At 51.9% G+C, this 69,947-nt stretch overlaps 2 protein-coding genes across 4 annotated transcripts in view; both read left to right on the top strand.

Annotated features, from left to right (window-relative positions):
• Positions 1-417, top strand: part of UNC5B (unc-5 netrin receptor B) — an 86,722-nt gene extending 86,305 nt beyond the window's left edge. The window contains exon 17 of the mRNA XM_060034840.1: positions 1-417. This exon is cut by the window's left edge and continues 3,361 nt beyond it. The gene's annotated coding sequence lies outside the window, so the exon portion shown is untranslated.
• A 15,453-nt stretch (positions 418-15,870) lies between these two features.
• On the top strand, positions 15,871-58,924 carry SLC29A3 (solute carrier family 29 member 3). Of its 3 annotated transcripts, XR_009522359.1 has the most exons (7): positions 15,871-15,923; positions 19,107-19,405; positions 40,926-41,008; positions 47,962-48,188; positions 52,389-52,551; positions 56,541-57,551; positions 58,525-58,924. XR_009522359.1 is itself a non-coding variant. In XM_060033738.1 (6 exons), coding segments are annotated over exons 1-6 (1,425 nt in total). In that variant the 5' UTR covers positions 15,871-15,922; the 3' UTR covers positions 57,193-58,924. The 3 variants fall into 3 exon arrangements, 2 of the variants coding, with proteins under 2 accessions (XP_059889721.1, XP_059889723.1); XM_060033738.1 differs by having other exon boundaries at positions 56,541-58,924; XM_060033740.1 differs by lacking the exon at positions 40,926-41,008 and having other exon boundaries at positions 15,877-15,923; positions 56,541-58,924.
• Positions 58,925-69,947: the final 11,023 nt, after the last annotated feature.

The raw sequence follows: 69,947 nt of genomic DNA, 5'->3' as shown, positions 1-69,947 counted from the left end.
ATCCAGGACCCTCTGGTCCCTTTTCGCCAGCAACCAGGCAGCTGAGCCAGGTCCCTTAGCAGGCCCTCTGAGGAGAGGTGACCAAGAGCCTGGGTGCAGGGAGCAGCTGTCCTGTGGGCCAGGGGCTGGACCACTCGCCTGGGCCATGGACATGGTTCTATGCTCAGGGCTGCAGGGCTGCAGGGATGGCCCCAATCCCACCTCTGTTTATTCTGTAAACTACAACCTGTAAATAACATTTAGCATTCCTATTGTAACAAAATTAATTTTTATGAAATAAATTATATTTCCTAGTCTAATAAAAAATTCAGGTTGTATTCTGTCTTTTTTCTTTTTTTTTAGATTTTTTTGGTATGGATGGACTTTTTTTTTTAATGTCTTTATTGAAGTATAATTGCTTTACAATGTTGTGTTAGTTGATGCTGTATAACAAAGAGAATCAGCTATATGTATATATACATCCCCATTTCTCCTCCCTCTTGTGTCTTCCTCCCTCCCACCCTCCCTATCCCACCCCCCAGGTGGACACAAAGCACCAAGCTGATCTCCCTGTGCTATGTGGCTGCTTCCCACTAGCTATCTATTTTACATTTGGTAGTGTATATATGTCCATGCCACTCTCTCACTTTGTCCCAGCTTACCTTTCCCCCTCCCTGTGTCCTCAAGTCCATTCTCTACATCTACGTCTTTATTCCTGTCCTGCCCCTAGGTTCTTCATAACCTTTTTTTTTTTTAAGATTCCATATATATGTGTTAGCATATGGTATTTGTCTTTCTCTTTCTGACTTACTTCACTCTGTATGACAGTCTCTAGGTCCATCCACCTCACTACAAATAACTCAATTTCGTTTCTTTTTATGGCTGAGTAATATTCCATTGTATATATGTGCCACATCTTCTTTATCCATTCATCTGTTGATGGACACTTAGGTTGCTTCCATGTCCTGGCTATTTTATTTTATTTATTTATTTATTTTTCTGGCTATTTTAAATAGAGCTGCAATGAACATTGTGGTACATTACTCTTTTTTTAAAATAAATTTATTTATTTATTTATTTATTTATTTATTTATTTATTTTTGGCTGCGTTGGGTCTTCATTGCTGTGCACGGGCCCTCTCTGGTTGCGGCGAGCGGGGGCCACTCTTTGCTGCGGTGAGCAGGCTTTTCACTGCGGTGGCCTCTCCTGTTGCAGAGCGCAGGCTCTAGGCACACGGGCCTCAGCAGTTGCAGCACGTGGGCTCAGTAGTTGCAGCTCATGGGCTCCAGAGCACAGGATCAGGAGCTGTGGCGCACGGGCCTAGTTGCTCTGCAGCATGTAGGATCCTCCCGGACCAGGACTCAGACCCGTGTCCTCTGCATTGGGAGGCGGATTCTTAACCACTGCACCACCAGGGAAGTCCCACATGAATCTTTTTGAATTATGGTTTTCTAAGGGTATAAGCCCAGTAGTGGGATTGCTGGGTCTATGGTAGTTCTATTTTTAGTTTTTTAAGGAAACTCCATACTGTTCTCCCTAGTGGCTGTATCAATTTAACTTCCCACCAACAGGGCAAGAGGGTTCCCTTTACTCTACACACTCTCCAGCATTTATTGTTTGTAGATTTTTTGATGATGGCCATTCTGTCCCACGTGAGGTGATACCTCATTGTAGTTTTGATTTGCATTTCTCTAATGATTAGTGATGTTGAACATCCTTTCATGTGTTTGTTGGCAATCTGTATATCTTCTTTGGAGAAATGTCTATTTAGGTCTTCTGCCCATTTCTGGATTGGGTTGTTTGTTTTCTTGATATTAAGCTGCATGAGCTGCTTGTACATTTTGGAGATTAATCCTTTGTCAGTTGCTTCATTTGCAAATATTTTCTCCCATTCTGAGGGTTGTCTTTTCATCTTATTTATGGTTTCCTTTGCTGTGCAAAAGCTTTTAAGTTTCATTAGGTCCCATTTGTTTATTTTTGTTTTTATTTCCATTTCTGTAGGAGGTGGGTCAAAAAGGATCTTGCTGTGATGTATGTCATAAAGTGTTCTGCCTGTGTTTTCCTGTAGGAGTCTTATAGTGTCTGGCCTTACATTTAGGTCTTTAATCCATTTTGAGTTTATTTTTGTGGTGTTAGGGAGTGTTCTAATTTCATTCTTTTACATGTAGCTGTCCAGTTTTCCCAGCACCACTTATTGAAGAGGCTGTCTTTTCTCTATTGTATATTCTTGCCTCCTTTATCAAAGATAAGGTGACCATACGTGCATGGGTTTATCTCTGGGCTTTCTGTCCTGTTCCATTAATCTATATTTCTGTTTTTGTGCCAGTACCATACTGTCTTGATTACTGTAGCTTTGTAGTATAGTCTGAATTCAGGGAGCCTGATTCCTCCAGCTACATTTTTCTTTCTCAAGATTGCTTTAGCTATTCAGGGTCTTTTGTGTTTCCATACAAATTGTGAAATTTTTTGTTCTAGTTCTGTGAAAAATGCCATTGGTAGTTTGATAGGGATTGCATTGAATCTGTAGATTGCTTTGGGTAGTATAGTCATTTTTACAGTGTTGATTCTTCCAATCCAAGAACATGGTATATCTCTCCATCTGTTTGTATCATCTTTAATTTCTTTCAGCAGTGTCTCATAGTTTTCTGCATACAGGTCTTTTTCTCCTTAGGTAGGTTTATTCCTAGGTATTTTATTCTTTTTGTTGCTGTGGTAAACGGGAGTGTTTCCTTAATTTCTCTTTCAGATTTTTCATCATTAGTGTACAGGAATGCAAGAGATTTCTGTGCTTTAATTTTGTATCCTGCAACCTTACCAACTTCATTGATTAGTTCTAGTAGTTTCCTGGTAGCATCTTTAGGATTCTCTACATATAGTATCATGTCATCTGCAAACAGTGACAGTTTTACTTCTTTTGTGTTTTGGATTCCTTTTATTTCTTTTTCTCTCTGATTGCTGTGGCTAAAACTTCCAAAACTATGTTGAATAATAGTGGTGAGAGTGGGCAACCTTGTCTTGTTCCTGATCTTAGAGAAAATGGTTACAGTTTTTCACCAGTGAGAATGATGTTGGCTGTGGGTTTGTCATATACGGCCTTTATTATGTTGAGGCAAGTTCCCTCTATGCCTACTTTCTGGAGGGTTTTTGTCATAAATCAGTGTTGAATTTTGTTGAAAGCTTTTTCTGCATCATATGGTTTTTATCCTTCAATTTGTTAATATGGTGTATCACATTGATTGATTTGCGTAATTGAAGAATCTTGCATTCTGGGGATAAACCCCACTTGACCATGGTGTATGATCCTTTTAATGTGCTGTTGGATTCTGTTTGCTAGTATTTTGTTGAGGATTTTTGCATCTATGTTCATCAGTGACATTGGCCTGTAGTTTTATTTTTTTGTGACATCTTTGTCTGGCTTTGGTATCAGGGTGATGGTGGCCTCATAGAATGAATTTGGGAGTGTTCCTCCCTCTGCTATATTTGGAAGAGTTTGAGGAGGATAGGTGTTAGCTCTTCTCTAAATGTTTGATAGAATTCACCTGTGAAGCCATCTGGTCCTGGCCTTTTGTTTGTTGGAAGATTTTTAATCACATTTTCAATTTCAGTGCTTGTGATTTGTCTGTTTATATTTTCTGTTTCTTCCTGGTTCAGTCTTGGAAGGGTGTGCTTTTTTAAGAATTTGTCCATTTCTTCCAGGTTATCCATTTTATTGGCATATAGTTGTTTGTAGTAATCTCTCATGATCCTTTGTATTTCTGCAGTGTCAGTTGTTACTTCTTCTTTTTCATTTCTAATTCTGTTGATTTTGAGTCTTCTCCCTCTTTTTCTTGATGAGTCTGGCTAATGGTTTATCAATTTTGTTTATCTTCTCAAAGAACCAGCTGTTAGTTTCATTGATCTTTGCTGTTGTTTCCATCATTTCTTTTTCATTTATTTCTGATCTGATCTTTATGATTTCTTTCCTTCTGCTAACTTTGGGTTTTTCTTGTTCTTCTTTCTCTAATTGCTTTAGGTGTAAGGTTAGGTTGTTTATTTGAGATACTTCTTGTTTCTTGAAGTAGGATTGTATTGCTATAAACTTCCCTCTTAGAACTGCTTTTGCTGCATCCCATAGGTTTTGGGTTGTCGTGTTTTCATTGTCATTTGTTTCTAGGTGTTTTTTGATTTCCTCTTTGATTTCTTCAGTGATCTCTTGGGTTATTTAGTAGTGTATTGTTTAGCCTCCCTGTGTTTGTATTTTTTACAGATTTTTTCCTGTAATTGATATCTAGTCTCATAGCATGTGATCAGAAAAGATATTTGATACGATTTCAATTTTCTTAAATTTACCAAGACTTGGCTTGTGACCCAAGATGTGGTCTATCATAGAGAATGTTCCATGAGCACTTGAGAAGAAAGTGTATTCTGTTGTTTTTGGATGGAATGTCCTATAAATATCAATTAAGTCCATCTTATTTAATGTATCATTTAAAGCTTGTGTTTCCTTATTTATTTTCATTTTGGATGGTCTGTCCATTGGTGTAAGTGGGGTGTTAAAGTCCCCTACTATGATTGTGTTACTGTCGAGTTCCCCTTTTATGGCTGTTAGCCTTTGCCTTATGTATTGAGGTGCTCCTATGTTGGGTGCATAAATATTTACAATTGTTATATCTTCTTCTTGGATTGATCCCTTGATCATTATGTAGTGTCCTTCTTTGTCTCCTGCAATAGTCTTTACTTTAAAGTCTATTTTGTCTGATATGAGAATTGCAACTCCAGCTTTCTTTTGATTTCCAGTTGCATGGAATATCTTTTTCCATCCCCTTACTTTCAGTCTATATGTGTCCCTAGGTCTGAAGTGGGTCTCTTGTAGACAACATATATATGAGTCTTGTTTTTGTATCCATTCAGCCAGTCTATGTCTTTTGGTGGGAGCATTTAATCCATTTACATTTAAGGTAATTATTGATGTGTATGTTCCTATTACCATTTTCTTAATTGTTTTGGGTTTGTTTTTGTAGGTCTTTTCCTTCTCTTGTGTTTCCTGCCTAGAGAAGTTCCTTTAGCATTTGTTGTAAAGTTTGTTTGGTGTTGCTGAATTCTCTTAACGTTTGCTTGTCTGTAAATGTTTTAATTTCTCTGTCGAATCTGAATGAGATCCTTGCTGGGTAGAGTAATCTTCGTTGTAGGTTTTTCCCTTTCATCACTTTAAATATGTCCTGCCACTCCCTTCTGGCTTGCAGAGTTTCTGCTGAAAAATCAGCTGTTAACCTTATGGGAATTTCTTTGTATGTTATTTGTTACTATTCCCTTGCTGCTTTTAATATTTTTTCTTTGTATTTAATTTTTTTTTTTTTTTTTTTGCAGTACGCAGGCCTCTCACTGTTGTGGCCTCTCCCATTGCGGAGCACAGGCTCCGGACGCGCAGGCTCAGCGGCCATGGCTCATGGGCCCAGCCGCTCCGCGGCATGTGGGATCTTCCCAGACCAGGGCATGAACCTGTGTCCCCTGCATCGGCAGGCGGACTCTCAACCACTGCACCACCAGGGAAGCCCTGTATTTAATTTTTGATAGTTTGATTAATATGTGTTTTGGAGTGTTTCTCTTTGGGTTTATCCTGTATGGGACTCTCTGCGCTTCCTGGACTTGATTGACTATTTCCTTTCCCATTGTGGTTTTGATTTGCATTTCTCTAATGATTAGTGATGTTGAGCATCCTCTCATGTGTTTGTTGGCAGTCTGTATATCTTTGGAGAAATGTCCATTTAGTGGTTTGGAAAATTTTTAAAGTCTTTATTGAATTTGTTGCAATATTGCTTCTGTTTTATGTTTTGGCTTTTTGGCCTTGAGGCATGTGGGCTCTTAGCTCCCTGACCAGGAATTGAACCCGCACCCACTGCATTGGTAGGCGAAGTCTTACCCACTGGACTGCCAGGGAACTCCCATCAGCTGTCTTCTTGAATGTTTTTCTGTCAGCAATTGGGAATGACCTTCCTGCTTTTCTCAAAATTCCACAAGTTAGGGGCCAGGAGGTCATTGCCAGAGCTCTCTGAGCTCCTGGAAATGATCAAGTTCAACTGCCTAATTTTACAGAAGGCAAAACTGGCCCAGAGAGGGATAAGAACTTCCCCATGGTCACACAGCAAGTCAGAGCCCATGCTACCTCTGGATCCCAGTCCCTGCTCCTCAGCCAGTGCTCTCAGTGTGTAAGCATTCATGGGACGTGTTCAGGAGTCAGTCATTTGAGCCTGTCATGGGCTAGGTGATGGGTGGGAGGAACAACAGATGTGAAGCCCTCAGCGTCCCTGTCTGCCTCTGAGAAGTTCAGAAGGGTGTTTCCCAGCTGGGGCTGAGGCTGAGGTCAGTTGAGAGCACTCACCTGAGACATAAGAAAATCATGCCAGCAGAAAGGGAATGATGGGAGGGCTGGGATTGTGTGACTTTAGACCCAAGGCTGTCTTGCATGGTTGGGCTTAATCACTGGACAAGAATGCCATATCTAAGGGGGAGGGTGGTGCTATTCCTACACAGATTGTACGTTTATGTATTTACTATGAGATATTTCCAGCAGATGGCAGTAAAAGGTCTTGTTCTAATAACATCAACACATTGGTTTTAATTTTCCTATAGATGGAAATGTCTTTATTTATTTATTTATTATTTATTTTTGGCTGCATTGGGTCTTCATTGCTGCCCGTGGGCTTTCTCTAGTTGCAGTGAGCGGGGGCTACTGTTTGTTGCGGTGTGCGGGCTTCTCCTTGTGGTGGATTCTCTTGTTGCAGAACATGGGCTCTAGGCATGCAGGCTTCAGTAGTTGTAGCACACAGGTTCAGTAGTTGTGGCTCATGAGCTCTAGAGCACAGGCTCAGTAGTTGTGGCACTCGGGCTTAGTTGTTCTACAGCATGTGGGATCTTCCTGGACCAGGGCTCAAACCCATGTCCCTTGCATTGGCAGGTGGATTCTTAACCACTGAGCCACCAGGCAAGTCCTGGAAATGTTTTGAGGGGATTTTTTTTTTCTAATTTGCACAAAGGTGTCATACGGCTGGCAGTGGCCCTGGTCCCCTCTACCCTGTAGACCTCAGGTCTCCCTGTGTGAGTTGAGTCTGGTCCCAGCCTTGTCCAGCATTCATTGCCTGCTCTGTGGGTAAATTTTGTGATCTCTAAAGTTTGGGGTAAGAGCACCCTCTGGCTTCTTAGTAGAGAGTCACAGCACATTAAAGGCTCTGAGAAGGCCTGCGTGAAGAAGCTGGTCTCATAATCCAGGGCGTCCCACATGTATTTGGCCATGGGACCCTTTTTTATTTTTAAAATTTTTATTGGAGTATAGTTGATTTACAATGTTGTGTTAGTTTCAGGTGTCCAGCAAAGTGAATCAGTTTTACATATGCATATATCCACTCTTTTTTAGATTCTTTACCATATAGGCCATTACAGGTTATTGAGTAGAATTCCCTGAGCTATACAGTAGGTCCTTATTAGTTACCTATTATGGGATCCTTTTCTAAACTTTTCATGCCCTGAAGGGCCCTGCCAGCTCTGACTTCCAGGGACCTGTGGCTCTAGGGTGTATGCCAAGGATGGCCTGGCTGTCCCACTGTGGGTAGGGAGCACGTGTGGGCTGGGTCCTCTGCAAGTTTATGGCCTAGTGGGGGAGGCGGGGGAGGCAAGGCACATACACATACATGCACACAGACCCACCACTAAGATTGTCATCATTTTCTGGGGACCCAGAGTACCTGAAGCCATCACATTTCATGAGTGTGTGTGTGTGTGTGTGTGTGTGTGTGTGTGTGTGTGTGTGTGTCTGTATGTAGGAAAGGAAAGGGGTAATAGCCTGAGGTGGGGCAGCAGCCCAGGGAGGGGGTGGGCAAGGTCAGGTAGAGGGAAGTTATTCCGTACAGGTAGCCCCCATAGGCAGGTAGATTATCTAGGGTACCCCCAGGAGTCAAGGGTACCCATTTAAAACTCCTCACCCTCTGCCCACCACCTAAGCAGGAGGGCCTTGTTTGCCACCTGCTCCTTGGTGGGGTGCAAAGAGTTCCAGCCTGGGAAGCAGGAGACCTGGGCTCTAGTCCTGATGCTGTGGGGGCCACTATCCCTCGCCAAGCCTCAGTTTCCCCATCCATAAAATGGAGGCCTTTGACCTGCTGCTCTGTAAGTTTTCTCTGGCTGCTGTAGTGCTGTAATTTGAGGCTGGGGGTCCTCGTTCTAGGCAGGGGTGTGACAGCCCCACGCGTTGGACCCTCCTCTGTCACTGTCCCAGGGTGGATGATGGAAAACCAGGAGCAGGCAGAAGATGGGCTAGTTCCACCCCTGTGACCGGGTAGCTGCCCAGTGAGATGCCCTAGAGCAGAGCAGTGAGGTGACAAGGCTGCCACACATGCCAGCCAGCCTGGCACAGCCTGCAATCTTCAGGCCACCCGCTGTTGCCCCTGAAGGGTTGCTGGGTGTGGATGGGCCACGGGCTGCCCCTTCCTCCACTAGGGGCCAGAAGGAGAAAAACTCCATTCCAACCCCAGCCAGCGCCTTGAGATCAGACTCAGGAAGACCTCATCCACTGCCGTTTAGCAAATTTTCGAAATTTTGCCCATTTTAATTCAAAATGTGATAATGCTTATGGTTTAAAAATTAAAGTACAAAAGAATAGGGGAAAAGTAGATCCTCTTCCTCCTGTCTCACCCCCTTCCCTCCCGCCCTCCCCAGTCCCCAGTCCTCCCCCATGGACGCAATTGCTACTTTGCTTATATATCGCCTCAGGAAGATCTATGCATATACAAACATACATTTGTTCATGTAAATATTTAAATAGAATGGGTTTGATTCAGGAGTCTCAAGCCCTTAAGGTATAAACATGAAATAGTTTTATTTTTCCAATAACTGCTCAGATACTCATTTTGTTGACACCATCTTTCCCCGCTGGATAGCAGCCTCCCTTAATGATGTCTCCATGGAGGTCCCTAACTTTTCTCTCCCTTGCTGTTGTTAAGACAGATTCATTTTTGTTGCTAAGGCTCCACCCATCCATCTTGGAACTCCAACCTCATCTTTAACGAAGGCCCTGCTAGCGCCCTCTACAGGCCACTGGGGGCTGCGCTGCCTGTTCTCCACGCCTTCCCCTTGACCTCCCCTTGCACCCCCATTCACTGCCTCAGCCAACAATTCCCTGCTCCCAACAGTGGGATGTCTTTCGCCCTCCCGACCTCCTCCCTCGTCACTTCGTCAGAAAAGCTGCCCTCAAGCAAGCTGTCGCCTGCACCAGGTACAAGCATCTCGCACCAAGGCCCTGGCCTTCTCTGAACTGGGCTCTTGGAGGGTTTAAGGACTGTTCTCAACAGGTTGCCGTTTCTAACCATAATCCCTGCCCTGGATCAACATTGCAGGGCCAGGAGGCGCTTGAGATTAGGAACCGCCAGGCCCTGATATTTCAAAACACAAACTGGTGGGGCAGGGAGCGGCCCCCATGCCGCTGCCCATCTCACTCGGCACAGTGCCCGTCACTGCTGGGTGCCAGGTCCAGGCAGCACACACTGCTCTTGGAGCCATGGCCTAGGGGGAGACAGGGAAACCAATGGGCAAGGGGACCACAGAAGCTCAGAGAGGCTCCAACTAAGCCTGGGGTCCACAAAGACTTTCTGGAACTAAGATGTTTTAGAATGCTGGGGCTGGTTTCCCTCAGACAGTTTTGCAATTATGCGTTTTGTGGAAGATGCTTTTAGGCAAAAGTCAGCAGCAATTTTCTTTCATGAAACTTCTTACAAAGAGAAGATGCTGTTGTCCTTTCAGCAGCTGGTGGGCCAGATATGAAGGCTGCTGTCTGCCGGAGGTGCCGAAGTGGCCTCAGGGCCCTATTTGGGTGCGTGTATGAGTGTGAGGGGTGTGTGCTGGTGTCCTCTTAATGACCCTAACCTGGGAGATGGGGGGGTGGGTGCAGGGACAGGGGTGGCACCAGCAAGTCTGCGCTATGCCAGCAGCCCCCGAGGGGCTGGCCCAGCCCAGGCCTCCCTGTGGGGGATTTGAATCTGCCCATTCCAGATAAGCCCATTAAGCTTCGGCCTAAGAAGCTTCCTCAAGGAGAGGGTCTGGATAACTGGAAATTCAGTCAATATTTATTGATCTAATCCATAGACCTGCACAGCACGGGGAGTGCAGCAGGAAGTGAATCAGACCTGGACTCAGCCCTCAAGCCGCTCGGCAGAATAAAAAGTGAATTCTCGCAGTGGGTACACCAGGACCGAGCAGCAGCCAGCCTGAGAGGGACACCAGCGGAGCGCGAGGGAGCTCGAGGAAGGGAGGGGTCCCCCCGCCGGCCCGCCTTGAAAGGTGTGGAATCTAGGCAGGTGGAGATGGGGTGGAGTGCTGGATGCAAGGGACCGCCAGGTGGCAGGGATGGCGTGATGACAAGTACGGAGGTGAGAAAGCCCATAGTGGAGCAAAGGGCTCCTGGAGTCAGAGAAGGGGCAGGGTCAGTCTGGGAAGGACAGAGGGGCCGTGCTGACCCACCTGCCACAGGGGCATGGCTCCCCATAAGGCCACCCACTCGAGGTTCACCCACGGATCTGCTCCCTGAGGCCAGGGGTCAAAAAGAAACGTCTGCAGGATCCATGCTGCTCGGTCACGTGAACAAGAGAAGCAGCCTTAATTAACACGTCACGAAGAGGTGTGCCCTCTCGGCTGTTTCTTGAAACACAGGCTGTCTCAGCATATACTGCCCACTTTCCACTGTTGTTAGCAGACGGGTCTCAAGGAAACAGGAGGGTAAGTGTTCTGTTAAATGGCCTCTCTCATTTGGCCTCAGCGCAACAGGGAGGTGATAGGGGAAAGTGGCGACTGTGGCTCACCCGAGACCCCACAGCCCACCCAAAAGGGAGGCCCTCACTACTGGCTCAAACGGTGGCTGCCAGGCAGGAGCGAGTACCCAGGGCTGCTCCAAGCTCCTGCTCTTAGAAACCAGAAACCAGGATTAGGATTTGTATGGGAAATCACTCCATTTGTAATTTTGGGCTCAAATTTCTTTAAATACTGGGTAGGCCAAACAAGGCCCACCCAGTCTGTGACCTGCTAGGTAGTGGGAGCTGCGGAGGGGTTTTGAAGCAGAGGAGGGTCAGGTTCAGAACTGCTCTGGTTCAGGGCTCTGCTGCCTGGGACAGGGTCCCGAGCCCCTGGCCCTCTCTGCAGACTGCCAAGAGGCCCCTGTCTGGGCGTTGCTTTCCCCGAGCTGCATCAGAAGGACAGTGGCACCTGCCCCAGCCCCCCTCCTGCATCCCTCCATGGGATGGCAGCCTCGGCTCGTCCTTTTCCCAGAAGCCTCTCCTCTGCCTGATGAAACCCAGGGCAGGGCTAAGCTGCCAGCCCTCAGGTCCCAGCGATTCCCCTATGACCAGGAGCTCAGGGACAGATGCCCTGCACTCACACTGGTAAATGCTGTGATAACCCAAGGGGGTTACACTGGGCAGGGCAGCCCCTGAGAACTGCAGGGGCTCGTTGGGATCCATTTCACAGACTTCTAGGATGGCAGAGGTGGGGGTCCTTGGCCATTATCTAATCCACCCTCACCTGATGCCAGAATTCCCTTCACAATGGCCCACACATGGGCTTGACCAATCTCTGCTTGAATACTTGCAGAGTTAGGGAACTCATCACGTATTAACAGTAATAATAACAGCTGACATTTGAGTGCTTACTTGTTTTCACTATAGGGGCTGATTTTAGGAACCAACAGGAATAAGTCTAAGGCTTCTAGTCCCTGAAAGCTTATCAAATATTTGAAAACAGCTCTCATGGTCCACCCTGGAGCCATTTCTCCCCCATCCACTACTGCAAAGGTCACAGGTTCCAGCTCGTGTCACTAGTAATGTCCCATTTCTTAATCCGGGTGCTGGTGGCATGGATGCATCCATTGTGTAATCATTCATAAACTCTACACTTATGATTTGTACACTAGGCTATATGTAGGTTATACTTGCATCAGAAAACGTCAAACAAGAAAACAAAAGAAACAGTGGAAAGAATGCATTAGGGAGTGTGAGGTTGAAGGTGTAAGAAAGAGAAGGATCGATGGATCCTGAAAGGCTCCCGAGCTGGTGGGAGGGCGGGGGTTGGGATCTGGAGCCGGAGGGGGAGCAGACCCAGGACAGAGAGGGCAACTTTCCTGTTGTAAGTGGAAAGATAGACAGAAAAGCAGGAGGAGATGGGAGCATATTCGGTGCTGAGAAATGAGGAAGGTCCTCCCTGGTGGCTTCTGTTTTCTCTGCCAAGTAGGAGGCAGGAGGCAAGGCCATCTCAGGATGGGGTGTGTCCAGGTGTTTGAGGTGAGTGGAGAAGGAAGGTGGCAGCCCTTCCTGCGGAGAGCAGGAACGAAGACGTGTCATGGGACTGCCGGTATCCTGGAAGCCCATCCCAGGTTGGTGACATGAATTTGGAGTGGAGCCACTGGCCTGCTGGGGACTTTGTCCAGCAAGGCTCTTCCGCTCAGGTGTAGGTGGGTTCACCTGCGGTTTGACCAGCAGTGCCACTGGGAGACGAGGGGCATGGGAGTTGAGGGTATTGCCAAGATGTTACTGAAATGATGGACCATGGGATCTAAGCTGGCTCTGGCTGGAAGGAAAATGCCCAATGCAGGGAGGGGAGACAGATGGGGTTGGGGGCTGGAGCCTCCAGGAGGTCCAGAACATTCCCCAGAGGGAGCAGTTGAGCAAAACAGAGGAGAGGTGGTTTGAGCCAGAGAGGTGGTAAGGACTTGAACCAGTGATGTGGGAGCAGAGAGTTATGGGTCAGCAGTTATGGACGATTCCTTATCTCTCAGGAGCCACGTGCCCTGCTTGGGGGCCCAGGAAATCCTAGAAAGCAGGAAATGCACGGAGCCAGCCCAGCCTGGGAGCATGGCAGTGACGGGGAAAAGCCACGAGATGGCAGCACCAGCCTGATGAAGCCTCAGCCTCCCCCGGTGGCCTTCCTGCTGCGCAGGCTCTTCTTATTGCTTAATCGCCTACAGGTTTTAAGGCTTTGGGTGAAATGAGGAATTTATGTGAGCCTTCCCCCGTGCCCACTCCCAACCTCCTTTCATGGAACCCCTGACTGAGTTCTGGAGGCAGAAAGGCGTTGATTTGAATCTTGGCTCTGTCGCTTATCAGCTGCGTGACTCCAAACAAGGTACTAACCTCTCAGTAGCCCGGGTTCTTCATACGTAAAAAGAGGCTACCCAGAGTACCGACCTCATGGGGTTGTGTGTTAGGCTCAAGGAGATGGTCGCTGGGGGGGAGGGGGAGGGCAGCCAGAGCTTTTTGAGAGCAGTTGTTACTAATTGCAGGGCCCCCCTCTGGGCCTCATAGAAGGCTGTTAGGTTGGGATGATCAGAGGAGGGAACCCAGACTTGTCTTCCTAGGGATGCCTAAACGGCATCCAAGCCCAGGGCCATCTGGCTCCAGTTCTGTCCACCGCACCAGGTGGCCTCCCCAGCCAGTCCATAGCATCGCATCCCAGCTCCCTGGGGCCAGGAGCAAGTCCCTTTGTAATAGTGAGATGGCTTCTGTACAGCACTCAGAACTTGCAGGGTATTTCCAAGCCTGGGAGTGACAGGATGCTTTCTCATAGCGCCGAGTTGTAAAGTATCAACCCAGTGGAGAGCACCTTGGATGTTTTGAGTTTTCCTTCCTTCCTTCTCCTTTCTTCCTCCCTCCCTTCTCTTCCCCGGCCCTCCTTCTTCTCCTTCTCCTTCTTCTCCCTCACCTCCTCCTTTCTCTCCCCCCTTCTTTTTCTTCTTCACGTGCATTTCAGAACAATGAGGATGCCCAGTGGCTGTGCAGCAGTGTACTGTTTACAAATATTTCCCTGACATGCTCTGGCAATGCCTGCAAGCAGGCATCAACTCCGCCCCCTTGCAATGCCTCTATGCCTCATCCCCACCCCAGACACAGAGGAGAGGGCCCTCCAGGCAGAAAAGTGTTGCTACTCCATTCCTAGGCCTTATCAGAAGAGGCCTCCACAGCCAGCCCACAACAACATCGGGCCAAGGGAGCGGATCCCCCCAATCACTGGGGCCTGCCCACTTGCCCAGCCGTTCCCATCCCCTCCCTGGTCCTGGAATCGGTCTGCTCTCAGAGTTGGCTGCAGCCGCAGGGTTTCCTGTATCCTCTGCCCTTGGCAGCCTGTCCCCCCAGGGAGAGCACAAGTTCCTCCAAAGCAAGACCCCAGCCCTTGGCACCTTTGGGTCTTTGCACTGTTTTTACTCTCAACACTTCTGACAACAAATGTGGTGGGTTTCTTTTTTCTGATATGCATACCAACAACAAATTGTCCAACTCTCTGGAAACCAGCTAGGTGTCCTACAGTTCAATTCAATTCTGACACCAACTCCATGGAGCCTCAGACCCCACAGGTTGAGGGCTCAGTCCCACAAGGTTGCCCCCACTTCAGACTCCAGTCACAAGTATGGGGTACCCAGGGTGCCCAATCTGCTGTCCAACTTGGTGACAAAATCGAGGGTTCCCACACATCCCCTTCACTTTCAATAATTTGCTAGAACGGCCTATAGCCCTCAGGAAAACAGTTAACTTACCATCACTGGTTTATTATAAAGGATACAAATGAACAGGGTACCAGGTCCAGAGCTTCTGTCCCCATGCAGTTGGGGTGTGCCACCCTCCCTGCAGGCGGATGTGTTTGCCAACACAGCAGCTGTCTGAACCCCCATCATTTAGGGGTTTTTCTGGAGGTTCATCATGTAGGAATGATTAATTAACTCATTGGTCATGGGTGATTATGTCATCTCCAGCCCCACTCCCCTCCCTGGAGGGGGGGCGTGGAGCTGAAAGTTCCAAGCCTCTAATCCCTGGGTGGGCTCCTCTGGTGCCACCAGCCCTCATCCAGAAGCTATCTGGAGCCCACCAAGCCCACCTCATTAGCATAAATTCAGGTAAGGTTGAAAGGGGCTCGTTATGAACAACAAAAGACTCTCCCATCACCCCCATCACTCAGCAAATTCTATGGGTTTTAGACAGTCGAGTCCAGAACAAGGGAACAGACCAAATATATATTCCTGATTCTAACACAATATCATGGGACCCCATTGCAGGGCAGGGCACAGAGTAGGTCTGCTTAATGAAGGAAGTACAGTGTTCTGTGAGCCTCACCATGAAACAAGGCTGCCACCTCCCCCGGCCCCGAGAGCAGCCAGCACTGCGCTCACCCCTGTGGGGTCAGGAGCATCTCCGCAGGGGTTTTAGACCCCGACAGAGCTGGTGTTACATCCCAGCTCCATCTGGGGTTCCCACAAGCCCAGATTTCTCAGGTCCCTCCGTAATAGGGGCACAAGGCGACGCCGGCCCCTCAGGGCATGTGGATGTCAGGGGCACAGCAGAGAGAGGGTAGGATAAAGGTGGCTGCCTTGGCCTGTAATTTAGACAGGAAGGTCTGGCGGCTGGTGGGAGGGCCTCGTGGGGCCGGGGTGGTCCTGAGGACTGCGTGCTGCCGGCCCAACTACGCCCCTGCCTCAGCCAGACAACGAGCCTCTGGAAGGTGTTGGCACACAGGAGGGTCCCTCAGGCGGCGCGGGGGTGGGGTGCGGGGAACAGCAGGGGATCAGGGAGGAGCGGGTGAGACTGCAGGAGTCTGGGGCAGGTGGAGAGCTTTTCCGGGTTCTGGGGAGCAGGGCTCTGGGAAATGATGGGGTCGGGCTCCACGGTGGAGAAGCAGCTGCGGCAGCACCGAGAGCCGGCTCACGGAGCGCTCGCACGCCCGCCTGCGCAGGGCACCTGGCGGCCCAGCGCCTCACTCTCTCCACCTGTGAAGTAGGGCAGCAGCGCAGGGAGCGCCGGAAGGAGAAAGGTTTGCAAACCGGGAAGCGCCGGCGGTGGTGGGCGGGGCGGCGCCTGGAGGCGGAGCCCGGCCTGCGGCCCAGCAGAGCCACGAGTCGTCGTAGTGGCCGAGGTAAGCGGAGAGGCGGCGGCGGCGACGAGGCGGCGACAGTAAGTGCGGGCCGGCTGTCGGGCGCGGGTCTGGCCACCGCCCAGCTCTTCAGGCCCTCGGTCGCCCACTGGGCTCGCGCAGTCGGCGGCCTCCCGCCGCGGCCCTCCTGGGGGGCTCCGCGGGAGCCTCAGGACCCCGGCCTCTGTCTTGGCGCCTCTCGCTGTGGCCCCCTCCCCAGCGTCCCTCCGCTTCCTCTCCGCTCTCTCCTCCTCCCCCTACTTTCCTCTCACTTGCCCTCTTTCTGGGTCTCTATCTTCTTTCTCCCCCAGATTCTCTGCCCTCCTCCCCATGGATTTCCTGAGACTGGACCTCACCGCCTGGATATGGGGGGCCTGGGTATGGACAGGTCAGCCCAGAGTATCCAGAAGGTGGCTGACTGTCCAAACTGGGAAGCCTGAGGCTGGGGGTGTCCACAGCCCCAAGGCAGATTCTGCCATGGCCTCTGGGTGGCACCGTGAGTTTCCCAGCAGTGCTTTCCCGTAGGTTAGCTTCACCAGCCCCCCGCCCCCATTTCATAGGTGAGGAAGTAGAGACACAGAGGCGAGATTGCCAGAGTCAGTAAGAAACTTCCTGGAAACCGGCACCCAGACCTGGAGGATGGCCTGCAATGACTCCAGGCCCCGCGAGTTTCTGCTGCTTCGTGCAGCGGCTGCCCCTTGCCCCGGGTCACCCAGGACGGGAGCAGGGCTGAGCCCAACGAGCTCCTGCAGGTGCCTGAGGAACACACTCCAGGCCACAGCCAGCCCACCAGCCGAGGCTCTTCCTTACCTTTCTCTTTAATCCAAAAGCCAGCAGCTCGTTTTCATCAAGAGTAATAAGACTTTGCTCACTCCAGTGCCTTGGCCTGTGACCTGGGTGAGAGGAAATTCCAGGCTCCTTCGAAGCTTTGTCAAGGCTGAATGGTCCTGGACAAATAGCTACCTGGAGCTGAGAATGGACTCCGGCAGAGTGGCCTGGGTGACCGAGCTGGTGGCCCCTGCACCCATACTTGGAGCTGGAGCATCTGGAAGGAACCACTTGGCCTTTGTCTGTTGTCCTACGTGGGTCATAATTTTTACATTTTAAACACTAATTTAGAAATGGTGTGTGTGTGTGTGTGTGTGTGTGCGTGCGCGCGCGCGCACGCATGTGCACGTGTGGCCACACTGTCTGGTTAGTGCTGAGCTCCCTGTGAGCAAAGCTGGGAAAGGGCTCTGCTCAACCAGGGGAGTTTAAAATAGACTTGCTGACTCGGATGCTCTGGGTATCCGGCATCCTCCTGCCTGCCTGCTGCAGGGTATATGCTGCCCCAGCAGGGGAAAACATCCTGGCTGCCCCCATTCATTCCATTCATTCCAGAGTCCATTCATTCAGCAAACATTGATGAGGGTGCCCTGCAGTGCTGCCTTCACCGCTGCTCACACCTCACTGGCCAGGAGCCAGCAGACAAGGGTACACATTGCCAGCCACCTGCCTCCCAGGGACGCCATGGAGTCCACATGGGCTCAGACTGCTTGGCTATGTAACCTTACTCTTACTGTGTGACTTTGGGCAAATTGCTCAACCTCTTTGAGGCTCACTCTTCACCTGTGAAATGGGTCTTAGAGTACTACCTACTATACTGGGCTGTGGTCAGCCTCAAGTGCTAGGTACAGACCTTGACATGCATGAGTACTGGATTTAATTTTAACTATCGGGAATTCTTACTGTTTGAATGTGGGACAAATCAAGTGACGTAAGTCCTCATCCTTTGCTTCTGATAAAAAGGAGACAATAATTTCTGTCCTGCCTAATTCCGGGAAATGTTGTGAGGCTCTCCCGAAATAGTAGCAGAGCCTGATAAGGCTCTGTACCTCTGTGACACAGTGTTCCCATCTCACCTGGCCTGGCTTGATGCTCTGAGTTAAGGCTCAGACTCCTACGTGAGCCGAGATGCATTGATTTGTTTATTGCAGAAGGGACGACAGAGTATCCCATCCTCAGCTTTATGGAAATATTTCCCATTTATCAAGCTGCTGTCATGGCCTGTGTGCTGTATAGGGCATGGAAGCAGGCGTGCTACCTTGCAGCCAAACTCCGCAGCCAGCCGGCCAGGTGACAAGCCGAGGATGGCAGGGAAGATGCTGACGTTTGTCAGCATTGCCAGCCAGTCGCAGTTTACAAAAGCCATTGGAAAAAGGCTTCCCTGGGTTTGCGGATGGGGATGGGGAAGGTGAGGCTCAGAGCATGGTGACTGGCCCAGGGCCATCTACACAATTGTTACTGGCAACCTGGAATCTTCGATTTGTCTTAGCTGCTACCACAAATGGGGAGTTGCTGTCTCGTGGTGGGATGTGATGAACAGAGGTGGGGATCCAGGCCGGAGCTGCAGCCTCAGACTTGGCCATTGGCCTGGTTTGTGACCCGTTCTTTGGACCTCGGTTTCCCCACAAGTGAAATGAGAGAGTGGACTATTAGATGTTTCAAACCAGCTTCTGGGGGCAGCGCTAGACACCATGAGGTTGTTTGTTGTTAATATTATTTAATTTGAACGCCTTTATTTTTATTTATAATTTTATTTTTGAACAGATAATACATTCACAAAGTTCAGAATTCGAGAGGCGCAGAAGAGTATGCAGTGAAGTCCCCACCCTCCCCATCCCTAGCCTCCCACCTCAGAGGCAACCACTGTTTGAAATTTTTTGTGTCCTTCCAGAGGATATACGTACATATGTGTGTATTTTCTCCTTCCCGTCTACTCCATCCCTGCTTTTTTGCACAAATAGTACCATATTCTGCACACTTTTCCTGCTCCTTACTTTTCTCACATAAAGTTGAAGGGTTTAGAGAGCACTGTGTGCTCATCAGGGGTCCTAATTCCTTTTGTTATGGCTGCTTAGAAAGTTTGATGCCTTGAGACCAGATTTGCCCTTGCAGGTTGATTGCCACAGGCCCCACCATGCCGCATTGCCTTACTCCCAGCTGCCCCACAATTATTTGCTACTCTGTTGCCCTTGTATGGACTGGGTGGGGGGAACCTGAGGTCACTTACAGTGTGACATCTTATCCTTCTCCCTAATCTTTAAACCTGAAGCTCTCGAACCACACCTTGGTGACCCTGTAGACCTCAGAGTGGGGACATAGTCAGCTCTGTAGGATGGGTGAGTTCCGGCCTCAGCTGCTGATCACCTGCCCCATGTCTGCTTCTCTCTCTGCTCCAACAGTGGCCATCGTCTCAGAGGATGACTTTCATCAAAGCTCCAACTCCACCTACAGAACTGCAAGCAGCTCTCTCCGAGCTGACCAAGAAGCACTGCTTGAGAAGCTGCTGGACCACCCGCCGCCCGGCCTCCAGAGGCCCAAGGACCGCTTCAGTGGTACCTACATCATCTTCTTCAGCTTGGGCATCGGTGGCCTGCTGCCATGGAACTTCTTTGTCACGGCCCAGGAGTACTGGATATTCAAACTCAGCAACTGTTCCAGCCCAGCCACACTGGAGGAGTCTAAGGGCTCGGACATCCTGGTAAGGCGTGTTCCTCCTGGGAGGCGGTGAAGGGCTTCATTTGGGTGCACCCTTCCAGGGAGGCTTGCAGCGTCCTAAGAGTATGGATGCGAATTGGGAAGCTGTGTGGAGTATAGTACGTAGATGGAATTCACTTCAGCCCTAAAACATGCTCTGTGTTGTATATGAGGCCTCATGCTTCAGGTGGCAGGGGAAGATGGAAATGGATAAGACACAGCCCCAGCCTTCACATTGCTTAGTATTTAACTTGGGGAGGAGATGCAAATGATGATTCTGTGCCGTGTGGTATGGTAACCAAGAATTCAGAGTCCATGCCTCCAGGAGTCTGAAAGAGTGGATATAATAGTGCTAAGTTCAGCTGTGAGTTGCAGAAAATTCCATAAGAGCAGTGGCTACCACAAGATAGAAGGTCATTTTTCTCTCATGTGCAAGTCTGGAGGGGGCCAGCCCAATGCTAGTGTGATGTTCCATGTTTGCAGGAACCTAGTTACTCCACCATGTGTCGCTTCCATGTTCAAGATCACTTCATAGTCTAAAATGGCTGTTGGAATTCTAGCCATTACATCAAGTAGGAAGAGGAAAAGGACAGTTATAAGAACATAAACACTCTGGGAAGTAAAACACATTGCTTTTGCTCGTATCGCATTGGTCAGTCGTGTGACCACAAGCACTGCAAAGGAGGCTGGGAAGTGTAGTCTTTAAGTGTTGTCTTTATCCCGAGAACCATGTACCCAGCCCAGATAGGAGTCTGTGTAGTTATGGAAGATGGGGAATTGAAGACTGGGCGTAAGTAGTCTTGTTATTAGGGGAGAGATCTCTGCAACTTAGAAGAATGGGGAGGAGACATTCCAGGTGGAAGGAAAACTCTGAGCTATGGCAGGTTGGGAGGAAAGTTCAGATGTCTATTAGGAACAGTGAAGCATCTGGTTTTGCTATATGTGGGGTGCATATAAGAGAGAAATAAGGCTTGAGATAATTTCCTGGGCCTTGAAGGCTTTGCTTGGGCCTTGAATGTCAAGGTGAGGAATCTCAGTTTGGTTGGCAGGTGGCATCAAGCCCTCTCTCTCCACCTGGGGCTGCTCATTTTGTGGGGTGACTTTTCCCATGGGCAGGGAGAGTGTTAAAGAAAAAATTATTCTGCCACTTGTTAAAGTGGTAAGGAAACCTTTACTCAAGACTGTTGCAGTAAGGGAGAGAGATGGGGCTCAGCTCCAAATACTGCAAGGACAAGTGGGGATTTATAGCTAAGGAGCAAAGTGAGGGGGTCAGTGGTTGGAACATTACTAAGAGGAATCATCAGGGTAGAGGGATTTTTTTTCCTCATAAATTAAGGTTTCATTATAATTTGGTTTAGTATAAAAATTGTCACTAACCTTACTTGGAAAGTAGCCATAGCATTTGAGAATTATTTCTTTTTTTAATGTTGAAGTATAGTTAATTTACAATGAAGGGTAGGGGGATTCTTGCTAAAGGCAGGCCAATGACATAGACACCAAGGGTGGGGGATGAAGAACTTGATCAGATCTCGAGGGTGATAAGATATCAAGGGTGGGGGGATTCTCCATAAACTGACTTCGAAGGATTCTTGCTAAGACTGAGCTGGCAGGTGGAGACAGGCCGGGGGCTAAGGTCCAGGTTTAGTGGAGAAGAGGGTTCAGTGTGGTTACTCTGTCAGGAGCCTCAGTTTTCGCAGCTGATCTAGGGCAAGGTCTGCTCTCTCTTGAAAGCTCATGGATGGGGGAAGCAGGGTGCTCTAAAGGCATCCCAGGCTGGGGGTTGCCAGCTGCCCCTCTCCTCCAGGGGTGCCCCAGGGGACAAGAAGAGGATACCCTAGCAGACCCTAGCCATACCCATCAACTAGCCTAGGAGTTGGCTCGCCACCCCTTTTCTGAGAGCAGCTTTGAACTCCCTGACCTAACCCCACGGAACTTTCAATGAGTCTGACGCATTGACTGAGGCATCCCTATCGTCTGTCTGGAAGGGCTCTACCATGGCTATGCAGTGGAATCACCCAGGGAGCTTTTTAAAACTTCCAGTCTGGGCCCTACCCCAGAGATGCTGATTGAATAAGGCCGAGGTGAGGTGTGGACATGGGCATTTTAAGACTTCACACTCCCTCCTCCAGCTCCAGCCCCTTGGTTCTGACACCCTGTGAGGGCCTCTCCCTGTTAACTGAGGAATTCACACATGCCTCCAGAGGCCAGAGCAGTGCGTATAAACTCGTTTCTGCAGTGAAGGGCTGTCACGGAACCTAGTACAGTAATTTAGAGCGTCCTACTCAAGGCGTGGTCTTGGGACCAGGCATCACTGCGAGTGTGTTAGTGATGCAGAGTCTCAGGCCCCCAGACTGACTGAGTCAGGAGCTGCCAACACGCCGCCCTGGTGACTGGCAGGCATGGTAGAGTTTGGGAAGCACTGGCTAGGGCAGGGCTTTTGGAAACAGACTGCATGGGTTCAAACCCTGCCTCTGCTCTTAGCTCCCTGGCCTCTCGGTGCTGCCTCACCTTGCAGGCATATAACAGGAGGATGATACACCCACCAACTTCTTAGGGTTGTGGTGAGGGTTAAGTAAATTCACAGGCATGCAAAGCACTTAGCGCAGGGCCTGGCACCACTACTGCGAGTTCTGTATAAACATTATGATCATTATTATCCTTCGAGGAATGGGGCCACACTGTGAGCTGCAGGTGGCCCTGCTGTATTTCCAGACGTCTGGCTTAGCCAGGGTGCTTTATGATCCACTCTCATTTACCAGTGACTCAAGCGTCCCAGCTTTCTGCCAGCCTCCGTAAATCAGCCAGCTCACTTGGGCTTCATCCAGAAGATCCCTGTATGTCTGGGCCAGCACCCGGCCCTGGGTGGCCCCCAGGGCTACATTCCATGTGCACCTGTCCTGCCTCCTCTTCTGCCCGCTGCCCTGGCCCCAGCAGCGGGCTGCCCAGGGCAGGCGAGGATGTGCGGTCCAGTCCCTGGGAGTGGCCCTCGCCCGGCGGAGGTGTGCCGTGAGCGGCTCTTGCCGCGAGGCAGTCCCTTCCCAGCTGCAGGCACTTAGCATTCCAGGCCCTGCTGCTATGCTTTATTGCCTCTTTCCAAGTGCTGGCAGGTGCAGATGTAGTACCTGCGGCTGCCCGGAGCTCCTCGCTCTTGGCATCGGAGATGAGAGACCTGTCACCCCTCGATTCATGGGCCAGGTTTGGGAAGCAAGCATGCTGGGGTGTTTCTGCATTTTGTGCGCCATTTTTCTTTGCCTAATTCCTCATTCCTGCCACCCGCCTCCCCAGTTCTTTCCCCCTCTCTTCCTGATTTCCCTGCGAGAGGCGGCTGGTCTGTGCTGTCACCTGAGGGCTACTCTGGGGGGAGCGAGCGGGGGAGAGTCAAATGGGTCTGTCTCCAGCCACCACCTGCAGCTCAGTTAGCTGTGGGCCTGGATGTTGGTTGTTCTCCCTACTTCCTTTTTGTATTTCCCAGGGACGGATACCATTGGGTGGGGAATTTGACTCCGTAGGGGTGTTTGCACAGACCCCCTCCCCGGTTATGTCACTTTCAAGGTCACCCCCCTTCTCAGGATCATTTTCTTCTGCCTGGAACACCCTTGGGGTGGTTTAGAAAGCATTCTCAGGCTCGCCTGCCCCCTTGTCTCCGTTCTCTGGAATAAGAACTTTGAATAAACTCACCACAAGACTGTGGGCCCAGAGCCAAAAAAATGAGAGCATAAAAGAGGAAGAACTGATAGGAAAAGATGGTGCTTTGGGGAGCCGCCTTCTGAGCCTGACTCTGGGCCACCATGCTGGCAAGGGTGCCAAACACACTGTCTCTCATTAACCCTGTTTCTGGGGGGTTTTTTCAGGCAAAAAGCCAGAGGCTCAGAGAGGTTCGATAGCCTGCCCCTAATCACATAGCTAGGAAGGGCTGTAAACAGTTTTACGGAGAATTTAGGTGGATAGATGACTGCAGAATTTGTCCTGCTCAGAGGGTAGTGCAGAGGGGACTGTCCTGGAGACAGAGGCCACCCCACACCCTGATGTGGCCAAACCGTATTATCTTTCTTCCTGTGGAGAGCCTGACCCTGGTCTGGCCTCCTTTTCCCCCCTGGAAGCCCATGTGCCTTAGCTGTACCCCTGGATTCTGGACCCAGCTTCCAAGCTGTCAGCATCCCTGATCCCTTCCCCACACCACCTCTACCACATCCCCCTGCCCCCCACCCCAGTCCTCCCCTGGCTCTGGGGTTCGTAAACCATCCCTGATCCTGTGGGGGGCCTCCTTGGCCTCTCCTGCCAGCCTGTAGCGCTGCCGCTGGGCCAGGGACTATAAGGCGGACACACACCCCCTTTCTGCCCCAGAGAAGGTGGTGATGACACCTTCTCCCGGTCATCCCCTGCCACGAGGCCTCCACGGCCCCTGCCCACGCATTCTTCCCATTCGCCTTGGCCTGCCCAGGGCTCCTCTCTGAGGGGGCTGCGGGACATGGCCAGGTCGTGGGTGGGACCCACAGTCCGACTTGGTGTCAGCGGGGCCAGGACCCACGCCTGGCCATCTGTTGCCATCCTGTCCATCCCCTGACCAGAGGCGCTCCAGGGGCTCAGACCAGGGAGTGGGGCAGGAGGTAGGTGTGTCTGTTACTCCTGGGAACCTCCCCTGCCTCCACCCTTCTGAACTACGGGCTCCTCATCTGGGTCCCCAGAGCCTGGCATACTTCCCCATCAGGTCCTCACCCCACAACTCATGGTATTGAGGACTTATCGTGGGGTAGCAACACTCTCAGCACTTTGCCTGCATTAACTAATTTAACCCCCAGCACCCTGTGAGGTAGGAACTGCTATTATCCGTGGTGACAGTACCCTTTTCAAAGGTGAGAATGCCTCCCCCGCCAAACCGTTTGCTCTTTTGGAATAGTGAATACCGTTCTCTTACTCTGCATCCCTGTGCCCCCAGCATAGAGTTGCACATGATAAGTATTTGTTGCTTTAGTTATTATATGGCTGGGGAAGGAAGCCCCATCACCCCAATCCAGGATAGGGAGGGCGTGGCTTTACAAGGGAGCAGAAGATCTGGGGGTCACAGTGGCCACCACCAAAGGAGTTCTGACGTTTCAGGTGGGCTAGCAGAGACACGAAGTGGGCTTCCTGCATAGGGAAGGGATCCAGGTTGATCTGGTTCAGAAGGTCTCTGAGCATCTTCTCATTTATGGCACCTTTGTCCTGGCCCAACCCCTCAGCCCCGCAAAGAAGCAGGATAGCATGACTTGGGAGCTATTCTTACGACTAAGGGCAGACATCCCAATTCAAGGAGAAGGGCTAAAAGCAACCAGGATGAACTAGTTTTGAGAAGGACAGATTATCAGAGGTCTTGGTAACGACCTGTTGATTTTACAAAGTCCCCGCCACACAGCCTGTACCTGCCGCCATTGGACCCACCATCTTCCTTCATCTGCAGGATGACCTGGTGAGTTAGGTGCTGTAGCCCCAGTTTTCAGATGGAGAAACTGAGCCTCACAGATCTGGAGACACTGACCCAAGGTCACTGACTAGCAAGTGACAGAACTGGGCTGTGGACCAGTCTGGAGGTCAGCGGAGCCTGTGCTGGTAACCGGCGTGCTCTGGCCTCTCCATCTCCCCTAGCGTCCTCCTCTCTGGCTGTACGGTAGAATCACCCGGAGAGTTGTGAAAACCTACCCGCCTGCCCCACCCACCTGATTCTGGTGACATTGAAGGAGGGGCCTGGGCAGAAGCATTCTTAAGCTCTGGGAAGAAGCATTCTTAAGCCTTAAGGTGAGGCTAACATGCAGCCCCATGATCCAAGAGAAAGGTTAGCAGGTGGGGGTGATGAATAGCTGTCCTCTGCCTCTACCAGAGCATCCATTGAATGGGCTTAGGCTACATCATGAGAGACTTAGGTGAGCCCTCTAGAAGGACTTCCTGCAGTGCAAGGTCAAAGCTGGCAGTGGAGGGGAGAATGAGAGCAGGCTCTCTACTGCAAGTCTGAGGAATGGTTTTCCTTAACCTGGTCTTCAGAGAGTGTGGGGTGCACTCTGGGACCCTTACAAACGGAGATGGTGATGCCAAAAGCTCAGCCTTTTTTGCACCGGTGCCGAATCAAATCTCAGAGACAGAGTTTTGGGTAATGTAGAAAAGAAGAGCTTTATTGTTTTGCCAGGCAAAGGGGGACACAGCGGCCTCCTGCCCTGAAAAGCTATGTGTCCCAACCTGGAGGATTTGGTGAGGAGTTTTATAGCAATGATTCAAGGGTGGGGTTGCTGATAAGATCAGGGTGTGTGCAGGGCCTGCAGTCCCCTAATCCGGTCTCAGGTACGCAGGCCTCTCACTGTTGTGGCCTCTCCTGTTGCAGAGCACAGGCTCTGGACGCGCAGGCTCAGCGGCCATGGCCCACGGGCCCAGCTGCTCCTTGGCATGTGGGATCCTCCCAGACCGGGGCACGAACCCGTGTCCCCTGCATCGGCAGGCGGACTCTCAACCACTGCGCCACCAGGGAAGCCCTCAGGTAATCTTCTTGATGAGCTTCTCTGGTATGAAGAATGCTGACATATTCCATTTGTTGGGTTTTAATTCTATAAAGAGCTTAAAGACACTGTTCTGTGTATCCCTTGAGGGCCCTGCCCCGAGGCTGCACTATTGTTTCTTGGCTGCTCCTCCCTTGTCTTTGCATCCCCTCCCTTCCCTGATTAGCAACTTTTCCAGTCTGCCCTTTGGAACTCAGGGAAGGTGTGGAGGCTGGAGTCTGTTCCCTACAAAAAAGGGGGTACAGAAGGGCTTCTGTGCCCAGGAGCCCCATAGGGTCCTGCTCTGTTTGACTGGATGGAGGGTCTGGTGCTCGCTTGACCTAAATGCTTTGGGCTTAATTCCTCAATGTGACTCTGCTGTCCCCTGATGCCTGACAGCCTGGAAAGAGACTTCAGCCCTTCCTCTGGGCACACGCTCAGTGTGAGCTGAGGGGTTGCATAGCCACCTTCCTCTTCCTCCTTGTTTGCCGGCCTCCTGAAAAAGGAGCAGCAGTAGGTGCCCGACTGGGCACCGAAGTGGGTGTCCTAGCACCTAGGGCAGCACAGGCCAGAGCGAGTGAAGCCGTGAGAACGGAGGGCAGGGAAATGGAGACAGTCCCGGCCTCTGCTCTCCTGGGCTGCTGTCACTGCCAGGACCAGCCAGTACCCTCTCTGTGCTGGATCAGGGAGTGGACTGTGACCTGCTCCTGGAGTTTTAAGAGCCCTGCGTAGTTGATTTTGTAAAAGCTCTGTACCTGGGAGGAAGCTGGGTCTGTCTGTCTCGTGGGACTGCAGGGTAGCTGGGAGCAGCCCAGAGGGTGACAGAAGGACTTCCTTCAGCCCCAGCCCTAGCGGTGCCCTCCCCTGCTGTGTGGCTTGGGGCCAGGCTCCATGGCCCCTGGGTGCTCTGAGCACAGACCCACCATGGGGAGTCCGCAGCATGTACAGAGCGCCCCAGATGTCGCCGGGAGGGAAGCCTGGTATTTACTGCGCATCTCCTGCACGGTAGCTGTCGTGTGAGGGATGGGCCGAATCCTCCTAACGTTCACCTCCTTGACCAAGCCCTCGCCCTGTGCCAGCACTGTACTGAGGGCTCTGATTTGCTTATTAATTCCACGATATTTATTAAGCAACCTACTGTGTGCCAGAAGCTTTCTTTTCCTTATCTCTTTTGCTCCTTACTACAGCCCTCAGGGATAGGTATTATTATACCCATTTTACAGAGAAGGGAACCAAAGCTCAGAAAATACAGGTTATTTGTTCCCAGGCACAGAGTCAGTGACTCAGGCCGGGCCATCTGAACCCACATCGTCCATGCCCTTAACCCTGGGCTCCATATCAGCCTCTCCAGATGTTTTCAGGCGACACCTTTCATCTGGCAGGACGCACATGTCTGTAATGGAAGCAGCAGTTTCACGAAGCAGCATCTACACTTAAAACAATCTCTGATTGTAGTTTTCAAGGAGGAGCAAGTGATCATCCGTGCTGATCTTATAAATGGCTTATAAGCCACCCAGGCTGAGGAGGATGGAGAGCTTGCCTTTGGATTTAACCTCATGTGGGCCCTTGGTGGCCTTGGGGAGCAGCGACATGGGGGTAGGGGCAGAAGCTGGACCCGAGGCCGTGAGGGAGAGGATGGGGGAGGGACTGGGGAGACCGCAAACCTGGGAAATACCTCTAGGAGTTTTGCTTTGCAACTCTTTCCTTCTGGAGGATTGGAGCGGGAGTTACAGGGGATGTGTGGTCAAGAGGGTACGGATTTTCTGGGTTTGTTTTTTTTTTTTTTTTTTTTCTTGGCGGTACGCGGGCCTCTCACTGCTGTGGCCTCTCCCGTTGCGGAGCACAGGCTCCGGACGCGCAGGCTCAGCGGCCACGGCTCACGGGCCTAGCCGCTCCGCGGCATGTGGGATCTTCCCGGACCGGGGCACGAACCCATGTCCCCTGCATCGGCAGGCGGACTCTCAACCACTGTGCCACCAGGGAAGTCCGGTTTGTTGTATTTTTAACACAGGAGAAATAGCAGGTAGTTTGTGTGCTCATGTGAATGGTCCAGTGGAGAGGGGACCGTGGGTGCTGAGGACGAGGAAGAAACATAGCTGAGTGCAGTCTGCGAGCAGACAGGGCCTGGGCTCGGGGCACAGTGGAGGGGGTCCTGGAAAAGCACGCAGATGATTCATCCTGAGGAACAGGAAAGAAGGCAGTAAAAGTGAAAATGAAATAAAATTCTGGTTGTGACCCATTAAGTGGATTTCATATCCTTTATGAACAGGGTTGCAACCTGTCATTTGAAAAGCCCTGCTCCACCCATTTGCCTGTCACCTCACATCCAGCCATAAGGATGCATTTTGCCCACAGAGGAGGAAAGTGAAGCAATAAATGACTTGCTGATGCCACAGGGCTATGAAGACAAGAGTGGGGGCCGTAACCCAGGGGTATCTATGAGTCTGTATCAGGTTTCCTGGGGCACTTGGCAGACACCCAGATTCCCAGGCTCCGCTCTGCTGGCTCCTCCTCCCTGGGGTGGGCCTGCGCACTGTTGCCAGGTGCTCCTGACATGGCCAGCTGGCAGGGTAGCAGGTATCCAGGTCTCCTCTGTCCACATGCTGTTCCTTGAGAAGCACCATTCTGGTGTAGATGGATCGTGACACTCCTGCAGTCCACTCCTAGTGCAACTCAGACCTCTCCGAATGGAAAAGGTGCCTAGATTCCATTTGGCAATCTACTTCTTAAGAGCAGAATTCTGAAGAATAGTGCTAAGTGAGGGAAACACCCTTCCTTACACCATGAAAGCATTTTAAGGCAGGATTTTGCCTGAGCCCTGTCATCCCAGGAAAGGAGAAGTTGGGGGCAGTCTGGGGGTCAGGCAGGTTAGGATGGGGCTATAGGCTTCCTGAGCAGGGCATGGGTGAGTGGCCACCAGGCAGAGAGGGCAGGTCCCTCCTCCCAGCTGCCCAGTGGCCTGGGCTAGCACGGATGGCTGCTCTAAACCATTTTTAAAAATTAGAACCAAAGTGAGTCATTTTTTTTTAATTCCCTTGTCCACCCTCTGATTCTAACTGCAGACCCAGCCAGCATGCTATTCCCAGTAAATACACCTGTGATGGCTTTTTCTTCTGTTTTTAGCTCTTGCTGTGTCCTGCAGAGGGAGAGAAAAAGCCCGACCTGAAACGCTGTCAGTCATGCCTTCAGTGGCCTCGACTTCTCTTTTTATTTTCTCCCTGTGTGCTCAGGGCCCCTGTCCACAGCTGCGCCCTGCTCCCTGGCCCTCCCAGGCTCTCGATCGCTCCCCCTCTGCCTTCGGTTTTACTTCTTCCTGCACACATCCTTAGAATCTAGAGGTGATTTCCTTGACAAATTAGAACGCGGCCTGGGCCTTACGTGCTCGATCGTCTCGAGTACCCGGAGAGCAGAACCAAACTGTAGTCTTGGCCGAGCGCCTTCATTACAGGGCCATCTTCTGGAAGGGATCCGTGGTGGCAGCAGCGACCTGGGAGGCCCTCTTGGGAGTCCCATGTGTGTGCACACACACGCACGCACGCATGCATCTGAGGCCTGTAGCAGCCTGTGGTTTCTGCCCACATGAACCCCCAAAGAAAAACAGCCTCCCTGTAGAGGAGAGGGCATGTTGGGTGAGGAAGTGCAGCTGGGTCTGCTCAGGACTGCCTCTTCCTGGTTGTTCTCCTGGGTTTCCTTCTGCAGAGAGCAGCTGGAGCACCGCCAGGCCACCTCATTTTTTTTGTTTTTGTTTTGGTTTTTTGTCTACCGCTTCCTCTTTAGGCACATGCCACAGGGCCTGGTCCCTGTCCCTAGCCATCAGCCCTGGGTTGCTGATGTGTGTCAGCCCTCAGGGGGCTGCAGAAGCTGAGGGGAGGTGGGGAATTTCCTTGGAAGGCTTCTTCCTCCTTGCCCTGGCCACATGATCAGGCTGCAGAAGAGGAAGGACAGGCTGGCCGAGCGTCAGCAGGGACCGAGCCCTGAATCAGCTCTCACCCCGCAGAGGTTGTGTGTGGACTTACAGGCTCCCTGTTTCTCTGACCTTTCCCTCTACCTGTTTCTGAGCCATCTCCCTGCCTACTAAGGTTCCAGCCTGAGGGTGCGTAGGGGGCACATAAGATGCAGATCCAAGGCCTGCTTGCCCCTCAGGGACCTGGCGAAGGTGGGGTGGAAGGTTGACGGAAGTGATGTTGTCATTTTCCGTGCTCACCCTGCGTGGTGGAAAAACCTGGGGCTCAGGAGAGCTAGATTGTTTCTGACTCTTTGTCAAATTTGCGGGGCAACTTAGGGCTCCATTACCTTGTTTAAGAAACTAGATCGAGGCTGGCAAACTTTTTCTAAAGGGCCAGAGGGTAAATGCTTTAGGTTTTGCGGGCCACAGGATCCCTGTTAAACAGGTGCTCAGCTCTGCCCTTGTAGAGTGAAAGCCACTGTGGATAATCCGTAAACAAAGGGGTGCAACTATTGTCCAGTATGTACAAAAACAGAGGGTGGGCAGATTTGTCCCCAGGCCAGCCTTTTGCCAGGACTAGCCGCTCCCTTGTGGTTCTCCCCCTACGAGCGTTGTGAGATCCGTTATAGAGGTGCCTACCAGGCTTAATTTCTCTTCATAACACTTATCACTGCCTGACGTATTGTCTGTTTGTTTATGCGTTAGCCAGCTGTCTGCTTGACCAGAGCATCAGTTCCACGAAAGCAGGAACTTGGACTGAATCCCCTGTGAATAGCTATGGGGCTCAATAAGTATGAGCAGAGTGATGAGTTAATCAATAAGCATTCGCAGAGGGCCAGTCACGTGTCAGGGCTGGACTGCTGGCTGGGAGGGGCACGGGAGGAAGACCCTCGTCCCAGGATTAGACGCCGTGGTCCCATATTCAGGGAGTGGAATCTCACTCTGGGGTCATTATTTTACCCGCACGCCCAGACTACACCGGAGCAGACTTCCTTCCCTGCCCCTGCCCAGTCGAGTTGCTCAAGCCTGAAACTGAGGCGTTACCTTTATTTCCCTCTGTCTTTCCACCCCCACCTTCAGCCCATCAGCAAGTCTTGTCAATTCTACCTCTGAAACGTCTCAATCCCTCCAGTTCTCCCCTCCCGGATCTCGCTGGCCCCCAGGGCGCCCCCTTCAGTCGATTCTCCATGGAGGCTGCAGAAGCGGTCTCTTGAAGACAAAACAGAGAAGCTGTCCACTGCGCCAAGTAAGGGGACAGAGGACTGGGTCTGAGCTATGTGACTTTGGGCAAGTACCCGACCTCTCTGAGCCTCAGCGTCCTCCTCTGCAACATAGAGGGAGCAAAGACGTGATGAACACGCAGAACGGCACCGTGTGGTGGGGGCTTGGTGAATGGGTGCTGGTACCACGTTTCTCAGCTGTTCAGAATCCCACATCCAAACTCCAACCCCGGCCTGGACGCCCAGGCCCTGCGCATGCCCCCAGCCTGGTCCCCTCCTCTCTCCCTCACTCCCAGGATTCCAAAATCACTCTGGTTTTTCAGTTGCTTGAACACACTAAGCTCCTTCATGCTGCAGAGCCAGCTGTCTGCTGTTCCCTCTGTCCAGAAAGCTTTTCTCCTCACCCGTCACACAGCTCGTCCTTGGTCTCTGTTCACACATTACCATCTCACTACCGTCTCCAACATCGATCCCCCACGGGGCGCTACTTTACCCCTTATTTGGTTTTCCTTTTTATCCCATTTGTTATAACTTGCAGTCTTTTTTAAAAACTTGTCGCTGCCTCGTTTTTTGCCTCCCTCGCTAGAGCACCCCAGCTCCAGCACACGTTGGGCAGATAGCAGGGGCTCGGCTATTACTTGTTGAGTAAGTGAGTGAGCTTTGGGGATCGACTACCTTTAACATTTCTTAAATGAATGAATGAGTGGATAAATGCATAGCCCCTGCCACCCGCTCCTCCCCTTCCGTTCATCCCATCCCCTCCTGCCAGGCGACCCGCTAGACCTGGCGCTGGTCATATGGTTTTGCTGCTCAGAGGCCTTCCATAGCTCCCTAGTACCGTCTGGAATAAACACCCCTCTTCAGCCTGCTACATGGGAGCACCCGTTAGCCTCCCTCACCCCCACGTGCCCCATCATTTAACCAAACTGGAGCCTGAGAAAGGGCCAAAAGAGAGGGGACAGTGCATGAGGAGCTCCAAGGAGGGGCCAGGAGGCCAGGCTACTGGCGGAGGGGGTGTCGCTGCTGGGCCCTTCGAGGCAGACAAGCACAGGACAAATGGGCTTGGCCTGTGGGTGAGGGGCTGTGGGCAGAGGAGGTGGGCGGAGGAGGGAGCTGAGCAAAGGCGAGGGGAGAGCTGGGACCGGGGGAGTGGATGTGAGCTGCAGTCAGGTGATGGGGACGCGGTGGGGGGGGGTGGCGGCAAATCATGGAGCTGGGGTGAGGATGAAAGGGAAACTGAGGAAACTTTGAAGGGAGAACACTGAGAAAAGGAGGGAGGAACCATGCGGCCTCGGGTCTTGGGGGTTCTCTTGAAGGCTTCTGATTTGGGGGCTTGGAGCCTGGGCTCAGCAGGCCACCCAGGCGGGACGGCTGGCCGGCAGCGGAAAGTGTTCTGGAGTCAGGGAGTGACGCAGGCAGGCGTGGGGCGCCGTCAGAGCCGGGGGATGAACTCCCAGGGCAGGGCTGTAGCACAGGAAGGAGGGAGCTAATGAGGCCCCTCCGATGGCAGAGAGCGCAGGGGACTGAGCCGCCGAGGAGGGGGCCTGGAGGTGGCCCGTGAGTCCAGGAGGGGGCGCTGGAGGGAAGGTGCAGCGGTTTCCCGTGGCTGCTCCATTAACAAGCTACCACAACCCACGTGGTGTAGAGCAGCAGCAATTTTATTCTCACAGTTCTGGAGGCTAGAAGTCCAAAAGCAAGGCTCCAGCAGGACCGTGCTCCCCCTCTACCCCCTGCAAAGACTCTGGGAAGAATCTTGCCTCCTCCATGTCCCAGGGGCTCCCAGCGAGCCTTGGCTCCCCTTGGCCTGCGGCAGCACAACTCCAGTCTCGGCCTCTGCGTTCACTGGGCGCCCTCCCTGTGTGTCTGTCTCTGTGCCCTCTCCTCCTTGTAAGGACACTGGTCCTTGGACTTAGGGCTCACTCTGATCCAGTGTGACCTCGTCTTAACTAATTATATCCGCAAAGACCCTATTTCCAAATCAGGTCGCATTTGAGATTCTGTGTTGACGTGAATTTGGGGGGGACACAGTTCAGCCCATTATAGTGGGTGGCATGTGGTGACAGGAGCCTGAGGGCTCAGACCAGGCGGTGGTTACGGGTGGGCTGCAAAGAGGACCCCTTGAAGGAGTCTTTCCCCGGAGCCACCCAGGAGCGGGTAAGGCGTTCACAGTGAGGGCAGAGGCTGCATTTTTAAGGAGTTTGGAGTGAAAGGATGGAGGGGCCTGGTGGCCAAAGACTGTGAAGTCAAAGAGGTTTTTTTCTTAGCCCAAGGGAGACCTGAGTGAGCCTCTTAGGCAGAAGAGTAGGAGGGAGCAGCAGTGAGGGAGAGAGAGAGGAAATGCGGGTGGGGAAGCTGAGGATTCGTGGTGGAGGAAGAGCACCTTCTTGCCCTGGAAAGCTTTACACAGAGGGGAGGGAGGTCAGGGGAGCTCATTCCAGAAAACCTCAGGAACTTTGCTTATCCTCTGGCAGGAGTTCCAAAGGAGGTGTGAAAGAAGATCACAGGCTGAGGAGGGCTTCCAAGCTACTGAAGAGCAAGATTTATAGTGGCCCCGGGGAGTCTGGGCCTGGAGAAGGCCTGAGAGTCCATGCTCAGGCCAAGCATCGGGGCTGATGTTAGAACAGCATGCAAAGGTCTCATGGGGCCTTCTCTCCTTGGAGTGGCTGGGTCATCTTTCCAGGCCTTACCTGTCTGGCTCTGACCCCAGCTTTGCTGTGCCCTTGGGCCCCTGGCTACCCCGTCACACCTCGGTGGATCTGGGCTCCTGTTTCCCTCACCCCTCTGAGCCCTGGAATAGGCATTGCCCCTCCCTGCTCATCCAGGCCCCCAGCCACAAACCCCTTAGTTTTCTGAGGCCGGTGCCCCAAACAGGGGGCCTTAGAAGCCACAGACAGGACGCCACCTGCGCCCCTCGCGGGGACACCGGCCCTCTGCTCACTTCTTGGCCTGCCCAGGAGTGACTGTGACCAGTGCCAGGGTGGAGGCGCTTCCCCTGCAGCATCCCAGGCACAGAACTCAGCTCTGGGCTGTCCGAAGGCAGCAAGTTTGCAATGGCAAAAGCTATTCTTGGCTCCAGCCTGCTCACTGCTGCTAATTTCATGCTCCTGTGATCCAGGTAACGCTTTGCTGCCTCGAGCTGCCACTCCCCAGGCTTGAGCCGCTTTTTCTCGCCCCGCAGGAGCCCAGCTGCCTCTGCTGTGCTCTTGAGGTGGGGGCCACGCAAAGCTGCCTCTCAGAAGCCGCTGGGCAGCCGGCCCCAAGCTAGGTGGCCGCGGCTCGTGACTAATTTGCTGCACTTATTTCAAAGTGCGCAAATGGCATTCAGGGCAGAGGAAGCTTACCCAGGGCCTGCCAGAGATAAACGGGCTCATTTCTGGGCCTCCCTGCCTGAAGAAACCTCCTTCCCTGGACTCTGAGCTCAGAATTAAATTCTTCCAGAAGAGATGCTTAGCACGGAGGCTCTCAGCGTGGAGGAGAGGAAATGCTCCCCGACGTAAAATGCGCCTCACATCTGGCCAGCTGGCTCTGCTGGGTTTTTAGATTGTCTTTGAAGAGCATCTCTCCCCCTTCCTGGTGTTCACAAGCTAGGCTAGAGGGTCACGGACGGAAATGGTTTCTGCCTCTCCACTGCAAGTGGATCAATGCCCTGTGTCGCAGCTACAGGGCTGCTCCACACCGACCTGGCGCCTGGGGGCCACTGGCACCTAGCGCCCCCCGGCGGGCTCTGTCCACACTCTGGGTTTTGATCCCCGCCCCCACCCATCCTGGGGCGTTCTGCTGGGGTTTGCATGGTCAGGAGAGAAGCTGGAAGCCTGCCCAGTGCTTCCCAACTACAATGTCCTCCTTCACATGGCCTGTGCTTATCAGCAGACCGTGTCCATCCATTTCGGTGGCTGACAGTAGTGAGGGCTTTTCTCTCAATTTTTATTTTTTTGTGTGTGATTTTTACTGCTACTCCGATCTACAGGCCTGAGGAAATGCACAAAGGAATGGACGGTGGGGTTTAAGGAAAAGAGAGAGTTAACAGGCAGAGGGGAGAATTCAAGCCCCATCATTTCTGGCTGGGGCAGAGGGAAGACGCCACCCTGATGGACCCTTTGATCCTGCGGGCTGGTCCCAGCTCATTGCTGGGAAGGCATGTGGGCTGCCAGTCCCGGCCTCTGGGGCAGCCAGTGACATGCTGTAATCCCAGTGACGGTGTTTGGGTTTGTGTGACTGTGAGGCAGGCGGCCTCAGCTACAGCGGCTCTTACGTTTGTGGAGCGATGATAACGATCTCCCCATCCCACCCCTGCCCTGCATCAGAAAATCCTGCCACCAGCACTCTCCAAGTGTGCAACTCTGTGCAATTCATCCACCTCTGTTAACCTCAAGCTTCTTGTCTGTGAAATGGGAGCAATCCCAGTTCTGACTTGCTCTTACACGCTGAGTTAAGAGCAAATGGACTGGGGTCTGTGCAGGCCACATGTGAGCAGTTTTGTTCAAATGTCAATAATCTGGTACTGTGCAGGGCTTCCGTGTCCATTGGATTACCTGGCAAGTGCCAAAGAGGACCTTTGATGTTACCTTTGCCAGACGCCGAGCCCTAGGTAATTGCAGAGTGCAGGGGAGATACTGGAGGGCAGCGGGATTAGACTAGACATTCAAGGAGCAGAAGTTTCCCTCTTTGTTCCTCAGAGCTGGGCTCGCCTCACATTGAGTTGGAGAATTCCGAATGGTGGGGCCACGCTCTCTCCTCAGCACCCCGAGGGGCAGGGGCAGGTGCTGGGGCTGCATTCCTGCCTCCCTGCCCTGTGTTTGGATTGAATGGATCACAGGGTGCCTTTCTGTCTCAGTGCAGTAGATTCCTGTGGGTGCTGAGGAAAGCCTCAGGGTGGTCTGTTCCGACAAGTGAGCTGGGGTTAGAGTCCTGAGTGGCAAAGCAGCATCCACCCCTGCCTTTGCATGTGCTCGTCCCGCCTCTTGGAATGCCATTTCTCTCTCCACCAGCAACACCTCCCCATAACTGTCTGGCAAACTTCCCCCCATCTTTCAGGCTACAGTCCAAGATGGCCTCCTATGGGAAGCCCCCGCCCCCCCAAAACTCCCTCCTTCCCTCCCCTCCCTCGTATCCATTGTTCTACAGCTGTAGGATTGCACCAGACTATGTGCTGCCTAAGGGCATCAGGCACCCTTTCCTGTCTATTTTATACACCAAACCACCAGCACGACATTGGGCACACAGTGAACAGAGGAGTGGGTAGAACAGGAAGGGATGCTGATCTGGATGGACAGTGGCCACTCAGCCAGGCTGAGGGCTGTGGGATTACCAGCCTCTGGGTCTCCCGCCTCCTGGGGCAGGCAGACCTGCTTGGGGACCTTTCATCATCTCATAAAGTCCTGCCCTGCTACACCCACCCACCTTCCAGCCCTGCCTTCTTCCTGAATCAGATACGGTCTCCCACCTGCAATTATGTCAGGCCCAAACTGACCCCCATGAGCTGTGTAAGCAGGGCTGCCGTGCTGCACGGCTCTGCGGAGCTCCATTCATGTCGCCGTCCACGTGACTGGTCCCCCTGGGGTTGTGCACAGCACAGCCTCCACTGTCACAGGAGGGGGCCCAGTGCCATTGCCCTCCTCCACTCCTCCGAGACCGGAGTCCTTGGTGTCCTTGGGTTTACCTCTGGAGGTAGAGGCTGCAGACTTGTTGCAAGGTGCCTGGTGGGATAAATAACAACAGAGCCTTCTGAGGGAACTCTCAGGAATCGGTCCCAAGTGGAGGGGAACCATGGTGTGAATTATCCCCAAACATTGCATTACGTAAAATCACCCTGTGGGATGGTGATTGCAGATTTCTTCGGAGGGGGCAGCACTGTTACCATTCTGACCGCAATGCGTTTGAACCAGTATTCCGACGTCTTCACACTTCCTTGAGTAAACTGGGAGAAGGTAACCTCAACAGGCCTTGGAAGCAAATGAGACGAACCCAGGAAGTGAGTACCAGCTGCAAGTCTGCAATGTGTGGGATCGAGAATTGAACATAGGGCCTTTGCTGTTGGATGTTTTCAGAAAGGAGCCTGAGGCAGCACCTTACCTGTGATACTCCGTGGGGAGTGCAGTCCTAGGGAAGTAAGAGTGAGGGAAAGGGGAGTGAGGCAGGGATGGAAGAGAGCAGATGGAGGCTGTGGTATCACTGCGCTGGCCACAGCTTTGCAGCTAAACACAGCTGCTTGCTCAGGCACACGGGATGCCTCCCGAGGAGCCGCGTGGAGCCGCCGCAGTTTAGAACACGTGTGGTGGAGGGGGTGAGGAAGGAAAGACGAGCAACGTGTCTCTAGTCTCCTTCCCATCTCCTCTCAATGGTTGAAGCCTACCTTGTGGGTGGGGCTTTGCCTCCCCCACCCTTCAGAGAGGGTCACCCGGCCCCTCCCAGAGCCACCCAGGGAGCAAGAGCCTCTGCGAGCACAGCCCAAGCAGTATGCAGGCTCAGGGGTCTCTCCTTGGCAGCTGGCCCCCCTGCTGGTGGCGGCAGTGGCTTTATGACCACGTGGGACCAAGTAGCAAGGCAAATGGCCTAAGGGGCGGGTGAGGCGAGCAGATCTGGGGTGGCACGTAAACTAAGTCCAGTTTCTTGAAATCAGTGCATGCTGCTTGCAAAAATGATCCTCATTTTAGCCAAGGATTTGGAGAGGAAAGGCTAGGGGGACTGATGTGGTCGGCAAGCATAACCTTCGTTCCCCTCGTGGGCAGGCACGTCGGTCCTCATGTCTGGCAAGAAGTTGAATAAAATCATGGTCAGCTCTCTCTGCCTTCATCAAGGAACTGAATTTAAATTGCAACAGGAAGGCTGCGATATTCAGAAAAAACCCATTACTAGGAACTCAGCTATCCCAAACCCTCACTAAATAGGAATCTACTGCTGCAGAACAGAATACTACCAACTTAGCAGCTTACAACAACACACGTTTCTTATCTCACAGTATCTGTAGGCCAGGAGTCTGGGTACAGCCTAACCCAGTCTTCTGCTCAGGGTCTCACATGGCTGCAGTAAGGGGTTAGCCAAGGCTGCAGTCTCACTGGAGGCTTAGCTGGAGAAGGATCACTTCCAGGCTAACTTGGGTTGTTGGCAGAACTCAGTTCCTTGTGGTTGTAAGACTGAGAGCTTCAGTTTCTTGCTGGGTATTGGCCAGAAACCACTCTCAGCGACTAGGGGCCACCTGCAGTCATTGCCACGTGGGTTTCCTTAGCCTGGCCCCCTGCCTTCTCCAAGCCATGAAGGGAGGAAAAAAAGAGTCCAGCAAGATGGGTACCACCATCTCATGTAACATAATCCCATCCACATAATTGTGTATACCTGTCACCTTTGCCATGTTCTGTCAGTTAGAAGCAAGTCCAGGCAGGTCCCAGCCACACTCAGCAGAGGGGATGATACAAGGGCATGAACACAGGAGGCTGGGATCATGGGGGCCACCCTAAGAGCCTGCCCACCACACCTCATTTTGCTAGAACTCTGCTTATAAGCAAAAGCAGCAAATAAGTAAAAACCACCACATGTTTGTATCAGGAATTAAGTTTTAAAAAAAAAAAAAAAAAGCTCTGTGGGATGTGCTGAGTCCACCTGTGTCACTAACCACAGCTCCCGGATCTGAACCAGTAGAAAGATGACCCAGGGTCAAGTCCATTCTTCCCCTGCCTCCGTGCCCCACCCTGCCCCCCGGCCACGTGCCCTTTGTAAAGCAGAGAAATGGGCTCAATCAGCAGAAGGGGGGTCCTAGCCTTACCCAGTTGTCAATATTTAAAAAGCTTTTCCAACATTAAAAGGAACTTCTTCTGCTTAAATATCAACAAACCAGAACATTGAATTACCTAGAAAATCCCCATTCCTAAAATGTTCAAGCAACCTGAGCCTGCTTGAAAAAACAAAGACAGAGCTTCTGCATCCCACGTGATGACCGTTTACAGAGTTGCCACAAAATGAACAGCCACTGAAGGAAGGCTGTCATGAGGAGCTCAGATTTGCGGCAGTCCTGGCCCCCACCTGCAGCTGTCTCTTCCTTGGGGCCCTTTTCCTTTGCTTCCAGCCGCCCATCGCCTGCCTGGCCTCACCTACGCCCAGCCACTATGTCAAGGAGTAATTGACTGAGTGCCTCGGACCAGTCCAGGCTCCACTGAACCCATCAGGCTAGGACAATGCGGTGGCCCCTCAAAGGAGGAAGGCTATTTCTAAGGCTCATGGTTGATGGACCACAGTAGCCGTGATTATCATTTTAATTACAAGGCCATCACAATCTTATATTCAGGGTGTGGATATCAGAGACCACAAAGCACTCTGCAGCCTTAAAAACAGACTGTGGAAACGGTCTGTGCTTCAGACTAGAAGTGGCCCATTATGACATCCTTCTTTCTTGGCCTCCACATTGCAGTCAGACTCTCCCGGAAAGGAAAGATCTTACCCTCCCTTTTAAGGTCTGACGCAAATCCCACCTCCTCTGGGATCTTTTCCCAAAACCATATTCATTGCCATTCTCTCCAGGACTCAGCCCCCTCGTCCTACTTCCCTACCCAGAACTCCCTTAGAACTCACTGTTCCTACCACTGATTTGACAACAACCCCCCCACAGAATTCTGACAGCTCTTCCTGCGGTGTTTTGAGACATTAAAAAATCTCACACTCTATCTTACACTCCCAATGGGACACCCCGTTCTTAACAGGGAAGAAGCATGTCTTCAACTCTGCAGAGATCCTACAATTGCCCGAGCTGTTTGCACATTGGCAAGATTTTTGCACACATTGTTCTTGGTACTTGGCACATTTGTACTCAAAATAATTCCCCAGGTAAGTTCAATTTTGTAAACTTTCCAGAGTACTCACAGCTCTTTTATTTTTTAGGGTAAAGAATATCATTCGTATAAAGCCCTTGTACTTGCACACGGTATGCTTAATACATGGAAGCTGTTTTCACGGCTTAGAAACCATTGTCATGACTGACCTGGGGTTCACGGTTTGACATAAAAGGACCAAAGCCAAGATGTGTCAGCCTCTCCAGTGTTTTGGCCTTTTGTTCGATACGTATATTGAGGGATGAGGTACACTCAGTAAAATCTACCCTAGTGAGTGGACAATTCCCTGAGCTTTGAAAAATGCATAAAGTTGCCACTCAGCTTCTTCAGCTGAAAGTTGCAGCACATTATAATCAGGAATCTTCGTCTTTTCTGTGGTCTCATGCACTCTTTGTCTATAATGCTGTCGAGCTACTTCCAGGAAAATGCCCTTTTTCCTCATCTTGGCCAGACTAAGAGCCACTTCCCAAAGTGCCTTTGACCTTGGGTAGCAGCTCTATTGAAGGAGCAAATCCAGAGTCGGAACAGAGTTTCTCTGCAAGGATCAGGGCTCCGTGTATTTCTAACAGGCCTCACTTGGTTGTGAGAATGTGAGAATGGGGATGAGTCATAACAAAACCCATCTGGATATCTCTGAAATCTGACAATGGGCTAAGACGACTGATAGGATAAAATTTTTCTTTAAACATACGTACATACAAGTCCTGTCTCCATTGCCTCAGACGTGGGTGGAACAGATAGGATGGGTGGGAGCATGGGCTGCAGAGCATTAGTGCAGGGACAAAGTCCTACCCTTCCTTACGTCCCCAGCACTTAGCACAGCTCATTGATGGTGTCTGTTGTGTGACCGAGTGAGTGGTCTTAGGTTAGAGATGGGGCAAGACCATGCCATCTCGGGGTGGACTCACCCATCACTCGTAGGTGTCTAAAGACAGTGGGGAGAAGACCCACCAAGAGGGGCCCTGTCCATGCTCTCAGGTGGGGCCCCTCCCCTCCATCCTGAGTGACCTCAGCAGACTCCTCACTTCTGTGATTGCAGAACTACTTTGAGAGCTACCTGGCCGTTGCCTCCACTGTACCCTCCGTGCTGTGCCTCCTGGTGAATTTCCTGCTTGTCAACAGGTAGGCCACTTTCCTCCCTCTCCCAGGCCCCTGACCTTCACCTCCAGCCTCATCCGCTCCCCTTTGGTCCACAGTTGCTTCTCTTCTGCTGGCTTACATGTGTCCACTAAAGTAGGAAGCAGGCAGTTCAGACTCCTCCATGAAGACTGAGAGTCAGATCGGTTACCTGGGGCCCTGCCTATGGAATGCCCGGTCAGGGAGCCACACACTGCCACATGGGGTCAGAGCTGACTGTCAACAGCTGCCTGGGCCGCAGGGACACCACAGATGGTGGGGGGGGGCCCAGGGAGCAAGGTTTGTGGAGGCTGGTCTTTCAAGCCTTTCTGAGAGCCGTCGAAAGGTAAGAGCCTGGGGACTTCCCTGGTGGTCCAATGGTTAGGACTCTGTGCTTCCAACGCAGGGGCCACGGATTCGATCCCCGGTCTGTCAGGGAACTAAGATCCCACATGCCACGTGGAGTGGTCAAAAAAAAAAAAAAAATCAGAGCTAGAAGTTAAGAGGCTGGCACCCCACCACCCTGGCTCTCACTATATGGGAACGGGTCACTCAGTGCTCAGTGCCAAGCTGGTAACAGCAGCTCATGAGTCGGCCGCCTATGGGGGTGGTCAGTGGGCGACTTCTGGCACAGCATTTGTGAAGGGTGGGGTGCACTGTGGAAGAAGGAATGATTTAGGAGATAGCCTGTGGCCCTTTCACCCCACTGGGTGACTGGTACCATCCGTTCTCCATTTAGGTTTACAGGGGTAACAGCCTGAGCTACTTTGCCTGCATTTCCCCTAAGCTATCATTATCTGGTAAAGGTAGCTACGTTGTGATTCAGAAACTTGGGCATCTCTTGGGCACGGCCTACTGAAGCCTTAGGTCGCTGGTGGCAAGCCTGTTTTACCCCACTCTGCTCAGTTTGTAGTGACTACCTGGATCTCTGCTTGAACAGGATTCTACGGCAGGTCTGACCTCAGCGAGTGTGCTGTGATTACTGATGTCTGTTCTGAGTCCAGGAGGAGAGAGGGCAGCGCATGTGCCTCAGGTGTGCTAAGCCTGAATAGACCAGTCTTTCCAAGCATATTGTGTTGTGGGGTTATTCCAATGTTCTGTTGTTGCAGAACAATGATCCCAGAGCATGGTGGCTGAGCACACTACCACCGTCTCTCACGGTCCTGGGAGGCAGCAGGCTCAGCCGGCAGCTCTGGTTGGCCCTCTCTCATGCCGCTGTAGACGCTGGGGCCTCCGCGGGGCACCTCTCTCTCTGTCTGTCTCTGTCCCTCCCCTCGGTCTCTCGCAGGTAGCAGGACTTTTCATGTTGTGGCTGAAGAGCAGGCGCTCCGAGAGAGCAAGGCAGAAGCTGCATGGTTTTGGTAACCTAGTCTCTGCAGTCACATACTGTCCCTTCTGCCCACTCAGTTTTAAGGGACCAGGGACCGCACCTTTCAATGGAAGGAATGTCAAAGAATTTTGCACGTCTCTTAAAACCAAAGTGAAGGCTGGACGAGCAAGAGGGAGGATGGCCTGAGACGGCCTGGGGGCCGAAAGCCAGCTGGCCCCTAACCTGCCTGCTCTTGCCTGTCCCTGGCACACGGGGCTACGGTCAGTGTCCTGGCAGGAGGAACGCAGCCTCCAGAGATCACGCCCAGAAGGAGGCAGGGGGTGGAGTTATGAGCAGGGTAGAGCTGGGTCCCTGGCAGTGACTCAGAAGAGAAGGCATGAGGAAAGGAAGGGCATGCAAGATGAGGACGACAAGGAAGAAGTGACGGAGCCATGGCGGTGGGCAGTCCCTCGGCCTCTCACCGCCCTGTCTCCTTTCCAGGCCCCTATCATGATCCTCTGTCCAAAGTGGAGGTCAGGAGACGTGCGCAGGACCACAGTGCCAGGAAGGGCTGGCCTGAGCTGGCGTCTTACCTGACACTGCCCCCTCTGTGGTCGTGAGGTCCAGCAGGCCGGAAGCCAGCCGGGACCAGGGATCAGCGGCAGCGGGGAAGGCCCAGCCTCAGGGCCCTGGGCAAATAATCTCTGATCATCGCAGTTAACATTCCCAGCACTCATAGCCCTCGGAGGCATTATCTCCTTTACTCTGCAGTGGCCAAGAGCAGCACACTTATTCCCCTGTTTTACAGATGGGCAAATAGGCTGACAGAGGTGACCTGCCCAAGGTCATGTGGCCATTAAGAGGTTGGAGGCAGGATTGGAACTGGGACCCTTCTCCCCCCACATCTGTGCGTGGAACCTCTGGGCCCCCTGCCGCCTAGTTCTCCAGCTTCGCGGGGCCTCTCCCTGCAGCCAGAGCTGCATCTCAGGCCTTATAAGCGGGAGCCCATTTCTGCCCTGGCTTCAGGCTACTGGAGGGAAACAGGTGGTGAAGAAGGTCTGGGTCTGTCTGCAGTAGGCACTGCCCTCCCGAGGATGGCTGGGAGCTGGCTCTGAGGGCTCAGTGTTACAGGGCGTCCTCCAGAAGGGTCCTGCCCACGCCAGGGCCTGCCTGTGCCCTTTCCCGGCTCCAGGAGAGGGGTGAGGGCCATGTGGAAAATGCTCCCAGCCTCTGTCTGTTTCTGGACTGTGGGAAGATGGCTTGGAGCTAAGCTGTTTTCTGTTTAATGTGCGGGATTGAAATGTCCCCTTTTCTCCCCCTGGAGAACCCTGGCTTATCTAAGCGGCTCATCCACAATCGCCAGGTGCTTTATTATGTTAAGTCTGAAGCGCCATAAATACTTATGAGGAGGATTTACATTTTGGAGACTTAGGAAGAAATCAGTCCCCTGGGGTCCTGAGCCCTCGTGAGCAAGGGAGGGAAGCTGGCAGCCTGGGTGCATCTGGCAGCCCTCTCCAAGAATCTCATATCAGTATGACCTGCCCCAGGGTCCCAGGGCTGGAGCTGTCACTTCAGACGTCCCCTGTGCCAGAGCAGAGCCACCAAGCCTAGGGCAGCACTTGTCTAGACTTTCCCTAAAATCCCCAGTGTTACCACCCCCCGGGCCGCTGTCCAGGTGGAAGAAGCAGAGAGTAAGGCAGTGTGCCCCGTTAGTGGATGCGGGGTGGACTTGCACGGGCACGTTTTATAAAGCTTTACAAGCATTGACAGTAGCCCCAGGCAAGATCCCTGAGGGCTTGGAGCCCCTGCAGGGAAGCTCCCGCTGAGAATGGGTTCTGCAGCTGGCAACTAGCTGGCGAGGAGGAGACCTGTGCAGGTGAGGGATGTGACGGGGGGCAGAGGCAGAGCTGGGAGCTGCGTTGCTTTTGTGATGCACTTGGTGTTTACCTCCTCCTCTCTCACTCTGCCCTCCTCTCCCTGCCCTGGGGGTGCCTGGGTAAGAAGTCCCCCAGCTCTCTCCAAAGCAACTTTCCTGTTCAGGCAACTACTTAACCTTGTTTTGACAGGCACAGAGAGCTTCTGGGGTGCCAGCAGCATTCCTGGGGGGGACCTTTCCTGCGTTGCATCTGGGAGGAGGTGGTTGGAGACAGAGGCCATTCCCAAGGCTGGCTGGGATCGCTGCTGCTGTTTCCAGCTGTCTCCCTGCCATGCTGAGGGGGTCAAAAAGCAGAGCGTGAAGGGGAGCTTGAGGCCCAGCGTGCACTGCTGGGACCCCTTAGTTATCAATCTGTGCATCCAGCAGGTGTTTACCAGGTGCCTGCCAGGCCCTGTGCCAGCCCTGGGGGTGAGAACGAGACGGGGCCCTGTCCCTGTGCTGCTTCTCACGTCTCCTAGTCTGTCCTTCGCCTTCTTCTTGCCCCAAGGAACTGCTAAAACTTTGGGGCATTAGTCCCCAGCCTTTCTCTCCACTTGAATTTTTTCAGATTTAGAAGCATAAACTGGAAGAAACCTGAACTTTTTCTTGTCCCACCTCTTCTTTTTCAAGGAAACTGAGGCCCAGGAAGGTTGAATATTTGCCTGGGGTCACACAGTGAATTGGTGACAGAGTTGGCAGGGTTTCTGTCTCTGGACTCAGGCTCTGTGCCCCTGTGGCTCTTATCTTTGGGGTGGGTGGGGAAGCTGCAGCTCCTGGGAGAGAGTTGGGCGGGGGCGGGGGGTGGCTCTGTGTGACAGGGTTGAGTATGTAGCATCACCCTGAGCATCAGAGTAAGGCCTGACCACCAGCCTTCAGGGCACCTGGTGTGCATTTAAAATAGATACTCAGGGGCCCCTGGGGTCCAGGTGCTCACCTGACTGCCCACCAGCTCCTGCCCAGGCCAAGTCCCCTGCAGACCCTGGGAAGATGTGTCTTGATGTGGAGTTTCTCAGAAACAGACCCTGGACCAAGGATTCAAGTGCAGGTAGTTTATTTGGGGGGCCACAGTAGGAGAAGGGGGGAGACTGGGAAGGGATGGCAGCCAATAAAGGAAGCCTTATCAAGCCAGCTCCCATAGAAGGTGACCGAGCTTCGGCTGCTCAGAACTCCGGCAGCCAGTGTGGAACACACCTGGGAGCTGGGGTATTTATCCACCTGCTTCCCCATCATTGGCTGAAGGCTGTTCTTGGGAGGTGTTAATCAATCACCTGTCACTTGCAACCTGCTTCCTGGTAAGAGGGGAGGGCAGGAGGGCAGGGCACCCATTGCTCAGAGGTGGAGTCTCTATGTCGCTCCCCAACTGGAAACCCTGATGTGCCTCTACGTGTTGGTTGGCACTCTTAGTAACAAAGGAAAGAGACACAAAAAGGATTTTCTCATTCTTTCCTCAGAAAATGAAAGTCAGGGCTGCCTCCATTGCTGGATCTAGGGGAGTATAAACGTCCTTCTCATCCGCCGGCCCTGAGCTCTGTGTGTGCCTACTTGGCTTCATCTCGGATGTGGCCTCTCCCCATGCAGCTGGCCAGATAGGGACCAGCAGCCCCCGACACAGTCCTGGCAGAGACCCAGCTTCTCTCTACCTTTGAGTCCCAGCGATGACTGACTGGCCCTGCCTGGGTCACATGCTAACCCCTAACCCAATCCAGTGGCCAGAGGTATGGGTGGGATGCCCTGATCACCCCAGACCAGGTCATGTGCCCTCATTTGTGGATGGGTTGGTGTGGACAGTTTGACCGTCCACCTCCGCAGGACAACTTGGCATGGAAGGAGTGCTCTTGGTGGGACGGATGCTGGCAGACAAAGCCTGCATGCCCACTCCACTCCCCACTCTGAGGAGCAAGTCTTGGCACTTATCAGTTGGACCAGGCCCTCCAGGGTGGGGCTTCATGTCTGTCTGGTATCCTCTGCTCTCAGTGTCACCTGCAGCCAGAGTCCATTTTAATTCCCTGAGTGTGCTAAGCTCTCCCTCACAAGATATGTGCACTCACATCCAGACGTCCCTTACGCTCCAGCTTAGGTATCACCTCCAAAAAACCTATGAGATGCTCAGAGTGGGTGTCGTGCCTCTCAGACGTGCCCAGGATGCCCTATGGCCCTGCTGATGGAGCACTTTGCACACTGGAGCAAAATGCCTGTCCCTCGCCTGTCCTGTGTCCCGGGCATCCAGCCCAGCGCTGGACACACAGTAGTTGGCCAGTGTTATCTGTGGAATGAACACACCAGAGAGGACGCGCCTCAGCAAGACAGCCATGGGCTGGGGCTCAACAGACCTGGGTCCTCATCCCAGCCCCTCACACCACAACCTTGAACTGTCCCTTCACTACCTCGGGCTTCCTTCTGCCCCTGACACAGCCCAGGCAGCACCTGCTCTCCCTTCAGCCAAGGATAGGAAGGAAACTCAAATTAGCCTGGGGCCACAAAAGCATCTTGAAAAACTCCGTTCTTGCTTTTCATGCTCATCATTTCACACCTCTTTATGTATGTATATATTTTTTTCTACCTTTCATGTCTTTCTTTTTTTATCCAAAAGAAATTTGTATATAACTAATCTGGATTTTCTCCCAGCCGCCACCCACTGGTTAGCAGGAAAATTAACTAAACATCCAATCTGGTTTAAAGCTTAGTCTAATCTGATGATTTAAACAGCCTCTTTAGATGATGTTCTCCCTCCCTGCAATAAAAATGCAGTTTCACAGAGAGCTAGGCTTCCCTGCTTCTCCCTGCAGGACGGTGTCTGGGCAGGTTGGAGGCTGGGAGAGGCGTAAGGCTTACATGCAGGAGTGGGGTTGGATGGGGGTAGCTGGCTCTAGCTTGGCGTCAGCTGCTGCCCATGACAACTGAGACCATCACAGGAGCCTCCTTCTGCCCTGGCCACCTGTTCTGGGCCACCCATATTCCCTTCATTCCCAGGGAGGCAGTAGAGTGTCGTTCTGAGAGCACAGGTGGGAGCAGCTGACTGACCTTGGGCAAGTTGCTTAGCCTCTGTGACCTCGGTTTCCTTATCTGTATATGTGGGGTAGGTAAGAATACCTGTTTTGTGGAGCTGGTGTGAGAATTCAACAAGTTAGCATTTAGAAACCACTTAGAAGAGTACCTAGCACAAATGAAGTACGATCTCAGTGTTGGCTTTGATGACGACAGTGATGGTGATGATTTTCTTCTCTTCTCCCTTTTCTCCCTGCCACTGCTAAGTTTTGGGGGAAGGAATCCCAGTGGGTGGTTGTTCTGTTTAAGCACTAGACAAAGCCAGTGGGAGCTCATCCCCGTGGCAGGAGGAACGGGGGTCTTGCCTCAAGAGCCCTCATCTCCTGTCCTTGAACCTCACAGCAAGATGAAAAGAAGCAGCATTTGAGAACATTTGCCCTGAGCCGGGTACTGCTGCCTGACTCTATACACTCCCCGCCAGAGATCCTCACAACCACACCTTCAGGTAGATTGATTCTCCTTTCTTTTGTACAGATGCAGAAGCTGAAACCGGAATGATAGAGTCACTAATCCAAGTCCACACAGGACTGTGAGCCAGGAAGGCAGGATTTAGACCCAGGCCTCCTGACTGCAGAGTGCACGGTCCCAGCCACTGAGCACACCTGCTTCCCTTAAGAATGTTCACCAACCCCAGCCTGGCATGGGAGGCCCGAGGGGGGTCTCTAACCGCTTCTGGTATCCTCGCCTTAGGGTTCCGATTCATGTCCGCGTGCTGGCCTCGCTGACTGTCATGCTGGCCATCTTCGTGGTGATGACCGTGCTGGTGAAGGTGGACACCTCCTCCTGGACTCACAGCTTCTTCGCCGTCACCATCGTCTGCATGGCGATCCTCAGCGGCACCTCCACCATCTTCAATAGCAGCGTCTTCGGCATGACTGGTTCCTTCCCCATGAGGAATTCCCAGGCACTGATATCAGGTGAGAGCTGGGGTCCAGACAGCTGAGCAGGTCAGTCTACTTGGGGGTTATTGGAAGGAGCCAGAGGTGAGCATGTGGTAGCCCTTCCAGAAAAAGAAATGAGTGTTAGTTGTGCTTCCATGATCTATTATTGTGTAACAAAGCACCCGAAAACTTCTTAGTGCCTTAGAACAATAAGAATCATTTCTTTGGCCCGTGTATCTGCAGTTTGGGTAGAAGTTCGCAGGGACAGCTTTCCTCCTCTGCTCCACGTGGCATCAGCCAGGATAGCTCGCCTGGAGCTGGAGGATCCACTTTCAAGATGGTGTGCACACCCAGCTGGTGTGGTGGTGCTGGCTGTTAGCTGGAAGCTCAGCTGGGGCTGGGGCTGGGGCCAGGGTTTCTCTCCATGTGGTCCTCACCACGGCTGCCTGGGCTTCCCCATAGCATGGCCTCTGGGTTGCAAGAACAAGCATCCCAAGAGGCCCAGGCAGAAGCATTATTTCTTTTTATGACTTAGCCTTGAAAGACATTTGGGGCACTTCCACTATAGCCATAAGCCTACCTGGATTCACGGGAAGAAAACACAGACCCACATATCTCAGTGGGTGAGTATGAAAATCATACTGTAATGGGAGGGGAGACATAGTTGCAGCTCCTTTTGGAAAATACAGTCTGCCTACCAAGTGCGTTTCCTGAACCAGCGTTCCTTTCTTTCCCTGTCTCCTCTCCTCCTTTCCCTCCTCCTGTCCCCTTTCCTTCTCGTTATTTTTCCTTTCCCTTACCTTTTCCTCCTTCTTTTCTCCATCTTTTCTCCCCTCTATCTGTATTTCCTTCCTCTGTAATTTTGTAGAAGACCTATTATGTGCCAGGGATTCAAAGATGAACAAGATTCAGCCTCCCAGGAGCTGATAGCCTAGTAATAAACTTCTCTGTTACCCTGAACTTTGGCATTTTACGGGGCTGCTGACATGACTTGGGCTGACCCCTTTAACTAAAATTTTGATCCTAACCTAAGCCTGTTGCCTAGACCTTAGCAGTTCTGTTCTCTCATCCAAGTGTCTCAACAAGATAAAAAGGAGCTGGGTCAGGAAGAATCTGTGCTTTCCCAGGAGACCACCATCCCTTAAAGCAAGATTGGGAGCTCAGCTGCTCTGTTCAGTGTCTCTGCATGTCCATGTTGTGTGAAGGGGTGCAGTAAGCATTTGCCCACTTGAGAAGCATTTTGCGAAGAATCTACTCTGTGCCCATTAATTGATAATGCCAAGTAGTATGTGACAGGGATGACAAATACCTGGACAAGTGTATATCTCCTGCCCGTTCCCACACCAGTGCCAGACATCACTAATCGATCTGTATCTTTCCTCCTAAGCGTCTAAGTCCTTCTCAACATAGCACTGGAGACACTTACTGTCAACAGATCAGAGTTCAGATTTGAGCTCAAATCTGTTTGCCATTTTTGATGCAAGATTAGGCTTCTGGCTGTATCCTCAGAGAAACCCTTGGGCGTAAAGTAAAATAAAAGTGGACTCATCGCTAAGTTTCCTGAGTACAATCAACATGCCCCTAGCAGTGCTTCAAGAAGGGCATGCCTAAGCTGAGGGAAGTGGCCACTGAACACTGGATTTAATCCCTTCTGTCATCCTGGTCTCTTGTCCCCTCATCTCCCTCCGTCCTGCTAGAGGATTTTTCAATATAACAACCTTGCTGGCTCTCTCTCCAGGAGCCAGTGACCAAACACACCAATATGTTGGCAAGGCGCCCTTCAGGTTCATCTGGCCACCTGCGAACCTTCCAGAGAAGGAGACTCTCCCATGCATTTTTAAGAAAGTCCATTTTTGAAAAAGTAGAGAAATCTAGTACTCACACTTCAGTATTAATTACGCTGGGCCCTAAGCCGTTGTCACCACTGTGTGCAGTTCCCAGTGGGCACCCATCACCCTGGAAGATGTGAGGTGTCCCGATCTTCCAGAGGCCTCAGTGCCACTCACCAGCCCCCGTTGTTTTTCGTCCAGAGGAGCCCATCTGTGAATTCTGTGTGTGTTGGCATCTGAGGAACGATTCATTTGTTTTGTACTGGTGTTTTTTTTTAAGTCCCTCGTTTGCATGTATTTCCATAACTGATGAGATAAAAGTAGGGAGTCATGAAGGATGAGCTCCCGGAGGCCTGGTTTGTTGTTGATGATAATATTATCAATCTCTACAAGTTGGGAAGAGAGAGAGGAAAATCAACAGGCAGTGATGTTAAGATCTCTTCCTCAGGGCAGCTAGGGAATGTCTTACGGAGTTTAACTCCAGTTCTTACAAATCACCCAGGTGGGGATTACCGCTTCTCAGAAGTTGGCACCCTCTTGGCAAAGAGTTTACCCTGTTGTTGCTGTTTTGATGTAGGAAGGACAGAAATAACCAAACACCTAATTGGGAATCTGAGAGGATTTCTATGGCACGTCTCAGTACCAGACCCTGTCCCGCTTTACATGTAATGATCCTCTTAATCTTCGTAACAGCCCTAAGAGGTGGGTTTTAACATCCCCATTTTACAGATAAGGAAACGGAGGCACAGAGAAGTTAAGTGACTTGCTGAAGGTCACACACGTAGAAGTGGTAGAGCCAGGGTTGGACTCGGATGTTTTGATTCTAGAGTCTGTGCTAGAATTGAAACATCGCTATGCTAACTTGCATTTCCTTGCCCTCCTCTCAGATCCCAGCCTCTGGCCCCACCCAGGCTAATAGAACTCATATTGAGAAGGTTGGGGAGAAAAAGAGCCACAGAGGTGTCAGTCAGAGTGTGGGTGAGGCAGCGAGGATGGGCATCGTGGTGGACGAGGGCCCAGCTGTCCCTCTCCCACCTCTGCTCTGTGCAGCAATGGGCAGTGAGGTGGTACCTGGTCAGACCTGCCAAGTAATGACGAAGCAGCTCGTGCCCACACGGACCAGTTGGCTGTTTGCAGTCAGTGGCCCTCTTGCCTCCTTGAGACTCAGTATCCTGATCCTCTAACGCAGGCAAATCCATCCGTGCAGCCAGACAGTCCTGTATTCACAGGCACTTACTGTGTTGATCCTATTGGATGCGTCCATTGTTTTTTCCATTCACTGTTTCCATTTCCATCCCACTGTAGTCTCATGGGAGGGACAGGACAAGTGTGAGTCCCATCTTCCAGGCAAATAAACAGGCTGAGAGGAGTAATGTTCTGCTCACATGTGACCATGTATAAGCTCTGACTCGTGGCCAGCACCAGTTGACCACCCACGGTTGTGAGGGTTCAACAGAGAAGTAAGACACATGGCCTGCCTCCCAGAAGTGACTGTGTGATTGTGGTGAAGAAGGGGGCTGACATTTGTAGAAAGCCTGCTGTGTGCTGGGCTCTTTCTAAACATCATCTGATTCAGTCCTTGCTCTGCAAGGCAGGTGTCATTGTCCCCATTTTACAGATGAGCAAACTCTGGTCCCAAGAAGTCATGTTGCCCCCAGGTCACAGCGAGCAAGTGGCAGAGTCAAGGGTCAGATGTACATCTGCTTGGCTCCTGGACCCATGAGTCCCCTCGGCTGGGTTGTGCCGCCTCTTCTGTTAGGCAGCAGAGAAAGATGTGGTGGCACGCGGTCACCTGGGCCACGTGCCAAAGCCCTCGGCAGGAGAGTACATTCCATGTGGTGGGGCAGTTGCGTGCATGCGAGTGTATGTATGAGTTTGGGGTAGCATGGTGTGTGAGTATATAGGAGTGTGTTACTGAGTGTGTGTGTGTGTGACAGTGTGGTTTGTGACTGTGTGTCGGTGGGTGTGTGTGTGAGAGCTGTAGTCTATGTGTGTTTATGTGATTGTGTGTGTGTTAGTGAGCGTGCATGCGTGTTCACACGTGTATGGTGCACAGCTGCCGGGGGGTACAAGGTAAGCTCCATGAGCTCCTGGGTGACTTTCTAACCGGTAAGGACTCCCCAGATCGGCTGGCCTCGCTCGAGGCAGCGGGGAGCCTGTGCTCGGACAGGCCGGAGCCTCTTCCATGCCCCTTGGAGAAGAGCTGGGCTGGGGATACCCTCGCAGAGTCAGAAAGCTCACGGCTGCAGGACCCTCCGGGTCTGCCAAGGCCTCGCCGTACTGTGAGAACAGCAGCGTTCTTCTCAGCAGGGACAGCGTGGAGCTGGAGTGGAGCGCGGGCGGGCCCGAGAGGCAGGGAGGACGGGCCCGCCCTGACCATCCGTGGGGGGTCCCACGCTCTCTGCAGGAGGAGCCATGGGGGGCACCCTCAGTGCCGTGGCCTCGCTGGTGGACCTGGCGGGGGCCAGTGACGTGACGGACAGCACCCTGGCCTTCTTCCTGACGGCGGACGTCTTCCTGGCGCTCTGCATCGGGCTCCACCTGCTGCTGCCGCGGCTGGACTACGCCAGGTGAGGCCCACGCTAGCTCTCTGCGGCATCCTTCTCTCATGTATGCTTATACCTTTATCCTGTCTGCTTGAGTTCTTCTATCCTCTAGCTAGAGCCCATGATCGTTTCCTGGTTTACTGCCTGTCTCCCCGCTGGAGTGTGACCTCCCCTGAGGGCAGAAATAGAGTGGGTTTTGCTCTCTGCTGTATCCCATGCCTCGAGCTGTGCCTGGCTCGTAGTCGTTGCTCAGTAAATTGGCTGGGCCGTTGGACATGAGAAGTTGGCTTTGCGTAGCAACCCCAAGCAGCTGAGCCCCCGGAGTCTGCGTGTTTTCCGTCGGAGAGGGCAGGTGGCGGAAGTGGGACCTGAGGAAGGATAATGATGAAGAGTAGCTCCTTGGGCTGCGCACCTCCCCTGCTCCTGCTCTGTGCTCAGCCCGGCCTCACGGGGCTTCTTAAAGCTCACACACCCACTTCTCATGGCGGGCAGCACTGTGACTTATCGTAATTGTGCCCGTTCACACATGAGAAAACCAGGCTCAGAGAGGCTGAATTACTTGCCTGAGTCCCACAGCCCGTCGGCAGCAAAACCAGCACTGGAGCCCAACTCCAAACCTCTGATTCTAACCCCCATCTCTCGGGGCCTCTCGACCCTGCAGGACCGCTTTCCTCGCCTTAGTCTCTCTCGCTGTCTCTCTCCTTCCTCTTCCTTTTTTGCTTCCTGCTGCTCTTTAAAAAATGACCCGTGACTTTTTCTTGCTTTTTATTCTTTTCAATGCATTTTCATAACCATTGTCGTATTTGATATAGGAATGGCAGGAATTATATTCCCCATTATACAGGTGACTAGACGGAGACAGAGAAGGCCAGGTGCTTGGCCTGTGGTCCCACAGCGTGCGAGCCACAGAGCTGGGCGAGAGCGCGGGTCCTGGCTCTGCCGGATCCACGGGAACCGATTTGGTGTGGGGGGCACTGAGCTGAGCAGTCCATTTTTTCCCCTTAGGATATATGACAGCCTTGTGCAGTTTTTACTGTATTTTCCCATTTTACCAATGAGGAAACTGAGGCTTTGGAGAGTTAACAGACATGCCCAGGTTTCTTACCTGGTGAGTCGTAGGTGGGCGTTGGAACCTGGAGCCGTTTCCCGGCTGCACCATTACCACTGCATCCTGCTGCACCCCTGGCTTGTGACGGTGAGGTCCTTCCTCACCACTGACTCCTCCTGTCCCTGTGAGAGTCGCCTCGTTAATCCCCAGAGCCCCTTGCCTTCACCAGAATCCTGAATCTGCCGGGGCAAGTTGCTCTCCCCAGTTAGAGGATTGTTGTAACTTCAGCTGGCCTCCGTGGCCTCAGGAGGATAAAAGGGGACTGAGTGATGACACCATGTACCCCAGGTGGCTACAGACCTGAGTCTGCCCACCCTCTCCCTGCCCCTTCAGGGCTGTCATCAAAAGCTATCCAGCTGTGCTCCACGATGATGCCCCTGTGATTCCTGGGGTCTGTCTGGCTCGCTGTCCCCCCAGCCCCTCATATGCTGCCTGACACCTTGTTGCTGCTGACTAAATTATTTTGAGTCGATGAACAGAAGGCAGGAGGTTCCCACTACTCCTGCTGTTTCCCTGTGTCCTGTTTCAGGGAGGCTCGCATGGGCTGTTTACACCGGGGTGGCCAACCTTCCTTGTTTGCCTGGGACTGAAGTCCCAGGGGTTCCCAGAACCGGGAGCTTTCAGTGCTAAAACCAGGATAGTCTCGGGCAAACCAGGACAGGTGGTCACCCTAGTTTTCAGTCTCACTTAAGCAAGCCAAAATCCTTTCCAGCTGAGCACGTGAGACAAGAGAACAACCCAGGGCTATGCCAGCCCATGGAAGTTTCTATTTCTTTGCATATTAACACTTGGGTCAAGGCTTCTGGGTTTACAGAAACCCATCTGAGGAAGGAGCTTTAGCGCTGTGCTGCCAGGGCTGCTCAAACTAAATCTTACTTAAAAGGGAGCCCATAGGTGCTGCACCCAGGAGGGCTGGGCTAGGCTGCCCCATCCCACTCAGGAGGAACTGAGCCTCACGCAGTGGCGGAAGCTGCTGACTGCGGTAGGGTGAGATGGGGCAGTTAGATTTGGACGAACTTATGAAGAAGAGCTTTGACCAGGAGAACTTGGTGGGCAGCTTCCTCAGAGCAGACTAAGGCAAGGACTTGATGCTGAGTAGAAGCAGAAGTAAGAATAGTCCTTTCTCTAAATAGTGATTGGGAAACAAGACAAGGTTTAAGACCGAAGTGCTCAGCTCAGCATTACATGGAAAAGTGATTCTGGGGAGGAGTCCTCCCACTGACTCGCTTATGGACAGTATGTAGGCTCTTAGGATGGGAAGGCTGGCAGGGATCTCAAACTACAGCTACAGAGCCCCTCCATTTTACAGAGGAGGAAACTGAGGCCCCGAGAGGGGAGTACCTGGCCTGAGGTCACAGTGGGGAGGCAGAAGTAGTGCTGAAACCAGAACCCAGCTATCACCAACCTGCTGTTCTCCCCGGCACCACACCAGTTCTTCTGTTTGAGATATATTAATACAATCAGCCCATGTCTCCTGGTTTTTAGGCACCCAAGGCCCAGAGAGGTTGAGTGACTCAGGAAAGGTCACACAGCAATGCAAAGAGACCCAAGCCTTTTCTACTCTGGTCAGAGTAGCAGAAATTGAAAAAATTGATCATATTCAGTGTTGAGTATATGCGGGAAAAGATACTTTTCTAGGCTTATCAGTTCTTTCAACAATTATGTTTTGAAGGGTTATTGTGTGCCCAGAGATTTAGCTGGGAACAGCCAAATGTGTCTTTGCCCCAGAGAGCTGTCTTCTACTGAAGGAGACAGATGATAAACCAGTAAACCAACACAATCATTATAAATTGTGGTCAGTTCTTTTTAGAGAAACAGGTGCTCTCATGGAGATTGAAGGGTTAGGTTACTTTAGTTAGGGTAGGTAGGTGGTACAAAGCAGAGATAAATTGGTTCTCCCTATCTGGAGAGCAGTTTATCAATATCTATCAAAATTTTAAAGACACAAACCTTGTGATCCAGCAGTTCTTCTTCTAGAAATTTGCTCTACCGAAATACTAGTATATATGTGCAAGGATTTATGTATAGGGACATTCATTGCACCATTATTTGTAGTAGAGAAAAACTAGAGCTAACCTAAATGTCCAGCATTAGGGGAGCAGTTAAATTGTCTATCCAGATAGTGAAATACTCTGCAGCAACAGAGACAGAGCCGTCTGTCCCTGTGTGAAGGGATGGCCAAAAGATACTCTTCTTTAGGCAATTGTGTGTATACATTTATATATAATAGTTATGCATGTAGACAGTTATATAATGTATTTATATTGTGTTAGTTATACTGTTGCAAAAAGTTTTACAATATGTATAGTTTGATCCCACTTTTGCTTAAGAAACATAGCTGTGTGTGTGTGGTGTTTGCATGTGCATGGAACAATATACACCAGACTTTTAATGATCTGTATCTCTAAGGAGTGAGACCAGCGGTGGGAGGTGAGAGTTCTTGTTCTACTGTATCATTCCTCTTATGTATTATTTGGGTTTATTGCATCAAGCATGTGTTACTTTTATAATTTAAGATTTTAAATTACTTTTACATTTGAAGAATAAATGCTACTTTAGCTCCACCTCTCCCCACCCCCAAAACCAAACAAAAATAAGTGGGTGAAGACTGGATCCCAGGCTCACCATGCAGTGGTCAGTGCTGGTCTCCTCTCTCCCTGCTCATGGCACGGCCAGCACCACAGAACAGTGGGCTGGAGTCCAGCCTTACAGGCAGCTCCAGGACAGGAAGGCTGGGGATTGTGCAGGTCTCCCTCTGGCCACCCCGCAGCACACGTGTCATCTGAGGGCATCCTGGGGCTTAGGCTTTACATGCTGGACCTAAAGACCGTCCCCGGCCTTGTCTCTGAAAATCCCAAGTGACCCTGCTTTCCAGCCCCTCTTACCACCAGCCTCTCTCCTGCAGGTACTATATGAGGCCTGTCTGGCCGGCTGTGTTTTCTGGTGAAGAGCAGCTGCCCCAGGACTCCCCCAATCCCCCTTTGGTGGCCCCTGGATCCAGCGACTCCCAGACACCACCCCTCCGCCCCATCTTGAAGAAGACTGCCGGCCTGGGCTTCTGCATCATCTACCTCCTCTTCATCACCAGCCTCGTCTTCCCCGCCATCCTCAGCAACATCGAGTCCCTCAGCAAGGGCTCGGGCTCGCCGTGGAGCACCAAGTTCTTTGTCCCCCTCACCGCCTTCCTCCTGTACAACTTTGCTGACCTGTGCGGCCGGCAGATCACAGCCTGGATCCAGGTGCCAGGGCCCAGGAGCAAGGTGCTCCCCGGGCTTGTGCTCCTCCGGACCTGTCTCGTCCCCCTCTTTGTGTTCTGCAACTACCAGCCCCGCCTCCACCTGCACACGGTGGTCTTCCAGTCTGACGTGTACCCGGTGCTCTTCACCTCTCTGCTGGGGCTCAGCAACGGCTACCTCAGCACCCTGGCTCTCATCTATGGGCCCAAGATCGTGCCCCGGGAGCTGGCCGAGGCCACTGGGGTGGTGATGTCCTTTTACGTGTGCCTGGGCCTGGTGCTTGGCTCGGCGTGCTCTGCCCTGCTCGTGCACCTCATCTAGGAGGGGCGATGGCTAGACCTCGGTGCTGTGCGATGCCTGGGAGCCTCAGCAAGATGGGCAGGAAGTGCCAGGAGGGCCCAGGCGGTGAGCAGGAAGGGCTAGGGTTGGGCTCTGCAGAGCACAGATCACACCCGGGCCTCGTTGCTGCCAGGGAGCTGGGACCAGTGCTGTCGCCGGGACCAGGTAGACATTCCAGATACTTTGACAGATGTCCTGAGACGTTTTGAGGACCAAAGACACCTGAATAAGACACAGTTACAAGTTACACAGAAAGCTCCTGGCCGATGGGTGCTTTCTGCCTGTTGTTATTCCCTCTTGGGGAAGGTGTTGCCAGTGTTCGGCTCTTGAGTTGTTACAGGGTGAGTGCCAAGACCGTCTACAGGCCCTTTGCCTTCTCCCAGCCTTGCTCCTTCCAGCTGATGGCAAGATGCGAGACTCCTTAGCCCTCCCTACCCGGAGGAGGTCCCCCTGGTGTGGCCAGCCCTCAGGCCTAAGACCCAAGCCTGTGCAGACCTCCACTTTCCACCAACCAGACTGGGAACCCCGGGAAGACAGGCCTTCCAGGAGCCCTTCCTTCCCTGGACATGGGCTCCAGAGGGCCTCCCTGCTGTACCCAGGACCAAGCATGTCAGGCCTGGATTTCAAACAGGGATGCTTAAAGTGGTCTATGGCCTGGGTCAGGGCAGGGTTTAGTGTCCATGTTTACAGTATGTCAAGGCCATTGGTTCAAGGGCCTAATAAATACCTGGGTATTTAATGAAAGCCTTATTGGTGGCTGTTTTAGGGTCTTGGCAGGAAACAGCATACTCAAATTGAGTAATTTAAGGATATTTGAAGAGTGGGTGTAGGAACCCTAAGGGGTTATGCATTATATCCCAGAAGTACTGGGCTGGCCAAAAAGTGCTTTCGGGTTTCTCCGTAAGACGTTGGCCAACCCAATAGTAAGGCTGCTCTACCCCAGGCCTGAAGGGAGGGACATGTCCAGCCTGCTGTGACCCACAGGAGGTGTGTTCCCTCCTCCCATCCATCCCCTCTGCGCCCCTGTGGACTGAGTCACAGCCAAGGAGCAGGCGGAAGATGGAGACTGGACTGGAGGGGCAGAGGGTGTCCAGAGGGGGCCAGTAGCCCCTTCACCTTCCTAGGTTGGTTTATTATGAACATCAGCTGAGCTCTGAAGCTTTAGTCAACAGAATTAGGTGTTGCTTTGTCCTGGTTTTTTCTGGACACAGTCGTATATTTTGTAGCTGTTGTTTCAAAAGGCAACCCCTCAGGTTCTGAGGCCTGCACACACTTGTGATTGCCTGACATGAGTAGTAATTTATATTTTTTCAGGTTCCTTGAAGGCTCCCGCAAGGCTGTTCCTTGGGGGAGCAGGCTGACATGGGAATCCGAGAGAGGAAGGAACTAGATCAGACCAGGAGTTTTCTCAAGAGCTGTGCAGGAAGCACAGAGCTTGCCCCGAGAAGTGGCAAAACGCTGAGAGCCGTGAATCAACCGCTCCTGCTCTGAAGCGCGCCGGATCCGAGATGTCCCGTGGACAGCTGATAGAGCTGGAAGCAGCCGGTGATCCACCCAGTGTCAGCAGTTGATGCTCCCCACCGACTCGGCTGGTACATGCTCCCTCTCTTTGGCCAGAGAATTGAAAAGGACACCCTTGAAAGGTTTTCTGAAACTTGATACTTGGGAAAAAAATTTTATTTTAAAAATAAATTCTCCCCTCCCCTTGCAGGAAGTTGAAATCTCCCCCTTGGTTTTTTTCCACTGACTTCAATGCTGTTGATCACTTGGGGCGTCTGTCTGGGAGGTGAGGTGACGCATCTCAACCTCAGGTATCTTATCAATGGGGAGCATGTCTGTTTTAAGGTACAACAGCGGTCTGAGCTCAGGGGTAGGGACCGCCCTGGAGCTAACAGAGGAGGAGGGCTGGGGGCCTCGCATGCTCTGTTGAAGGGGGGTAGCTTTCCCGTTAGTGAGTTGATTTGGAATCAGCGTGGAGTGAATGGGGAAGAGGGTGGCCAGCGTGATGATGCAGCGTTGAGGGGAGCTGAGGAGATGACGGGCTCGCAGTGCCAGCTGTGCTGCCGCGGCCGCTGCCGGAAGAGGGGCCGGCTGCTTGGCTGGTGGGAGGGTTATCCGGGCTTTTGCCCACTTTTCTTTGTTGCTCACTTTAGTGGGCATTTTGCAAAGGATCATTCCTTCTCAGAGAGGAAGGTAAATAAAAATACATCTCCAAGTAGAGGGGCAGACAGTGGAGTTCAGTCACCCTTGTCGCCCATTTATTGTAATAGCAGCTCATGGGGCTTGTCTGCTCTGGGTCTCAAGTCTCATGTGACCCCAGGAAGCTTGTGGAACTAGCTCACGTGTTTTGGGGCGTGAACAAAACTTGCTAAAGAGAAGGGGATTTTTCAGTGAAAGAGGTGGAGGAGAATCCCTGAGAGGTTGCCTTTGTCTGGTAGTACTCTGATTTAATCCCAAGTGGCAGCTTTTTGTGCATGCCCTTGTGTATTTCCATGCCATACACGTCTACATTTTCCTCCTTTCATTCAACAAAGACAGCTAGAGGCAGCCAATTGACTCTTTAACTAGTGGGTTCCTACATGCATGGGGACACGAGGAGGCTTGAGCCAGGTGTGGGTATTATTAGCAAAGCCCATTCATTTTGCTGTCTTCAGCCCAGTGCTCCTGAGAACACCCGGGACCCTCTAATCAGCTTTGACGTTATGTGAGGGGGGGGTTACTGCAGGGTCCTGGCTTCTGAGACCATGGCATGCTTTACTACAGAACTTCAGATAGAAGAGAGAAAGCCAGAAGTCAGTTGAAAGATTTTATTCTACTGGAGGTTAAATTTAAAGCCCATGCTCATCTTTTTTTTTTAATTGAATTATAGTTGATTTACAATGTGTTAATTACTGCTGTATAGCAAAGTGATTCTGTTATACATATATATATATTCATTTTTTATATTCTTTTCTATTATGGTTTATCATAGAATATTGAATATAGTTCTCTGTGCTAGACAGTAGGACCTTGTTGTTTATCCATTCTAGATATAAAAGCTTACATCTGCTCACCCCAACCTCCCACTCCATCCCTCCCCCAACTGCTTCCCCTTGGCAACCACCAGTCTATTCTCAAGGTCCATGGTTCTGTTTCTGTTTCATAGATAGGTTCATTTTTTTGTTTGTTTGTTTTTGTTTTTTGCGGTACGTGGGCCTCTCACCATTGCGGCCTCTCCCGTTGCGGAGCACAGGCTCCGGATGCGCAGGCCCAGTGGCCATGGCTCACGGGCTCAGCCGCTCCACGGCACGTGGGATCCTCCCAGACCGGGACACGAACCCGTGTCCCCTGCATCGGAAGGCGGACCCTCAACCACTGCGCCACCAGGGAAGCCCATAGATAGGTTCATTTGTGTCATACTTTAGATTCCACATATAAGTGATATCATATGGTATTTGTCTTTCTCTTTCTGACTTACTTCACTTAGTATGATAATCTCTAGTTGTACCCATGTTGCTACAAATGGCATTATTTTGTGCTTTTTTATGGCTGAGTAGTATTCCATTGTATATATGTACAACATCCTCTTTTTTCTTTTTTATAAATTTATTTATTTTTGGCTGAGTTGGGTCTTCGTTGCTGCATGCAGTCTTTCTCTAGTTGGTGGTGAGCGGGGGCTACTCTTCGTTGCGGTGCATGGGCTTCTCATTGCAGTGGCCTCTCTTGTTGTGCAGTACGGGCTCTAGGCGTGTGGGCTTCAGTTGTTGTGGCGCATGGGCTCTAGAGCGCAGGCTCAGTAGTTGTGGCACACGGGCTTAGTTGCTCCGCGGCATGTGGGATCTTCCCGGACCAGGGCTCAAACCCGTGTCCCCTGCACTGGCAGGCAGATTCTTAACCACTGCGCCACCAGGGAAGTCCAGTACCACATCTTCTTTATCCATTCATCTGTCAACGGACATTTAGGTTGTTTCCGTGTCTTAGCTATTGTGAATAGTGCTGCTATGAACATAGTGGTGCACGTATCTTTTTGGATTATAATTTTGTCTGGATATATGCCCAGGAGTGGGATTGCTGGATCATATGGTAGTTCTATATTTAGTTTTCTGCGGAACCTCCATATTGTTTCCCACAGTGGCTGCACCAACTTACATTCCCACCAACAGTGTAGGAGGGTTTCTTTTTCTCCACACCCTCTCCAGCATTTGTGACTTGTAGACTTTTTAATGATGGCCATTCTGACTGGTGTGGGTGGTACCTCATCGTAGTTGTGATTTGCATTTCTCTGATAATTAGCGATGTTGAGCATCTTTTCAAGTGCCTATTAAGCCCAAGCTCATCTTAACCCTGTGTGCTTTCTGAATGAAAGTATCTAGTTTCTACTTTACCAACATCACTTCCTTGGTGGCAGCTTTGTCGGTGCCGGTTATGCCTGCGGTCTGAGTCACTGCTGCTCTCCACCCGTTGGCTGGGGTCAGCCCAATTTCCAATCCGGCTTTGACCCAGGCAGGATCCCACAAGGAATTTCAGCCCCACTAGCCGGCGGAGGCAGGGACTAGCCACCTGGCCACAGACCCAGAGTACTGGGCAGCCTTTCCATCAGCTGCTCAGACTCCTGGCCCAGTGCTCCCTGTGCCAGATGCTTTATCTGCATTATTCCCCCATCTGTAGCTGAACACAGTGAGGCTCAGAGAGGTTGAGTAACTTACCCAAGGTCACTCAGCTACTAAGTGCCCTAGACAAGAAACCTAGGTCTTCCTGAACTCAGAGGTCCTCACCCACCCTGCCCTCATATTCCCATATTGAACCTTCATCTTCTCCTTGGTTCTGTCACCCCTGTTTCTCACTCATGGATGGCTGGAGTGTTCTTCTGAGTAGATACAGTGCCCAGAACCCTGGCCTAGTTGATCTGACTACTGCAGCTGGCCAGACCCCATACTGGACTGGGCCCCCATGGATGCAGACCCTGGGCCACGTCAGGCTCACCACTCTGACCACTCCTTGTCAGGCACGGCATCTTGGGCTGCTTCCAGGCCTGCTCTGTCCAGTCCATTTCAGTCCCCAGCCCCTGCCCTCCTGGTCCCATGTCCCCATCTCCCCCACGCCAGCCCCTGGTGCTGAGGTCACCCCAGCGTGACTGCTGCTGATGGACCCACCAGGCACTGGCTGTGTGAGTTACGAAGCCACCCTGAGCCAGTTTCCTCATCTGCAAAGTGGGTGGTAAGTCCAGGAGTTGTGACTACCCGCGGTGCCAATGAACTACCCCAGGCAAACCTCATGGCCAGGCAGAGCTGCATCAGCTCACAGCGTTTGTAACAAGGTGACTTGAGGGCACAGTGCAAACCCTCTGCTCCCGCCCAGGAGCTGGCCATGCGGGAGTTAGAAAGGCAGCATCAGCCTGAGAGGACAACCTCAACGTCAGGCTGCTGTGGGCTTGACTCCAAAGGAGAGCAATGATGACGGCTGTGCTCTGTGCCCCACAAGAGTCCAGTCAGCTGACCCTGTGCACCCCACTGAGAACAGTTCCTGCCCTTGACTGCAAGTTAAAGGGAGATCGGGGTCTGCAGCTTGGGATGGGGGAGTCAGTCATAGCTTCTGATGCCCGGCAGAGGCTGGGATTCTGGTTCTGCCGCCTCCTAGCTGGGTCACATTGGCCCAGTCTCGCTGACACCTTCTCACATCTAAAATGAAAAGTCTCTCAAGGCTGTTGGAAGGATTAAATATGCCCCAGTATTGTAGGTCAGAGTACCTAGCATATAGCAGATCCTCAACAAATGTGTTTTCTTCACACTCTTTGCTGCTGCCTGGACAGTCTGTTGCGATGCCCAATGCCTCCCCCATGGCGGGCACCCTGTACCCAGTGCTCAGTGCCCACCCTTTGTCTGGTCCCCAGGCCCAGCATTTGTCTGGGCCAGCACCTCCAATTCTGATGCCTGCTGTTTGATGCCCAGGCCCCTGCCTGGGTCCTGCCTGACCTGGGGCAGGCAGTGTGCACGAGGCAGAAAGCTGGAAATCCAAGACCCCAGACCAAGCTCTGCCCCTCGCTCTGATCTCTGGGCAAAAGCCACTTCACTTTTTTCTAAGCCTCAGCTGGAAAAAATAGACACCCCAACACTTACCCTGCCTTCCTCGTGGACATGTGGCCAGGTACCCAGATGCCCTTTAGAAAGGGCCATCTGGTTGTGTCCAAAATGGTTCCGAGAGTCTGCGCCCTGGAGCCAGGACTGTCTAGGTTTGAGCCCGCACCACTTCCTAGCTGCACGACCACGGGAAAGTTCAACCTGACTCTGTTCTCGCAAAGACAACGGCGGTGATTGTAGTCCCGGCCTCGCGTCTGGTGGTTGTATACACTGGATGGTAACCAGGAATGCGTATAAAACATTTAGAGTTGAGCCTGGTGCATAATCAGTGCTAATCACCTCCTCCTAGAAGGCTGTGTCTTCAGACCTTTCCTGTTTACCTGACGCTACACTGTCAGTACTAACCCACTGCCCTCGTTTCTCTTCCTCACTTGGATGCTGGGCTGGCCTCCGCATCCCAGCTCCTGGCCCCTCCCCTGCACCAAGTGCTGCCCGTAGTTGGGGCCAATAGTCTGCTTGGAGGAGCTTCCCCAGGAATGTGGCTTTATGGTGCTGCTCACCCAGTGATGTTTTTAAAAAGAGAAAAAGAAGAGAAAGGGAAGGGAGGAGGAAGGAAGAGAAAGGAGGAGATGAGGATGGGCTGGGAGTCTGGGGTCTGCTCTCGGATGCAGGCAGGTTTGTGAATGAGAGTAAGAGGGCATCATTTAAGTCTCTTAAGTGCAGAGTTCTGGGAAGATTCCAGCTGTGTCCACTGGCTCTGTCTGGACAGTACAGATGCTCTTTTCCTTTTCTCATCGCCTGCTTGTTTCACCTGCCCACCATTTTGGTGGAGGCAGCTGGAAAGGCATTTCTGGCCCATGGGATGACACTCTGCTTTGTTATCCGCAGGCGGGGTGTGGTGCCTTTAACCTTGGAAGAGCACTCGTCGGATAAGGTGTTTCTCTGCTGGGTGATGTCACAGACCACCGCTCTAAGGGAGACTCTGTGAGGCACTGGCCTGGCTGAGAGCCTCTGAGCAGGCCTGGCTTCTGTAGCAGGGCAGGGCGTGGCCTGCATCACAGTAAAGGAGGTGCTGATTACTGAGCACCTACAATGGCTAGGCTGTGCCATGTATAAGAACCCTGCCAGGTGGGGCTGGCATCCCATTTCACAGAGAGGGAAACTGGGACTCAGAGGGGTTAAGTCGGCGAGAGGCTGAATTGGAATTCAGACCAGGGCGGTGAGACTCTGAAGCCTGTCTCCTCTCCTCTCCACTCCGCTGCCTTAGAAGAGTGAGAGGGCACTGCCAATTTAAATGGTTTGCAGATCTGAGGAGCCCCGGGCCCCATGCTGGGTGGGCGGAATGGGGTTCCAGGAGGCTGGATTAAGCTGTCCAGTGTGAGTGACAACAGGCACCCAGCCTGCCCTCCGTGCCTCTGTGGGATTTGGTGCGGAGTCACTGGTCTTCAGTAACCAAGGCTACAGTCTTCATGGGCGCTTGAACCACGAGCTCACCAAGCTGAAGGCAAGGTTTACAGAGGTGTGATAGAGGCAGGAGCCTCACTGTGTGGACCTGACATGTCAGACGCCTTGCGTGTATCCGCTCCAGGGTACCAAGGAACCAGGGGGGCCATCTTCCCAGACACAGAGCAACGTGTGGCATCCTGGGATCACCACACCTCCTATCCCTGACTTAAACACACACCCAGAGCTGGGAGGGGCCCTGCGGTCACCGAGTCCACACCCTGCCTCTTGGCAGGGCGATACTTGGGTTGCTCTAGACGGGCTGGCACCAGGCCTGTGCTGCCCTGCAGATTCTTCCAGATGGAGTCCCGGAGCCCCAGGGAGACTGAGCATCCTCAGTCCCGCTCTTATTCTGGAAACAGCCTCATGTTCCCAGCACACCTCTCACACACTTCACTCTGGACAGAAGAAGGACATGGGATCTTTTCCCCAGCAGTCTCACCCGACAGCATCCATCCCTGCTGCTCTGGTCCCAGTCCTGCTCTCTGGAGTTTAATGAGGGCGGAATGTCTAATGCGCCTAGACTTCTAAGTCCTTCCTACTTCCTTCTAAGACTCTTACCCAGGTCTCGACTGGAGACCTCTGGATGGAATGCGAGGCTCACGGAACCCTGAGATCATATTCGGAAGTTGGCGTGCTTGCCGTGGACTAAGGAGCCATAGCTTCCATCACTTGTCAAAGGGGCCATGTTCCAAGGCTTCAGAGCCCCTGGGTGCCTGGCTACAATGACCTGTCCCATCCGATGGTGTCCCTGTACTGGGCACAGTGCTGAAGGGCAGGACTCTGGAGCCAGGCTGCCTGACTTTGAATCATGACTCTATCTCTTATTGGTGATTTTGGGCAGGTTTCGTAACCTCTCTCAGTTTCCTTATCTATAAAACAGGGTACCTGCCCTCATGGGGTTGTTGTGAAGATTAAATGAGTTAATCCACATAAAGTTCTTCATCTGTGCTAAAGTATTCCTTCTCCCCATCACCCTGTGAAGTCAAGTCAAGGGTGATCCTCACCCCTCTTCTGATGAAGAACAGTGGAGACTGTAACTGAGGAACAGAGCCTCTGCCTGCAAATGCCTCAGGTCCCGCCGGCTAGCCAGTGAGGTCACTGCAGAGAGGAAGTTGGCCTGTGACGCTCTCAGGGGTGGGAGGGCTCCATTTAGGGAAGCTGGGAAATAAACTGGATCTGCCAACAGTTTCAGTCACAGGACACAGGAGGCTGGAGGGGGCTTTAGGTATGAGTCAGAAGCCACACAGCCGAATGGGCCTGACACCCTGGCCTGTGAGCAGTTCCATGATGGCCTCCTTGAGGCCACCCTATCTAATCTGATTTCCAGAGAAACAAGAGCCACGGTTTATCCAGCACTATGAGCCGAGCATGTTAACACGTGATCTTAATCCATTCAATCCCACTATGAGGAAGTAGTATTATCCCCAATTTATTGGTGCCAAAACTAAGATTCAGACATAGCTGCTAAGTGGCAGAACCGCGATTCAAAGCCAGGTCTGTCTGACTCCAGGACTCCAGCTCCTAAAGATTTTGACAGCAGCAATTCGCATCAGAATCGCCAGAGCACTTGAGAGACTGCAGACTGCTGCACCCGCCTGCAGGGATTCCCATTTCACAGGTCTGGGGTGGGGCACGAGAAGGCGCATTTTTTAACAAGTTCCCAGGCGGTGCTGATGCTGCCGGTCTAGGAACCCCACTTGGAGAACCAAAGGTGCTGGGCCACCAGAGACGGATGAGGGGCTGTCAGGAGCTGATGACCTGGCCTGAGCAAAGAGAGAGCAAGGGCTCTGTCTGCTCCCGTTCCAGTCGGGGGCTCAGAACTGGAAGGTCTTTAAAGTAGCAAACGCACTGTGGATGCTCGCACATCGTTCCTTAAGCTGATCACGGATCGGGGCAGAGACTGTTTAAGTGCCAAGCTCATCTTCTCCACCAGCCCCCAAGGTTGGCGCCCCATGGCTTTACTCCTCAGTTGCATCTTTCCCACCTGCTCCCTTCACCATCAGTATTCAGGAGGGAGGAGGGAGTGAGAAAGGGTAGGGCCTGAGGGCTGAGTCAGCCCCAGCCCACTGCTTGGAGTTGCAAGTCGGGGGGTGCAGGGCCGCCTCCTGCTAGGGGTGCGGTCACGCCTCCTACCTGTTCTCGGGCACCCATTAGCTGCTGAGGTGGTATTAACTGTTTTTCATTTTGCTGAGTCTTTGCTGAGACTCAAAAAGGGAAATGAGCCATTACCAGACAGCAGCCCTTTTTGAAACAGAAACTGAATTGACTGCATTTTCTAATAACATTTTGTGAGCTAAGAACGCAGAAGTCTGGCCTTGCTTTATCAAAGTCGTCTTTCAGAAGTAGTTGTCTCTGGCTCGCCTTCTGCTCACACAGTTCTGTGAGAAGGGGTGGGAAGGGTCATATGCCAAAATGTGCCAGCCTGTTAGTGCCACACCAGCTGGTATTTAATGGCTGATCCATAGCCTATTGTGAGGATGTCAGGAAATTCCCCTCTCCTTGTTTTTGCTGCTCCAGACCTTTGGGCTCTGCCCTGACGGGTAAGGACTAACCAGCTCAGTTCTTGAAATAGAGAGCCAGTGTGCAGAGCTCACAATTAGGGGACTTTGGGCAAGTCACTAACCTCCCTGAGCCTTGGTGTGCTTACCTGCAAAATGGGGATATTAATCTTGCATATCTCAAAATCCTGATCAGGGCAGAGTGCCCTGTAAACTGCAAAGGGTATACAAGATATTAGCTCTTGTTATTATTAAACTACCTGTAGGTCCATTTGTAACCCCATTCCATGGGGCAAGGAATCTGCAGATCTAAGGGGACATGACAGCCTGGAGGTCACACCTCTTCCCCCTTCTGGACCATCCTCTGGGTACCCAGGATCCCTTGCCTAAATGGGCTCAAACTGCAACCAGGACCTGGGCAGGCTCTTTCCTAGGTCCATCCCCCCATGGGCAGACTGCTCGAGGAACTTCTAGATTCAAGGGATGGCTGTGTGCAAGTGGTACTGAGTTGGGACATACGGGTTGGGGTAGCCACATTGTGCATAGGAGACTTCTCCAGGTGTGGGACAGAGCCATCACATTCCAGTCAGAGAATTCCAGATTCAAACCTTCTGGGTTGTTATAACGATGTATGTGTCAAGGTAGGAGGGAGAATATATTGTATTTAAGTTTGCTACCTGATTTATAACTAACGTATTGAGACACATGGTATATGGGCCTCCATTGGTAGTCTTGCCCCGGGCCCACAGATGTTCCTTTTTATTACTAGAAGTTTGAATTCCACTTCCTTTGAGCCAGGTCAACCTCTTATTTTCCTCATTGAGTCTATCCTCCTATTTCCTCTTCTCTGTCTTTCTAAATATTCAAAGCCGTGCCTTATTAGAAATGTAGCCAGGACTAGTAGAAATTCGTCGAGATTCCAGGGGCTCCCTTTCTTCTCTTCCTTAAACCATTTCTCACCCCCTAGAGACACACAGGACAGACCGTGGGCAGGAACATGAGTCCCCTCGTCGATGGCTGGCCTCCTTTTTGTCTCCTAAGCAGTATCTAGACAGTGGGTGTCTGTACCACTTCAGGGTATGAAGATAGAGCTCCATGCCGCTGCCACTATGGTAACCCCTAAACCATGGGGACTAGACGATTCTAAAAAAAGCCATGGGCTCCATCCTGGGGGTGGGGGAGGCCCAAGAAGCCTAGAATTTTGTACAAGGAGCAACTATAGGAAGAGGGGTCCTGCCTGGTCCTCCTCCATCTCCATCCTGGAAGGGTGCAGGTCCTCAGGTGACAGAAGGGGCGAAAGTTGGTTGCTGAGAGGTAGCAGCCGACAACTGCACGCCATGAGTTGAGGCCCCATCAGGTTCCCCTACCTCTTCCTTGGCTTGCTGTTGCTGGTGTCATTATCCACATTTTGCTCCATATAAAACACTTTCCCAATGTCCCCTTTTCCTATTCAGATACCCTTTGGCAATGCAGAGACTCATGCGGAAGTAGTTGGTTGCTCTGACAGGAAGAGTTGCTCTTTCCCCCTTGCCCTCTGTGGTCCTGGGAAGATGCAGACAGTAGTCAGACAGCCTTTGGTGCACATCAACTTCTGCTGAACGGCTGTTTATCTCACCTGTGCCTGAGATGGCATATGTAGAGAAGGAAGGGCAAGGGGAGACAAGGCTTGCAGTGGACCCGCTAGGGGCTATCTCCCGCTCCCCACCTGCCCCACAGACCCTGAGAGAATCAGCCCAAATGCTGGCTATTAGACAACTCCAGGACTCCACTGTTTTTCCAAGTGTTGAGAGTGAACTATTGGTACTGTGCTGGGTGAATTTAGGTGCCATCCAGCAGAGCATTCAACAACACAGAATCTCAGCACGGGGAAGTTCTTCCCTTTTCAGTTCTTTCAATCCTAATTATCCATAGGAGGAACTTTCAGTTTAATTTGTGAGTATCTTCAACACCTCGCTAAAACTTGCTCTTCTTCCTTTTTTTTTTTGCGGTATGCGGGCCTCTCACTGTTGTGACCTCTCCCGTTGCGGAGCACAGGCTCCGGACGCACAGGCTCAGCGGCTATGGCTCACGGGCCCAGCCGCTCCACGGCATGTGGGATCCTCCCGGACCGGGGCACGAACCCGTGTCCCCTGCATTGGCAGGCGGACTCTCAACCACTGCGCCACCAGGGAAGTCCTCTTCTTCCTTTTTAACAAAATGAGATCAGGCCTCAGTTCAAGGTCTTGCCCACTAGAATTGAGAACAATGGTTTGTTTTTATTTGTATTTCTACTTAGAGCTTCGTACCTTCTATTTATGACAGGTGATTATTGGTTTTCCAGTGAAGTAAAGATACACAGTTTGCTTTTTAAAGTAAATTTAAGTAAAGCAGCTGAGTTAACGAGTATCAGATTTAAAAGATACAGGTAGTATTTGGATATGGCAAACATCATTCAATTTTATTATTTTAAAGGCAGGGAAATAGAGACCCAGGCAGGAGTCCCCAGAACCCAGGATGGGTAAGTGTCTCTAACATTTAGGAAGGACACGGACATCTATCTTCCCTGAAAACCATAGACTGTGTTCTGCTTGAAGGTCACAGCCTAGGTAAGGCCCCCTTCTAAGTTCAGGCTCGCGTTAACTCCTTTCATGGGTGGTGTTTTCACTACTTCCATTTTAGCCAATAAAAGTGAGAACTT

Source organism: Delphinus delphis, chromosome 16 (genome assembly GCF_949987515.2).
Source record: "Delphinus delphis chromosome 16, mDelDel1.2, whole genome shotgun sequence".
NCBI classification, from domain to species: domain Eukaryota; kingdom Metazoa; phylum Chordata; class Mammalia; order Artiodactyla; family Delphinidae; genus Delphinus; species Delphinus delphis.
Note: the sequence above shows the minus strand (reverse complement) of the source record. Positions and strands in the feature narration are given on the sequence as shown.

What these genes read in the sequence shown, in the direction of transcription:
- SLC29A3 (XM_060033738.1), top strand. An exon ending in AATTTCCTGCTTGTCAACAG is followed by an intron (nt 41,009 to 47,961) that starts GTAGGCCACTTT and finishes TCCTCGCCTTAG; the next exon opens with GGTTCCGATTCATGTCCGCG. An exon ending in CCGCGGCTGGACTACGCCAG is followed by an intron (nt 52,552 to 56,540) that starts GTGAGGCCCACG and finishes TCTCTCCTGCAG; the next exon opens with GTACTATATGAGGCCTGTCT.